At 32.0% G+C, this 72,089-nt stretch overlaps 4 protein-coding genes and 1 pseudogene across 4 annotated transcripts in view; all 5 read left to right on the plus strand.

Annotated features, from left to right (window-relative positions):
* Window positions 1–54, plus strand: part of LOC141547146 (olfactory receptor 10AG1-like) — a 957-nt gene extending 903 nt beyond the window's left edge. The window contains exon 1 of the mRNA XM_074275552.1: window positions 1–54. This exon is cut by the window's left edge and continues 903 nt beyond it. Coding sequence (XP_074131653.1) covers window positions 1–54 — 54 coding nt within the window.
* A 12,258-nt stretch (window positions 55–12,312) lies between these two features.
* LOC141547063 (olfactory receptor 10AG1-like) lies at window positions 12,313–13,232 on the plus strand (annotated as a pseudogene).
* Window positions 13,233–23,010: 9,778 nt separating this feature from the next.
* LOC141546934 (olfactory receptor 10AG1-like) lies at window positions 23,011–23,934 on the plus strand. Its single transcript, XM_074275128.1, has one exon. The coding sequence runs from the start codon at window positions 23,011–23,013 to the stop codon at window positions 23,932–23,934; it is 924 nt and encodes a 307-aa protein (XP_074131229.1).
* Window positions 23,935–38,949: 15,015 nt separating this feature from the next.
* On the plus strand, window positions 38,950–39,873 carry LOC141546947 (olfactory receptor 10AG1-like). The gene has a single exon (XM_074275145.1). The coding sequence runs from the start codon at window positions 38,950–38,952 to the stop codon at window positions 39,871–39,873; it is 924 nt and encodes a 307-aa protein (XP_074131246.1).
* A 16,664-nt stretch (window positions 39,874–56,537) lies between these two features.
* LOC141547143 (olfactory receptor 5J3-like) lies at window positions 56,538–57,476 on the plus strand. The gene has a single exon (XM_074275545.1). The coding sequence runs from the start codon at window positions 56,538–56,540 to the stop codon at window positions 57,474–57,476; it is 939 nt and encodes a 312-aa protein (XP_074131646.1).
* Window positions 57,477–72,089: the final 14,613 nt, after the last annotated feature.

Genomic DNA, 72,089 nt, shown 5'->3' on the forward strand with positions numbered 1-72,089 from the left:
AGCCTCAGAAATAAGGATGTCATTGTTGCTCTGAAAAAAATGCTTCCTAAATGAATCAGGTGACAGAGTCATGAATAAAATATATCAACTTTGTATTTTATTTTCTTCCACAGTTCATGCAAAAATACATATCTATTTATTTTTACATTTCAATGAATATGTACATAAATTAGAGACAATCAAAACACTGTATTTGAAAATACAGAAAATGTTAGTCTAAATTTTCTACTATTTTGTTAGATTATGAAAGGACTTAACAAATTGTTATGACTTAAATGGTTTCAAATATCAGCAGATAACTTGAGTGCAATCACTTTTGCAATCTTTTCTAGTATTGTCCTAATATCATGTGAACTTATACCTTTTTAAAGGAAAAAGGAGAGAGAAAGAGAGAGGGATATATATATATATATATATATATATATATATAGAGAGAGAGAGAGAGAGAGAGAGAGAGAGAGAGAGAGAGAGAGAGAGAGAGAGAGAGAGGAGGGGGGGGGGGGAGGGAGGGAGGGAGGGAGGGAGAGAGGGGGAGGGAGGGAGAGAAGGGGAGAGAGAGAGAGAGAGAGAGAGAGAGAGAGAGAGAGAGAGAGAGAGAGAGAGAGAGAGAGAGAGAGAGAGAGAGAGAGAGAGAGAGAGAGAGAGAGAGAGAGAGAGAGAGAGAGAGAGAGAGAGAGGAGAGAGACAGAGACAGAGACAGAGACAGAGACAGAGACAGAGACAGAGAGACAGAGAGAGAGGAGACAGAGAGACAGAGAGACAGACAGAGAGAGACAGAGAGACAGAGAAGGACAGAGAGAGGAGATTGTAATTTTCATGAATTTGAAGGTCTTTCATATGAGTAAGAGAGGGTAATAGAATCAAAACAAATCCACCTATAAGCTTCTCTCCCTCATTTGAAAGACTTTCAAATTCAGAGAAATTATGCTCATTCATGCTTTAGTTCTCTATTTTAACCAACCCCAGCTTCTAAAATCTCTCCAAATTCTGTAACAAATTTTATGCAATTAATTTTTTTCAATAGCCTCTTGCCACAATATTTCCCTATTAACATTGTATTTGCAAAAAAAATAATAAAATTAGTAAGATATTTTTCTCATTTTATTTAACTAACCTATTTAATTACATATTGATAAGATCACCAAGATGGTACTTTTTTTAATCAAAGCACGAGAAATGTTTACCTAACATTTTGTTAATGGCTCAAATTCCTAGTTTGGATATCTTCTATTTTTTATTTTATTTTGGCTCTACTGATTTCATTCATTACTTTTTAGAATTGAATTTAATATCATCTAATTTTGAATCAGAAGGGAAGGTGATCTGACTTCTCCAGCATGTGAATTCCTCTTTCTAGCTTTTTGTCAATAAAGGATGTAATCAGAATAAATACAATTTGTGCTTTCATTTCTGCCCCAGAAGGTTGTTTCAGATTAAAGAGAAGATAGTAGTATAAGTTCATTTCATTTATAATTCATATCTATCTATCATCTGTCTGCCTATCTCCAAATATATGTTTGCATGAGTATGTGTTGAGAAATAGAGAAAAATATAAATTTGCTATAGTAAAATAAGGAATCTGGAAGATTTTTGAAATTTTATGACCTATCATTCTTATGTCAGAAAGATACATGGAGATGAGATTATTTTATGTTTTTATATTATATATTTATATTAAAATATGCAACATATATAACAATAATATTAAATCTAATTATATATGTAAAATTGTATGACTACAATTCACTCATATTTACACATCCCATCTGTATATGTATGTATATAGAACAGACATGTTTATCTGACAAATATACATGGAGAGTATAGAGGCAGCCACGGTGGTCCAGTGGACAGAGAACCAAGCCTGGGATCAGAAAATTCATCTTTTGTAGTTCAAATCCAGCCTCAGACACTTACTAACTCTGTGACTCTAAGTATATTTTTTACTCAATTTGTTCAATTTCTTTATAATGAGAACTAGGAAAAGAATATCAAGCACTTCAGTGTCTTTACCAAGACAATTCAAGGTAGCGGAGAATTAGTCTGAACTCAACAGAATAAATATATCATACTTTGAATATATATATTTTATGTGTGTATATATGTATATGTATATGCATATACATAAATCTATATGAAAATAGTTTCTCTAAAATATTTAGCCATATGCATATGTATATATATATAAATTTACATATGTGTTTATGTTTATATAATACATAATACATGTATAGATATACCTATATATAGTATACATATACATGCATTCAGATAGGTCGGTTGGTAGGTAGATGGTAGATACTATTGTTCCATTATTCAAATGTTATTGACTCTGTAAACCCATGGATTTGTCCATGAGGATTTCTTGGCAAATATACTAGACTGATTTAATATTTCTTTCTCCTGTATGTCCCCATTTTATATATTTGGACCTAAGTCAAATAATGTTTATGTGATTTGCCCAAGAAAATAGAATTAGTAAGTGTCTGAGGTCAAATATGAATTCAGATCTTCCATTTCTGGACTTGGCACACAATTCACTGTACCACATAGCTGACAAAACCAGGTATATGCAGGGCACAGGTGTATATATTCACACATGCAATTATGTGAATAATCATGTGTGTCAACATAAATGCATATTATAGATGCATATATGCTGTATGTATATTTACATTGATATTTATTTTTATCCATGAATAAATATAAATTATATACATTGTGCATATATTCATATATACAGTATATACCATGTATTACCTATATAGTATATTAAATATATACTGCATTTTATATACTATTTAACTTATAATGTGAGAATATAAATATGGAAATGCATTTAAAGATATATATGTGTGTGTGTGTGTGTGTGTGTGTGTGTGTGTGTGTGTGTGTGTGTGGATATATACATATATATATGTGTGTGTGAATATATACATATATATATGTACATATACAAATAAACTATATGTAACACTATACACAGTACATCTATATCTGGATGGATAAACATACACACACATATATATGTACTTAATATAATAATACACTTAATCCTGTGTACCTCAGTTTTCTCTTCTGTAAAATGGGTTGGAGAAGGAAATGGCAAAGCAATCCAGAATCTCTGCCAAGAAAACCCCAAACAGGATCATAAAGAGTTGCAGATAACTAAAATGAATGACTGACAAAAGAGTAGTTAAGCCTTGTTTTCATGAGCATCTAGGTTGAAATATTATATCTGACTATCACAATATATGTGAAAAGTGGCATGTTTATTAATACATATTCTTATATATAAAGTGAAGACATTTTATATTACTTAGAATATAACTGCTCATGTGAAAATATCCTTAAATAAAGTTATATCATTGTTTTATAAATCTAAAAAAATTATGAAAATATTAGCTGCTACTCACATTTGTTCTGAACTCATAGATATGAACTATACTTTCTTTTTTCCTCTTCTTCAATAATCATAAAAGCTCCACCCCCTAAGCAATTTTGCTTAGGTAGCAGAGTTTGAGTAATTGGCAGTTTTGTGAATGACTATGATTGTAGGTGATGGACTTTTTCCTATGTTTGATCTCCCTATAGTGACTATCAAGGAGTATTGGCACATTGTTAGCTTTTGAAATACATTATTAAATATAAGCAAATATCACCTAAAACATGCCCTGCATCTGCTAATTGACTTATTACCTAAAAAGATTAGTTTATTAGAACCTTTTAACCATAATTTCCTTTTGAAAATGGTACTTTTGTTTTGATATATTCATTAACTGCTCCTATAGTAGAAGTATACAGAAAAATGTCATCTGTATCCAGAAAAAGATCTAAGGAGATGGAATATAAATCAACACATACTATATTCACTGCTTTTTTTCTTTTTTTTTTTTTTTTTAGACTCTCCCATTGTTTTTCCTTTTGCTCCGATTTTTAATCTCCCAACATGTCCATAAAGCAATATACATTAAAAATAAATAAACATAGTATAATAAAAAGGATATAGTTACAAAGCAGAAGCAATAGAAATTTTAAAAGTCAGATAAGAAATTAAAATCAGAAATTAGTGTTAAAGTGTCTGGAATTCATTGTGTATACTCAATCACCCAAAGTACATGAAAAAAAAAAAAAAAAAAAAAGGAAATGAAAGAAGAATTTGCAGTTCTAAAGAAAGGAGCCAAATTGGAAATCTCAATATATCAAACACTTGATGAAACAACTCCAATACTCCAAAATCTCTTGATCTAAGGAAACAGAATTAATAAAATGTTATCTGTGTATTAATAAACTATAGAATCAGAATGAATAAGACAAAGATATGTATATAATGGTAATTGGAGGGAAAAAAAAAAAACTTGAATTACTTGCCAATGGAATATAATATAGATGAAATGGAAAGAAAGAGAAAAACTGATACATTCAAAAGAATTCTGATACTGGAAGAGAGATCTACTATATTAATACTAAAGAATTTCAATTATCCAGATATTTGCATATATTTTCCTCCTGCTTCTCCTCCTCCTTCTTCTTTCTCTGTCTTTGTCTCTCTCTCTCTCTCTCTCTCTCTCTCTCTCTCTCTCTCTCTCTCTCTCTCTCTCTCTCTCTCTCTGTCTCTCTGTCTCTTTTGTGTGTGTGTATGTGTGTGTATCTATTTCTCTGTATTTAACACCCTGTCTTTGATCTTTGTCTCTCTCAGATGGTCTCTACCTATTTGTCTATTCTGATATATCTGTATTTGTTTTTGTGTGCATCTATGTTTTCTCAACCTCTGTTTTTTTCTGCCTTTCCTTTTCCCTTTTCCTATAGAGACTGAAAATCTCAAAAGATAATTAAGTAAAATATGATACAACCAAAGCTTAAAAGAATGTTGGAAATTGATCTCAGGCCCAAAAACAAGTACAGAAGAGCTTAAAATATCCTAAATGTAAAAGAAAATAGAGTACAATTTGGAAAATAAATCGATGTAAGAGAATTATGAAAAAATGTCAGTGATGAAGGAGGCACACACACACACACACACACACACACACACACACACACACACACACACACAAAACCCAATGGGATTTCCTTTTCACATTTTTTTCCCAGAAAAATTTGAAAATACTGACATGAAGAGATGAAAAGTGAAGTGAGCAGAATGAAAATTTCATAACATACATTTATTGAAATACTGTATTTAGATCAAGCATGAATGTTTTAGGTATTCTGAGCAAAACATTGATTTAATATGATTCTAAAGGACTAAAAATGAAAAATGTTATTCATATAAGAAAAAGCCTTAAAGGAGTATGAATATAGATCACAGCATACTTTTTTCTTTATTATTATTATTATTATTATTATTATTATTATTACTTGCTAAAGCAGTTGAGGTTAACTGACTTGCCTAGGGTCACACACCTAGGAAGTATTAAATATCTGAGGTCATATTTGAACTCAGGTCCTCCTGATTTCAGGGCTGGTGCTCTAACCACTATGCAACCAAGTGACCCTTTTCCTTTACTTTTCTATTTTTTTTTTTTTATTTCAGCACATGACTAACAAGGAAATGTTTTCCATGACTACCCAAGGATAATATATGTCAGAATGCTTATCTTCTCAATTATGGTATAGGAGAGAGAGGAAATTTAGAATTCAGAGTTTGAAATGTCCTCTTAAATGTAATGTGGTAATAAATAATTAAAATGAGGGAAAACATCTGCATATACATATATAATTACAATGTTGTTGAGTTGCATATGTCTCTTGCTGATTCTATAGGGATTTATTGGCAAAGAAACTGGAGTGGTTTGCCATTTCCTTTTTCGACTCATTTTATCAATAAGGAAGTAGAGGCAAATAGGCTAAAAATCATCCAGAATCAATCATCTGGCGTCTGAGACCGCCTATGAACTTTGATATTTTTGATTGACAGTTTATAGTCTATTTATTGTGCCACCTACCTGCACACCTACAAAGTAGGTAGCTTGTACAAGCATTGTGCAATATTGTTCCAAATCAAATTCATTACCTATGTAAGAGGTCTTGTATATTATACATTGCAGATATTAAGAGGTTTTATATATATATATATATATATATATATATATATATATATATATATATATATATATATATATACATACATACATACATACACACACACACACACACACACACACACATATGAGAATTCAGCCTCAGAAGAGATGAAAAATCCAAACAGAAGTAACAAGGTCCAAGAGACCTTAGCCTATACAGCTGGTCAGATTACAAAGCTTAAAGAATTCAATGACAAGGCAAATAGCAAAGTCAGAAGATTTTAGGACATGTGCTAGGTCTAGTGAGAAGACCTGGAGACCCTCTATCTTGATTAGTAGTAATGTCTTACCTATTCAATTACTGTAGTCTCAACCTCTATTCCTAGGGGAACATTATGTACATTTGTTTAGACCTCCTCCATTGAAGCAAATTGGGAAACAAAGAAAAGAAACAACTTATGAAAGTCATCCAGGAAAGATTGATAGTGGAGCTAAGACTCAACTATATATTTTCTCTGATGAAGTACGATGCATTTTTTTTCTACCTTTTTTATTTTTTAGTTTTTTGGTCAAATTCTTATCTCATTGAGTCATTCACTTCCATTTGTTCAATTCTAATTTTCAGCATATCATTTCCTTTAGTTAGTTTTTTGTTATCTCCTTTTTCATTTCAGCAATTTAACTTTTAAATGAATTGTTTTGCTCCTTGTTTTATTTTTTCATTTCACCAATTCTATTTTTAAGTTTGTTTTGTCATTTTCTATTTCACTAAGTATGTTTTTCAAAGCAATAGTTGATCTTTCCATATCATAAAATCCATTTTTAAAGGAGTGATTTTTTTCAGACAACTTTTGTGTTTCCTTTTCCAAACTTCTTAATTCTTTTTCCCATTTTTACTCTCTTTTTAAAGATTTTTAAAAGTTCTTCCAATACAGTCTTTTGAAGGTCTAAAAACTCATATATTCCTTTGAGGTTTCAGCTGGAGATGAGCTTCATGTTAATATTTCCTTGTTTCCATAACAGTTATCAGCTATCAATGGTCAGAGTTTTTTTGTTTTGTTTGTTTGTTTGTTTAGTTTTATTTTTTTGCTCATTTTTAAAGGTTGAGGTGTGCTTTTAAAATAAAGGAGAAAATTGTTCTAGCTTGCTCCATAGAAAACAATGCCTTCACAGTGCCCTGGGGACAGTACTGTTAACTGCGTTCTTATGCTGGGCATGTGTGACCAGGCCCCGTTTTTCCTTGGTTGTTCAAGGGCTCATTGTTTGCCTTCTGAAGTTGTATTGGAGGTCACACAACTAGTCTACTGATACACTAGCTTCTGAACCAGAATAGAATAGTCAGTGCAACTTTGACTAAGAGATTCCTTAGGTTTTCCACACAAGTGGAGGCCTCTTCATCCTGGTCTTCCCTGTGCTGCCTCACTGACTGCCCAATTGAGGAAAACCTTTCCTGTAATTCTTCTAAAATATCTTCTGCTAGAAATTTATTATACTCCATATATTTCTGGGTTATGTCACTCCAAAACCTATTTGGTATCAATTCTGAGGAAAGCCAGACATAGCTGAGACAAAGACATGTCTACTCTCTGCCCTGTTGGCTCTGCCCCCAAACCCATATCTACTGATTCCTAACCTTGTGGTCTTTGCACTTCCTTCTACTCTACTCAGTAGGAATGCAATAGAATACCTTCCCATGATCTGGAATAACTATGCCAAATGTTTCATTAAGCTGTGAGATGCTACAGAATAGATAGCTGATTCATAATATTAAGAGCTACATTTTTCTAAATATTTCCTTTGAAAAATTGAATTGAATAAGTAATTAAATCTTTAAATTATGATAGTGAATGGTTAAAAAAAATCCTTACTACTTGATAATTGCTTTTCTCCATATCACGCTGTGGAATAAGGAATGGAAAATAACATTGCTTTCATTATACAGATGAGGAAGTTCAAAGATGGAGAAAAATGTATCCTTACAAAAAAGAAATAGGTATCATTGTATCTAAAGCATCAATATAATCCCTTGACTCAAAACTCAGGATTTGTTCCCTTATAAAGTCCTGACTCATTAAAAGTGATTTGATGTTTGGACTTTGAGCCAGAAGACCTCTTTTCTCATTAAAAGAAAAAAGTAAAGAAAAGAAAATGGCCTGGGAGAGGAGCTATCCCCAGAGAGCTGAAAAGGACAAGAATCATTTAATCATTTCTATTAAAGAAAAGTGCTCAGTGATTTCATCCAAAATTTATGTTTGCAAAGAATCTTGGTCTAGTTTACAGAATTTGTTGGTGGATTTGGTATATTTTAATATTTAAGGGAGAAGAATCCTAGGCTCATAAAATGGGCATTGAATTGGTAGGCATGAAAACCTCAAGTTCAAATCTTCTCTTTGGCACTTGACAACTGTGTAATTTTGAGCAAGGTCATTCATACTGAATTTCAGTTTCTTCATTTTCCTCATCTGTAAAATCAGGATACCTGTGGTACCTTTATTATACTTCTGGTACATTAATGTTCACAAAGTTTTTAAAGCATTAAAGTAGCTTATGGATATACTTTGTTATGTACCTGTATTGTTTTCCTTATCATTTTTGAAAAAGCAAGGAGTTGAATAATATTTCATCCTATCTAAGAAAGATAAGTTTGAGCCCTTTGTCTGTCTTATCTTTAGTTTCTTTGAACTGAAGAGAATTATGATCTATCTCACCTTTCTGAGAATTTTAAATTTTATGAAACTAATGAGCAACAGAGATTGAAGAAACAGATTAACCAGGAAATGAAAGATTCTGTTTACAGAATATACCCTGGATGTGTGTGTGTGGGGGGGTGATATAAACTACAACAATAATCACTTAATTAGAAAGAAATTTATCTTATTTATATGGATTCATTTTTCTTTTTTTAAAAAAAAATATTTACTTAATCTACTTAATTTTTCTTAAAAAAAAAGAAAATTGTTAAGCAAAAGCAAGCATCAGGGCAAACAAACATAATAACTAACTAATGAAGCATTCTGTACTTTGAACTTGCTTCAACACACTTTTGTCAGAAAAGGAAAAGCAGGCTTTGTCTCAATTCTGGGGGACCAAAGTTTTCAATATACTTAATCTGAGCCCAGTGTCTGTTACTTCCCCCCAAATCCCATTACAATATGGTAGAACTAGTGGATATTCCAGTCTTTGTTTTCACTTTCTTTGCTGTTCTCTCTTCATCAAAAAAGTCTTTCCAAAGCTTTTGCATTCATCATACTTTGATTTTCTTACAAGAAAATATTTAGCCAAAATCCTGAACCAAAAATATTTTACTTATTCCCTGAAACTTTTTCATTTCCTTTCAGTGTTTTATATTTTTTCCAGCTATTGTCAATATGAATAATTTTGGAATATATGAAAACTTTTTCCCCTCCTTTAACTGTTCTCCTCTCAATATATCCCATAGTAATTAGATCAATGAGGCAAAGTGTATAAAAAGTTTAGTGGAAGGGAGCAGCTAGGTGGCACAGTAGATAGAGCACCAGCCTTGAATTCAGGAGGACCCGAGTTCAAATCTGGTCTCTAACACTTAACACTTCCTAGTTGTTTGACTCTGAGCAAGTCACTTATCCCCAACCTCAAAAAACAAAAAAACAAAAAAGTTTAGTGGTTAGCTTCCATAATTTAAAATTGTTTTCTATAATCTTAGATTATTAAGTGTTTCATTAAGAAAATTTTATTGTATTTGTTATCTTAATGAATCACTATAATTAAGTATATTAAAACTTTTTCAACCTTGACAATTTATAAATATTAGGGAAATGTGAAATATTACTCATCTTTGTTTATAATAATACTAGTGATTTCTTTTGATGATTACTGATAATGTATAATTTTACTTTTGCTATTATTTACATTAAGTATCAGAGGATATATATGTGTACAGTTATATATATATTAGACATTCAATTTGGCCATCCATATATAAACACACTTCATATCTGTGTATAAAGTACATGTTTTTACTAAATAGCTGTTCAATTTAAAAATGCAGTACTAAATTTCTTTTTGTAACTAAAATATAAAATTAAGATTATTCATTCTGTGTTTTATCATTTTCAATACCATCATTTATAAAGGCAGAGTAAACATGGCAGGGATAGGAATGATAATTTAGGATCAAGAGAATCTAAATTTACAACCTGTTCAAATTCTTACCAAGTATGTGAATGTTGGCAAGTTGGTCAATCTCTTTGATTCTTATATAAAATAAGCATAAGTTCATTATATTATTTAATATCACTTAGATTTTACCATTCACTTAAAATATGCTTTTATATTTAAAATGGTGAAGTCTTCATAGCAAGTCAACTTCTCACAACACAAAACTTTATATTTCAATGAGCTAAGAGCTCATTGGTACAGGTATAGAAAATAAGATGATATGCACAAATGCGGGAATAATTGGTATATTTTGTGGTCTAGTCAAACAGATCTAAATGTGAAAAATACCTCACAAATCAACTGTCACATTACAAATGAGGAAAATGATGTGTACAAATGATAATTACTTTATAATTTCAACATAATAATAAGATTGATGTTCACAATTAAATCTATTTTCTGAATCTATAGCCTATATTTCTTCTGTTGTAACATGTTTCCACATTGAACAATCCAAGTTACCTAGATAGATATTAGATTCAGGAGCTTTTGCTTACCTTTTCAATCAACTATGTCAGTTCTCTTGGCACATATTTTTTATAAAAGACTCTAGAATTCTTCGAATAGTATCTTATTACTATAACCTCTTAAATGGAAAGCTTATGCATGGGATATATTTTAATTCATGATCATGTTTAAACATGAAACATTATATTTTTCCAACTTCTCTATGTTATTTTTCCAGGAACAAGATTTCAGGTGGGTGTTGCAGTAGAAATGAGCTGAACAAAACTGCATTATTATGCATTTAATATGTATGGGAATGCCTGCCATCTAGGGGAGGGGATGAAGGGAAGGAGGGGAAGGAGGGGAAAAATTCGGAAAAGAAGAAGTATAAGGGATAATGTAAAAACTTACCTATTCATATGTACTGTCAAAAATGTTATAATTATAAAATTAATAAAAAAAGAAAGAAAATCTGAAAAAAAAAGTGTGAAAGGAAAATAGAGATTGGCAAATTAAAAAATACTAAAATGGACTAACTACTTGTCACTATTGAATAAATCTCTAAATCTTGAATTTTAAGAATTAGTTAATTGGAGAGATATTTAAGTTATACATATTGCTGAGATTATATGATAGAGAGAATTTATTCCACTTAAATTTTATTCAGCACTTACTATATAGAGAATACAGTTCAAGAGAGAAAGAAGATTATAAGAAATCACTTTTGTACTTCAGATGCTTAGAACACAGTTGGAAGTACAAAACGTACATGTAGATAAGAACACATAGGTTAAGCAGAGGTCATTTGTTAATTGATCAATAACTGGCATAGATCGTATAATATGGTCATTTAAGAATAGGGAATTCAAAAAATTCAAGAAAAGCTTAAATAAAAGCTGATAATAGAGAAAAATATCTGAAGAGAAGATTAGAGGAAATAGCCTGGATAGGATGTTAGCTGAAAAATTTGGGGAAAGCTTTCCAATGAGGAAAATACTATGAGTAAAGGTAGGCAAACTGGAAGATTCAAAGCAATAGAGAAGTAATTGTTGGATGCTTTTTTTGTTTGTTTGCTTTATTTGTTTTGTTTTGTTTTTTTACTATCCTATATCTGAAACAAAGGTTAAAATTCCTGTTGCAAGGGAATTGTCATTTTATAAAAAACAGAAATCAAAGATATGGTGTTAAATGTTTTTATTCTTGATATTAAGATTAAGTATGGTTTTATAGTTTTATCAGATATCTTCATCTTACTGCATATTTGAATTAAAATCTCTAAGAAAAACTAGTCATTGCATTGATTAGGGTTCTTAGTAGATAAGGAGCATTTTGTAATCACTAAGTAATTTTGACTTTTGTCCCCAAAATTTAAAAAAATTTTAATGTTACATACATATATATACATATATATATATATATATATATATATATATATATATATATATATATATATATATATATATAAGATATTTATCTTATGTTAAAGGTCATTAAAACTTATGTTAACCATGTTAATATGTTAAATATGGGAGGACTATTTCTCGTCATGAGATCAAACCACTTCTTCTTTGTTGAACATATACAAATAAAGTGATTGGTTGGTTCTGAATTCATTTTTTTTTTTCTATAGGCAGAAGACCCAATGGCAAAGGACAACCTCACAGTTGTGGAGGAATTCATTCTCCTGGGATTTTCTGATCTTCCCAACCTCCAAGGGTTTCTCTTTGGCATTTTTTCTGTCATCTACCTATGCATATTGATAGGAAATGGCCTCCTCATTGTCATAACCAAGATTGATCCAAGTCTCCAAACACCAATGTATTTTTTCTTGGGGAACTTTTCCTTCTTGGAAATCTGTTACACATCAGTCACTATACCCAGAATGCTGGTAGATCTTTGGACTCAAAAGAATATTATTTCTTTCCTACACTGTGCTGTACAAACCTGTTTCCTCTATATTCTGGGAGTGGCAGAGTGCTTGCTCTTGGCAGTGATGGCATATGATCGTTATGTAGCCATCTGTAAGCCTCTCTACTATCCTCTCATCATGAACCGTAGGGTATGTATCCAACTTGTTGTGATGTCCTGGATTATTGCAGTTCCACTGCTGATAGAGGAGACATACCTGATTTTCTCTCTCAATTTTTGTGGACCTAAAACAATCATGTTTTCTGTGAGGCTCCACCATTAGTGGAGTTGGCCTGTGGGGACACATATAAGACAGAGATCTCTGTTCAAGTTGTTGCATTGCTGTTTGTCATAACTCCCTTTCTGTTGATACTCACATCCTATGTCAAAATAATAATTACTATCCTGAGATTGCCTTCTACCTCAGGAAGAGCCAAGGCCTTTTCCACTTGCTCATCACACCTTATGATTGTGTGTTTATTTTATGGTTCTGGTAGCATTGTATATTTGAGACCAAAATCTCATCACTCTACAGGATCAGTCAAAGTGCTTGCTCTTTTCTATACCACTGTGACCCCAGTATTCAACCCCTTGATATATAGCCTCAGAAATAAGGATGTCATTGCTGCTTTGAGAAAACTGTTTCCTAAGTGAATCAGATCTTAGACTCATTAGAAAAATATATGAACTTTCTTTTAAATTCTATTTCTCAGTCTCTACAAAACACATATCTGCTTGTTTTTACATTTCAGTGAAATGAAAAGACCTTTCTCACATGAAAGACCTTCAAATTCATGGAAATTATGACCATTCATCCTTTTGTTCTTCTCTATTTTAACTACCATAAAGTTCTGAAATATCTTACTCTGAATTCTAAGGCCAATTAAAGTTAAAGATTTCAATAGTCTCTTGCTATAACATTTCCCTCTTAACATTGAATTTGCAGAAAACAAAATTAGTAAGATGTTTCTCTAACTCTTTTAATTTAACTAACCTATCTAATCACATATTTAATAAATTCACTAATATTGCACATTTTTAAAAAAATAAAAGTACAAGAATTGTACCGCTAACATTTTGTTAGTGGTTCATATACTTGTCTGGATATCTCTTCTAGTTTTCTTTTTTTGGATCTGTTGATTTTATTCATTATTTTTTAGACCATTGAATATCCTCTCATTTTGAATAAGAAGGTGAAGTGATCTAACTCTTCAAGCATATGAATTCCTCTTTCTAGGTTTGTGTGAATGAAGGATGTAATCAGAATAAATTCAATTTCTGCTCTCATTTCTTCCCCAGAAGGTTGCTTCAGATTAAAGGGAAGATAGTAGTATAAGTCCATTTTATATATATAATTCCTATCTATCTATCTATCTATCTATCTATCTACCTATCTATCTATCTACTTATCTATCTGCAAGCATATGCATATGTATGGAGGAAAAGAGAAATATATGAATTTGCTACACAAAAATAAGGAACCAGGAAGATTTTCAAAATTTTTTATCCCATTACCCTAATGTCAAGGGGACATATTGACAGTGAGATAATGGTGTTTTTTAGAGAAAATCCATGCATAATATAGTAATAATGTGAGACCTCATTGTAGCTGTATATGTAAATGTATATAATTCATGTATATGTACATACATATCCAGATATATAAGTTATGTATATAACACAAACATGTATACCTTCCCTATAAACATGTCGAGGTAGGAATAGCCACTGTAGTCTAGGGGATAAGGAGTCAGGCCTGGGATCAGAGTTCAGATTCTACCACAGCCACTTAATATTTCTGTGATCCTCAGCAAATCATTTAACTCAATCTGCTCAGTTTACTCATCTATAATGACATATAAAGAAGGAAATAACAAGCATCCAAATATATTTACCAGGAAAGCTCAGATGGGGTTGTGTTTAGATTGAACTAAACTGAATAAATTTGATTTGAACTCAGGTCCTTGTGACTTCAGGCTCATGCTCTATCCACTGCAACACCTATCTTCCCTGGAGAATTATTATTAAATGAAAAGTTATGTTATGACATTACTTTATAAATCTTTAAAAATACTATGAAAATATTGGCTGCTCTGAACTCATAGATATGAACTATACTTCATTTTTTCTCTTCCTCAATTAATAATTTCATTTACCTCCATCTTATATGTAATATTTATGCTTAGGCAATTTATTCATTTTCTTAATTCTTCTGTTCAAATCATTGATTTGAATGACAAAAAAGTATCTGAAATTCATGGCAAATAAGAAGTTGATCAGAGGCTTTCACAAATCTTGGAAAGTTGGAAAGATAATATTTCTTCTGTTCTTTAATGACTAAAAATTAGAATTATCAGGCCACTATATCAATCTACTACGTCAGAGTATCAGTTCTAATTACAAATCAACCAATATACAGTAAACACATACAAATGTACTCATAAGCACACACACAAGCATTTGTGTATATAAAATATGTACTTGCAAAGGTCATATTGGGTTTATTAAAAACAAATGTGCTTAGTTAAGTTTTCTAATAAAAATATTAAAAGATGCCTGAATGTTTCAAAATACTTTTGCCTATTCTTGGCTGCAGAAACATATTTCAAAAAGCAGGAAGAAACTTGATGATTTATTAGAGCTGAAAGACCCATATATATTATATTTCAAATTACAAAAAGGACTTGTCTTATTCTAGTAAGTAATCAAAAATTATTTCTGAAAGATCTTTGAGGCATTCGAAATACCGTAATTCATCAGAAAATGTTTTGAAAGTAGAAATGTGTAGAGGGTCAGTATTAAATAAGTCTATGTACAGGAAGAGTCCATTCCAGGTATTACTTGACACTTGCTCTCTGTAAAAGTATGCAGTTCAAACATTGGGTCAGGGATATATAAAATAAAATCAGCTTGTTCATCATGTTTCATAAAACAATAATATTCCATCACCTTCATGGAACACAATTTATTCAGCCATTCCCCAATTGATGGGCATCTACTCATTTTCCAATTATTTGTTACTATAAAAAAAGCTGCTACAAACATTTTTTAGACATGGGAGTCCTATTCCCTCCTTTATGATTTTCTTAAGCTATAGACCCAGTATTGGTACTGTTGGGTCAAAGGTCATGTACAGGTTGACAGCCTTTTGGAAGTAGTTCCAGATTGCTTTCCAATATTTTTGGATCATTTCACACTACCACCAGTGTCCCAGTTTTTCCTTATTCCCATCAACATTTATCTTTATCTTTTCCTGTCATCTTGGCCAATCTGAGAGGTTTGAAGTAAAACCTCAGAGTTGTTTTAGTGGACATTTCTCAATCAACAGTGATGTATAGCATTTTTCATATGTCTGTAGATGGCTTTAATTTTGTCATCTAAAAATTGTTCATAGTCTTTGACAATTTATGAAGTGGGGAATGACATGCAGGCTTGTAAATTTGATAAATTCTTTATGTATTTTAGAAATGAGACCTTTATTAGAAACTGTATTCCCCCCCAGCTTTGTACTTCCCATTTAATCTTGTTTCTCTTGGTTTTCTTTGTGTAAAATCTTTTTAATTTAATGTTGTCAAAACTGTTCACTTTGTTTTTCATAATGTTCCCTCATACTTTTTGTGTGGAAGCTTGCAGTATTTTTTCCTAGAAATTGTAGTTTTGGAGTTTTGTAACAATGTTCCTTAGGATTTTCCTTGTGGGATCTCTTTCTGAAGGTGATCAATGAATATCTTCAATGATTATTTCTCTGTTTCTAGGGCATCAGTGTAGTTTTCCTTGATGGTGTCTTCAAGAATGCTAGCCCAGTCTCTTTTTGCTCATTGTTTTCAGATAGAGTAACAATTTTTAAATTGTCTCTTCTGAATCAGTTTTCCAGGTCAGCTGTTTTTCTAATGTGGTTTTCACATTTTCTTATTTTTTTCATTAATTTTAGTTTGATTATTCTTCATATCTTATAGAGTCTTAGCTTCCATTTGTCCTGTTCTAGTTTTTAATATGTGCTTTTCCTCAGTTTGTACCTCTTTATCCATTTTGTTAATTCTACTTCTGAATATTGTTTTTTTCATTTTTTTTTTTGCATTTGGCCAATTGTATTTTTTTATGAATTGTCTTCCTTTTCTAATGTATTGACTCTCTCTGGCATATTTCTCTTTTTTTTTTTCTCACTTTTTCTTCTATATCTCTTATTTGCCTTTTAAAGTTTTTTATGAGCTCTTTTCTAAGAAGCTACTTTGGACTTAAGACTAATTTGCATCACTCTTGGAGATTTCCTCTTTGAATATTTTGTCCTCCTCTAAGTCAGTGTTTTGATCTCCTCTGTCACCATAGTAGCTTTCTATAGCCATTGTTTTTTTTTGTTTGTTTGTTTGTTTTTGTTTTTGTTTTTGTTTTTGTTTTTGTTTTTGTTTTTGTTTTTTGGATCATTTTCTTTTGGTATTTCTTCTTTATTACTTTTATAGTTAAGCTTTGCACCTGGGATAAAGGGAGCACATTTCCAAGCTTCCTGAGCAGCTCTGAGCCTTGGCTTTGAGGATGGAAGACAATTTTATTTTCATGTGATAGCTTTACCTGTTTTGTTTTGTTTTGTTTTGTTTTGTTTTGTTTTTCAGGAAAGAGCTTGGTTTCCCAGAATTTGCATTTTGAGCTGGGAGTGGAAGCTGCTTCCCTAAAATGCTCCTCTTCTGAGCCAGAACCAAAAGTCTCAGTCACTGATCTGATGTGATTAAGATCAGCTTTCTCAGAATCAATCTGAGCTCAGCTGAATACCCTCTTAACCTCAGGGAAACTGATTTTTCTTGAAGTTTTTCCGATCTATTTTGAACTGGAAAGTGGTTTCCTTCTATCAGATTCTATTCAGAGGCTTGATTTTATGTATTTTTTTCAAGAGAAATTGAGAGAGCTCAAGAAACTTTCTGTTTTTACTCTGGTAAATTGCCTCTACCTCTGGAAGTAATCCATATATAGCATCTTTAGCTGTCTCTTTTTCCCTTAGTTTCTAAGACACCATGGAAAATAATGACAAAGCAGAAGCAATAGTAATTAAACAAATCAGATTTTATTTCATAAGGAATTAAAATCAGGAATAGACCAGTGTTAAAGTGCATGAAATTAATTGTCTATACTCAACCATCCAAAGGAAAAAAAAAAAAAAAACAGGAAAAGAATTTTAAGTTCTAAGGTGAAGAGCAAAATTGGGAATCCCAATATCTCAGTCATTTGATGAAATGACCTCAATAATTAAACATAGCTTTATGAAAATAAATGTAAGCCTTAAACAATTAAATAAACAAAATTGATAAAAGGTTATGTATATAATAGTAAACTTTTTTTAAAAAAGCAAATTTAGAAAAGGGTAAACATGACAGGATATATTCATAATGGTAAATTGGCAAAACAAATACTTGAATTAGTTGTCAATGGAATACAATATAGATAACCTGGACAGAAAGAGGAAAGACTGATATATTTAGAGAGTTTGGATCCAAGTAGAGAGCCATCATATATTAGTGTTAAAGAATTTCAATTTCCCATTTGCATATGTTAACATTCTCTCCCACTTCTCTCTCTCCTTCCTTCCCTATCCCTTTCTCTCTTCATCTCCCTCTTCCTTTCCCTATCTTTTCCTCCTTTCCTCCCTTCCTCTCCTTTTCTCTTCTTCCTTTCTTCTTCCATCCCTCTCTCCCTCCTATCTCTCTCTGTCTTTCTGTCTCTCTCTTTGTATTTCTATGTATTTTCTGTATAATTCTCCATATCTTTGTCTTCATCTCTTTCCTTTTCCTTGTTCTTATTCTATTTGTCCCCCTTGTGTTTGTCTCTTCCTGTTTATTTGTTTTTTGTGCATTTTTTTTTGCTCTTTGTTTTTGCCTATCCTTTTACCTATTCCTACACTGACAGGAAAGATAAAAATATTATAAAGTCAAATGTAGTACAACCAAAACTTCAAAGAATGCTGGAAATTGATTTTAGATCCAAAAACAATTCATAGAAGAGCTCAGAATATTTTAAAAATAAAATAAGAGAAGTAGACTAAAATTGGGAAATAAATTAAAGTGATTGAAGAGAATCAAGAAAAAATTCCATGATAAAGGAGTCACAAAAACTTCAAGGAGATTTTCTTTTCACAAATTATTCTCAGAAAAAAAACTCTGAAAAAACTTGCATAAACAAATGCAAAGTGAATTGAACAGAATAAGGATTTTATCATATACATATACAGAAATACTATATGTCAATCAAATATTAATGACTTAGGTATTCTCTGCAAAACAATGATTTAATATTATCTGAAGGACTTATGACAAAAAGTGCTATTCATATCCCCCAAACCCACAAAAAATCCTGAAAGAGTCAGAATGTAGATAAAAACATACTTTTATCTTTGTTTTTCACTTTTTTACCAGTTTTTTTTTCTATCAGCACAAGACCAATGAATAAATGTTTTCCTTGAGTACACAAGAATCTACGTCAGAATACTTCTCTTTAATCAAACCATTCTCCAATTGATAAATGGTCAAAGGATATGAACAGACAATTCTCATATGATGAAATTGAAATTATATCCATTCATATGAAAGAGTGTTCCAAATCACTACTGATCAGAGAAATGCAAATTAAGACAACTCCGAGATACCAGTAGACACCTGTCAGATTGGCTAAGATGACAGGAACAAATAATGATGAATGTTGGAGGGGATGTGGGAAAACTGGAACACTAATACATTGTTGGTGGAGTTGTGAAAGAATCCAACCATTCTGGAGAGCAATTTGGAACTATGACCAAAAAGTTATCAAACTGTGCATACCCTTTGATCCAGCATTGCTGTTATTGGGCATTATATCCCAAAGAAATACTGAGGAGGGGAAAGGGACCTGTATGTGCCAAAATGTTTGTGGCAGCTCTTTTCGTAGTGGCTAGAAACTGGAAGATGAATGGATGTCCATCACTTGGAGAATGGTTGGGCAAATTATGGTATATGAAGGTTATGGAATATTATTGCTCTGTAAGAAATGACCAGCAGGAGAAATACAGAGAGGCTTGGAGAGACTTACATCAACTGATGCTGAGTGAAATGAATATAACCAGAAGATTGCTGTACACTTCAATGTTGTATGAAGATGTATTCTGATGGAAGTGGATAACTTCAACATAGAGAAGATCCAACTCACTTCCAGTTGATCAATGATGGACACAAACAACTGTACCCAGAGAAAGAACACTGGGAAGTGAATGTAAATTGTTAGCACTACTGTCTATCTACCCAGGTTACTTACACCTTCAAAATCTAATACTTAATGTGCAACAAAAAATTAGATTTATACACATATATTGTATCTAGGTTATACTGTAACACATGTAAAATGTATGGGATTGCCTGCCATCTAGGGGAGGGAATAGAGGGAGGGAGGGGATAATTTGGAAAAAAATGAATACAAGGAATAATGTTATATAAAAAAAAAAAAAACAGAACAGAACATTAAGCCACTTGTGTGTGTTTCTGAGAAAGAAGTTATGTTGTTGGACCTTTAATTATTGGATGATGACTAATAAAGAAGCTATTAATAACAGAAAAAAACAAAGTTAATCAGAAAAAAAATGCTTCTCTTCTCGATTGTGCAGAAGAGGGAAGGAATTTGGAATTAGGAATTTGAAAAAAAATAATGTCATGTAATGTGATAATAAATATTAAAAATGAAAGAAAAATATGCACATACATGTACTATTACACAGTGTTGTTGTTGATTTGTATACCCTATTTCTTGTCAAAGAGACTAGAGTGGTTTGCCATTTACTTATCCAGCTTATCTTATAAATAAGGAAGTGGAGGCAAATAGGCTAAAAAGACTTGCACAGAATCTTCCATCTAAGCTCTGAGACCACCTATGAACTCAAATATTCCTGACTGGCCATCATCCTCTACCTTCTTGGTGGAAGATTTTGAATATTTACTCTGACCTTCTCTTATGAAGCAAATTAGGGACCAAAGAAGAGAAATAACTGACATTCAAACCCATATCTTCTCATGCAAAATCATGTGGTCCTAGCACTTCTCTTATGCTGCTATCCATTATGAGTTCTTTAGTGTATCTTCCCAAGATTTAGAATAACTATGTCAAATGTTTCATTAAGCAGTGGAATGCTACAGAAGAGACAAATTGGTCCATGATATTAAGGGCTTCATTTTTCTAAATATTTGCTTTGAAAAATTGAAGAGAATGAATGATTAATTCTTTCAATTATTATAGTGAATGGTTACAAAACAGGCTACTACTTAATAATTGCTTTTCTCCCCATAATACTGTAGAGCATAAATGGAAAATATCATTGCTTTCATTTTACAAATGAACAGTAAGGTAAACTGTAATGTGTCCTTGCAATAAAGAGATAGGTCTCATTTTATCTAAAGCCTCAATATAATCCCTTGACTCAAAACTCAGGATTGTTTTCCCTTATAAAATCCTGCCTCATTAAAAGATGACTTGATGATTGGACTTTGAGCCAGAAGATATCTTCTCTCATTAAAAAGAAAGAATAAAAAAAGAAAATGACCTGGGAGAAGTGTTATCCCCAGAGAGATAAAAAGGGCAAGAATCATTTCTACTAAAGAAGAGCTCAATGATTTCATCCAAAATTTATATTTACAATGAATCTTGGTCTATTTTACAGAATTTGTTGGTGGATATGGTATGTTGTAATATTTAAGGGAGAAGAATCATAGGCTCATAAAAAAGGGCATTGAACTTGTAGGCACAAAAACCTCAGGTTGAAATCTCCTCTTTGGCACTTGACAACTGTATAATTTTGAGCAAGGTCATTCATATTGAATTTCAGTTTCTTCAGTTTCTTCATCTGTAAAATCAGAATGACTGTGGTACCTATACTGTACTACTGGTAAATTAATGTTCACAAAGTTTTGAAAGTATTAAAGTAGTTCATGGATGTACTTTATTATGTACCTGTATTATTGTCCTTATTATTACTGAAAAAGCAAGGAGTTGAATAATATTTAATTCTATCTGAGAAAGGTAAGTTTGAACTCTTTTGCTGTCTTACTTTCAGTTTCTTTGATCTGAAAAGGATTATTATTTTTGATCTTTGTGATAATTTTGAATTTTATGAACATAATAAGCAATAGAGATTGAGCAAACAGATTATCCAAGGAACAAAGATTCAATTTATAGAATATACCCTGAGCTTTATGTCTGACAATATATATGTGGGAGATTATTCATTCTGCACCAGTAATCACTAAAGAAATTTATCTAGCTAAATTTACAATGTATATTTCTTTTATTGTAACATGTTTCCACAATGAACAATCCAAGGTAGCTAGAGAAGAAGTATATTGGTTACAAGTGCCAATCTTCTTGGCACCTATCATTCTAAGAGAACCTAGAACCCTCCATATACTATTTCATTACTACCATCCCCTATGTGTAATGCTTATGAATAGGGTAAATCTTAATTAATGGTCATTTTTGAACATATAAAATATTATATTTTTCCAACTTATCTGTCTTATTTTTCTAGCAAAAAGATGTCAGGTGAATGTTGCAATGGAAATGAGCTGATCAATATTACATTATTAAGTATGAAAGAAGAATAGAATCCAACAAATTAAAAGATACTAAAATAGACTAAAATCTGGTCATTATTTAATAAATCTCTAAATCTCAAATTTTAGGCATCAGTTAACTGGCGAGGTATTTTAGCTAAAACCTACAGTTGAAGTTATGTGATAGAGGAAATTAATTCTACCTAACAAATTTTATTGAGCAGTTACTATGTGGAAGACACAGTTCAAGAGATACAGAAGGGTATAAGACATGACTTTTGCACTTTAGATGCTTAGAACACAGTAGGAGACACAAAATATACATGTGGATAGGAACACTGCAGTTAAGCAGAGGCGATTTGCTAATTGATTAGTGTTTGGCTTAGATCCTGTAATATGGCCATTCAAAAAGCAAATTATTATAAAAGCTAATGATGGAGGGAAGACAGAAGAGCACAGGAAATACCCTGGCCTTTAAGAGTAAATGGATGTTATAGGATGAAGAGATTGGGGAAAGCTTTGTAATGGGAAAATAATTCTATGAGTAAAGGTAGGCAGACTGATATGCTCAGCACAAGAAGGAATTCATTGTTGGGATAAGTTATGGCTTTTAAAAAAATATTTTATATCTAATACAAAAACTAAAGTCCTCCTATTAGAAGATTGTCATTTTCTAAAAACAAAAAAAAATATTATTACGATGTTTGAAAAACATGATATATAAAATATGTCATATAAAATATACTAAAACTTAATATGTTGAATATGAGAGGAATATTTGTAGTCATAAGACCAAACCTTTTCTTCTCTGTTAAAAAGCATAAAAGTAAAGTGATTTGCTGGTTCTCAATTCATTTTTTTTTCTTTAGGCAGCAGACCCAATGGCAAAGGAAAATTTCACAGTTGTGGAAGAATTCATTCTCCTGGGATTTTCTGATCTTCCCAACCTCCAAGGGTTTCTCTTTGGTATTTTCTCTGTCATCTACCTAAGTATATTGATAGGAAATGGCCTCCTCATTGTCATAACCAAGATTGACCCAAATCTCCAAACACCAATGTATTTTTTCCTGGGGAACTTTTCCTTCTTGGAAATCTGTTACACATCAGTCACTCTGCCCAGAATGCTAGCAGATCTCTGGACCCAGAAGAGAACTATTTCATTTCTACAATGTGCTGTACAAACTTGTTTCCTTTATATTCTGGGAGCAGCGGAGTGTTTGCTCCTGGCAGTGATGGCATATGATCGTTATGTGGCCATCTGTAAGCCTCTCTACTATTCTCTCATCATGAATCACCGACTATGTATCCAAATGGTTGTGGTGTCCTGGGTTATTGGAGTCCCAATACTGGTAGAGGAGACCTATCTGATTTTCTGTCTGAATTTTTGTGGCCCTAACAAACTTAATCATATATTCTGTGAAGCTCCACCATTATTAGAGTTGGCCTGTGGAGACACATATAAGATTGTAGTCTCTGTCCAAGTTATTGCATTGCTATTTGTCATAACTCCCTTTCTGTTGATACTCACATCCTATGTCAAAATCATAACTACTATTATGAGATTGCCCTCAACCTCAGGGAGATCCAAAGCCTTTTCAACATGTTCCTCACATCTCATCGTGGTAGGCTTATTCTATGGGTCTGGAAGTATTGTGTATTTGCAGCCAAAATCTAGGCAATCAGCAGAATCAGGTAAAGTTCTTGCTCTTTTCTACACTACTGTGACCCCACTATTCAATCCTTTGATATATAGTCTGAGAAATAAGGATGTCATTGCTGCACTGAGAAAACTACTTCCTAAATGAATCAGGTCATGGGACCTTCAGTAAAATATATAAACTTTGGTTTTGTTTTATTCTATTTCGCAGTTCTTATGAAATATCACATTTGCTTGTTTTTACATTTCAGTGAAGTGGTACATAAATAGAAGCAGTCAAGAAATTCTATTTAAAAATACAGAAAAGATCTGCCTGAAGTTTCTACTTCCATTTTTTAGATTGTGAAAGAGCTGAACCAGAAAATTGTTATGGCTTAAATAGTTTCAAATATTAACAAACACTTTGAATACAATCATACCATGGTTTCTATCCATATCCTAATACTATGTGAACTCACCTCTTTTTTTAAATGTCAATTTAAATATGATTGAGAAGAGGGAGAGTGAGGAAAATGGAAAGAGAGAGAGAGAGAGATAGACAAAGAGAGAGAGAAACAAAAAGACAAAGAAACAGTGATTCAAATAGATATGTAGAGAGAAAGAATGGCAAGTAAATAAACAAAATTCAAAAAAACCTACACAGAAAATTGGATATAGAGAAAAAAAGTATACAATTAATTTGCTTTCAAGGGTAAATTAAAGTGTCTTTTAAAATTTCATTCTCCTTCATGTTAGCAAAATAACATTTTGATTATTAGATGAATTTTGCATTTTAGAAAAATGTACTGTGTATGTTTTTAAAAATTCTGAAATAATAGATTTTTCTACCTCCAAGTGCATTTAGGATATCTTGGCAGTCTATCACATAGAGAAGACATAAAGTTAATGAAGTAACTTCTTTTTTATATAAATATCAAGAAATATGTTTGGGACACTGGTTGTGCTCAATAGTATAGCTAGGTCTTTATTTTTATGATTCAAATTAATGGAATATTAAATGCATAATATAGTTTGGACTACAATTTTACTGAAAAATAAATTTTCCACAAGAATCGAGGGCAAGATTTTTTACAAAACATTTTAAAAACATGTCCCCTTTGCCATTACGGTAGAGTTAGCTGTTCATTCCATTCCAAAGCAGTTGATTCCTCTTTTGGATATTCAATTTATTATGAAACATTTTCTTTACATCAATATTAAAATTGTCTCTTTGTGGCTCTAAACTTTTTCTTATGCATCGTTCCCCCATGTGTCAAGTAGAAAGTGTAATACTATTCCCTCATATCAAGACTTTCAATTCACTTTTCCTTTTAGTCTTCTCTACATTAACCACTTAAGTTTAATAATCAAAACTGATGTAGTTTCTTGAAATTCTGAATTATCCTTTACACCTTCTTTTGGATGCTTATTAGATAATTAAATATTTTTTTCTCAAAAGTGAAATGCAGAATACATCAGCTTCCAGCAATGGTCTCACAGAGTATACTGAAAAATGAGTTGTCTAATTTTGGATTTTCTGACACATTTCATGCAGTCAAAAATTTAGTAGTTTTTATTGCTATTATATTTCTTTACTGATACTGATTTTGCATATAACAATCCACTCAGTTGTGTTTATCTCTATTTCTTAAAGTAAGTTGATATCTAGTCAAAGCTAGAAAAATCTTATCAATATTGTACTTAAAAGAGATACTTGAATGAAAGTACAAGATTTAAATATAGTCCTAAATTGCTTTTATCATTGGCCTAAGTTCTAGTTTGAATGTTGTTTTTTTTTTCTTTTTCAATCTGCTGATATAATCTTCTAAATTTTAGCCTTTTGATTATTCACTCATTTTGAACTAGAAGGTGATATGATTGGTATCCTTCAACATGTGAGATATTCTGTATAGTTTTGTTTTATTTAGGAATGTAATCAAAATAAAAAAAAAACATCTGTGCTTTTCATTTTGTCCTTAAATGTGTAAGATATTTTAGGAAAGATAAAATATCATTTCATAAATTCATTTTGGTACAATATTCTCCCTTTCAATGTCTCTCTGTCTCTAACTCTCTGCCCCTCTATCCCTTTCTATCTCTCTTTTTCTCTGGACAGTATGAAAATATTTTTGAAAATTCTTTAACAAAATTTTGTATTACATTTTGAATGGTGGAGGAAATTCACATGTTTAACAACAATGTATTTTCTCCATTGTCTTCTCATGGAGACTGCCACATTATTGTAATTTTGAAATTTACATTTTTGTAAGCTTTTTGTATATGAATTGAAATCTAAGTGCTTTTTCCCCCTTATTTCTGAGGGTTTTTTCCCCATCTATTGGTTGTTGAGTACGTGAATTTTATTTTGAGAATGACTTATAAGAATATTCATGCTTTTATTTCCCTAATCTAGGGCAGGAGATAATATCTAGTTTAATAATGCTTTTAAATATGTCATTTTGACTTTCATACAGTGTGTTCTTTTTGTACCAAGACTGGGGATATTTAATAGAATAATATAGTAACTCAGAAATTTCATTCTGGCATATAAATATTAAGAGAGATATGTTTTCAAAAATATCAAATATATATCCTAGGATCTGATATAGTTAATTTCAATCAAAACATAACCAACTCAATTTCTATCAAAGACAAGCAATTATGCATATAGTATCTTTGCATCCCAACTCTATTCCCACAGTCACTGCTCCAAGTCTATCTCCCCCAAATGTTGTCATTTATTGCTATCTACTGTACCTCATTGCATCTTCTTCAAATGTTTTCTCTATTGGCTTTATTCATTTCCACTGACCCTCCATAGAATTTTTTTTTCCTAAATGCTTTTTGTCAAGTTACTATCAGCATTTTATAATTTTAAGACTACTTATTCATTTAAAAAACATAAATTATGTACTACATTTTTCCTATAATCACTAATCCATTATTCTGCATTATGGAATATTATTATTCTTTAAGAAATGATGAGCAGTCAGGTTGAAAAAAACTTGTAAAGACATATCCACTGTTGTTGAGTGAAATGAGCAAAACCAAGAGCACATTGTATGGAATAACAGTGATATTATACGAACAATTTTAATTGACTGGTTATTCTGAACAAAAGGGTGATCCAAGACAATTCCAAAAGACTTGTTGTGAAAAATGCCATCCATATTCACAGAGAGAAATATGGAGTCTCAATGTAAATCCAAGCACACTATTTTCACATTTTAAAATTTGCTTTTTATCATTTTTTTCTTTCTCAGAACATTGCTTCAGAACGTTATAATTTGGAAATATATTTAATATGATGATTATATATGTATAGCTTATATTGGATGACTTTTTATCTTTCTAAAGGGCTTAGTGAGGGAAAAATTTGGAAATCAAAATCTTACAAAAATCACTGTTGAATATGATTAGATAAGGCTCTTTTCAACACTGAAGTGATTCAGGCCAATTCCAATAAACTTGTGATGGAGAGAACCATCTGCATCCAGAGAGAGGACTGGAGACTGAGTGTGGATCACAACATAGTATTTTCATCTTTTTAGTTGTATTTTTTTTCCTTTTTGAACTGGTTTCTCTTGTGCAGTATGATAAATGTTGAAATATGTATAGAAGAATTGAATGTGTTAAACATATATTGGATTACTTGCTGTCTAAAGGAGGTGGTGGGGGAAAGGGAGGGGGAAAATTTTGAACACAAGGTTTTGAAAGGGTGAATATTGAAAATTATCTTTGTATATATTTTTATTGTAGTAAATTCTTTACAAGAATTTTGAAAATAAAAAACTATTACTAAAAAATAAAACAAATTCACAACCTGTGCATTAAACAAATCAATGTTGAAAATTGTCTTTTAATGTAAGTGGGGAAAATACTATTAAATGTAAAAAAAAATCTTGAGATCTTGGCTAGACTCTGTCAATCATTTATCCTTTTACAACAGAAATAGTCCCAGTGTAAGATCAGAATAGTTATATTCTGAGTCACTATACAGATTAAAATAAACTGTACATGGAATCAAAAGGTTTAGACCTGAGAGGAAATGGAGAAATGAACAAATGAATGAAGAAATGAAGGGAAAAGCATATATTTAGTGCTTAGTATTTGGTAATTACTGTGATATGTATTGGGCATATAAATTAAAAAAAAAAAAAAAGAGGAGAGAGTCCTTACTCTCTTACAGCTCACAATATAATTGGAGAGAGAAACACACACACACACAGAGGCAAAAAGACAGATCTAGAGATAAAGAGACAGAGAGAGACAAAGACAGAAAGAAAGAGATAGAGACAGACACAGAGACAGAGACTGAGGCAGTGAAACAGAGAGTGACTAGCAAAAGTTTATTAATAAAATGTAATTCCCTTTCTTTTGTTTATTTTCATTGAATAAACTCCCTCTATGAACATCAGAAAGGTTTGTCCTGCTAATATATAATATTGGGCAAAACTTTTGAACTCATAGAATGTCCATGAGGCAGAGTCCAATTTCTGTGGATTAAAGGAGGCCAGATTGATAAAAAGATATTAATCAGCATGCTAAGGAATCTGTTCTTATTAATTACAAATTCAGGTGCCTAGGAAAGAAATTCCAATATTTATAACTTTTCAGGAGCATTTAGAGCATATAGCCCATCAAAAAATTTTTTTTGTGATAAATAGAATAGATCAAAACAATATGAGTTAATAGAAGAAAGGATAGAGAATAGGAAGAATAGTCAAATAAGGAAAGTGTGAGTATCTGGATGCAAATGATAGAGCTTATGAGACTAAAATATTTAAAAGTTATTATATTTGTAAGAGTAATCTTTATAATGCAACTGCAGAGATTCTTCTATGAGTGTAAGAAATTACAATAATAGATGAGACTATCTGCTTTAAGAGAAGACAGCTAGAAGGCTCAGTGGATAGAGCATTCTTTTTCGATTTAGGAAAATTTATTTTCATGAGTTGAAATTAATAACTGGACACTTACTAGCTGTGTGATTCAAAAGTCACTTAACCTGTTGATTAAGTTTCTCATCTATGAAATTAATTGGAAAAGGAAATGACAAACTATTCCACAATCTCTGCCCAGAAAAAACAAACAAACAGACAAACAAACTAAATGGGGTCATGAAAAATAGATATGATTGAAAAGAACTAACGAGAACACCATCTGCTTTAATACTTCCTTGCAAAGGGGTTGGAAACTTGATTGGGTGAGTGAGAGGTTCCTATATTATTAGTCCATCAAAAATTAGTGAAATTATTTTGATCTTATTTTTCTTTCAGTAGTTTCTGATATTCTACTTACTATAAATTTATTTCTGACAACTAATTTTCTTTCAACGACCATTTAGCATTTATTATTTTAAAATATATAATTTTAATTTTAGTCCCCCGAGTTGCTCTTATCCTTGGATCATGTCATCTCAATGAGTGTGCTCTCTTTGTCACATCCAGATTCTCTCAATCCAGTATTTTGATAGAACTGAGTTTTATTTAATATTAGAACAAATTTTGTTTGTTTTTCTATCATTGTTTATGAATTGATTTTAGGTGTACAGACAGGAATGCTATCTTGTTGAAAAACTGTGTCTAATTCTTAGAAAATATGTGAATCTGTATATATCAATTAACTTCTTTGCTTCTTCTATAAAATTATGATTTATATTAATAATTATTATATATACTATTATTTTATTATAATTAATGACTATGCACCAGTAATTTATTAATAATTAATTTATATTTATATTTATTCTATAACATATTTTATATCACATGTTTATATCACAATTATTATCTGTATTATATTACATTACTTAGAATATGTATTATATTACTACATTCCATAATTTATTAACATAAGAATATTTTTGGGAATAAAAACCTACGATATGTCATTATTTTACAGATCTTAAGGAATTTTGAAAATGTTGACTATTACCAATCTTCTATGCCAATAAATACAAACTCCTCTTTTTTTCCTCCTCCTTTAGTCGTCTCAATCCCTCAACTTCCCAAAACTGACCTCTTAACTTTTACTAGCTTGTTGATTTGTTCAATGTTTCTATATGAACAAAAAGTTTCAATTATGAGTTATCTGAAGTTCCTGGAAAATAAGGAATTGACCAAAAAATGATAGAGCTTTAAGTGTTGCTCCAATTCTTTTGGAGACACTGAATTAAAATTTTCAGGTGACAGAAGAATGGGAGAAAATCATGGGCCAAAAAGGGTAGTCTGAAAAGTATAAAGCAATAAAGTTGGAACAATGTATAGTGTATATATACATATGTGTGTGTATGTGTGTGTGTGTGTATATCATAAGGTTATAGTTGCCATTGTCAGAAATTACCATCTTACAAAACAGAATTAGTGTAATGTTAAATGGTGTTCCTTTCACCATTGATGTGAATGAAAATGGTTTTCATAATTTTTACTAGATGATATTATCCAGTTCCATGTTTTCGTGTAAATCCTGAAGAAAAAATAGTTATAGCATTTTAGCATCATTCTTGGCATATTGGAAACACTACATATTTGCTACTTGATTGATTCTATTCTTTTCCAAAAATACAGAATGTCTTCATATAGCACAGAATGTTGTGGGGAGAGAATATAGCATAATATATTAAACAGAGGAGGAATTAATCTTATCTTCCTTCTTTGCTGAGGGGGAGAAAAGAGGACCCAAGAAGGAAAAGAGTTATCTCACTTTGGAGTGATTATTATTAGCAGCAAAATAAAGAAGTAATGACAGGGTGTAGTGTCAGTTCTGGTAGAATTCATTCTACTGGGATTTTCCATTTGGTTTTAAGATTTTCTTAGTCAAGTACCAAAGTATACTAATAAAAAATGTCTTTTCATTTTCATAATTAAGACTGACCCACATCTCCAAACTAATATGTAATTTTCCTTCAGACTTTTCCTTCTTGAAAATTTATCTATCACTCTCCCCAGAATACTGACAGATTATTGGTCCCAGAAGAGAACTATTTCATTTTTTGACTGTTCTGTGTAAACTAGATTTCCTCATATTTTCAGTAGTGCAGCATACTTGCCCTTGGCTGTGATAGATTATGACCATTATGTTATGATCCCTAAACTTCTGATCATGAATCACAAGATATGTATAAACTAGTTGTGGCTTATTGGGTAATTGGAATCCTAGTACTTACAAAAGAGACACACCAGATTTTCTGTCTGAATAGCACAAGTCCCATTTTATAATAGCAAAATTCAGGTTCAGAGATGAATAGATATTTTACAATATTTAAGCATGTAAGAAGTTCAGAATGGAAGATGAAATATGGTCTCATGGCTCAAAATCCCATATTTTTGTCTTACGTAACACTTTCTCATTAAGATGTGTCCAAGTTATTGGACTTTGAGCTAGAATATCTTCCTTCTCATTAAAATGTGATAAGTAGCATGGGAGGGGTGATGTCCCAATAGTGCTAAGAGAGGTAGGAACTATTTCTACTTATATAAAGTGACTTTGATGAAAAGATCATTTTGAGTAGAGAAGTTGATCATTTTTCCAGGCTATGACTTCAATTTGTCAAGCAAAGCATAGTAATAATGATAAGAATGAATTTAAATCCTTACCCTGAAAAAAAATACAGAACTTTGAACAAATCATTCAAATTGTTTGAATTTCAGTCTCTTACTCTACACAATGGAAACACCAGTAGTACTTCCATTGAATGTGGATGTGAGGTTTAGATAAAATAATTCATGTTAACATCTTTGCAATCGTTAAAAAACTCAAGATTGCCACTTATATAATTACATTATTTTAACATATTCATCAGGGAAATAAGTATGATCCAAGAGTTCTCTTATAGTTCTGATTTTTATGACCCCACTAAAAGATAAAGACAAAGAAAAGGGAATGTCCAAGGTGTGGAAAGTTGTTTATTTATTTTATTTTATTTTTTTATATAGAATATCATGTTCCATCTTCCTATCCAATAAATAGGAAGGGATTCTTTACTACAAGACACAAAAGTAGCCAAATAAATAAATCTCTGGTTCTTATTTATAAATACTTTTATATTTCCAGGGGGGTATACATTAAAAAAAATCACAGTAATTTCCATAATATTTTTAAAATTAAAAAAAAAAAACAAGTGTTGGATCAACCATACATGATCACATATCCAGTATTCCGGAACTCTATTCCTTCCAGATTCCATTGCTAAAAGCAGAAAAGCAGGCTTTGCAATCTGTTCTCCAAGAAAAATATTTTTTTTCTAATAATTAGTCTTAGCCGAGCTTCCTCTTGTGGAGTCCATTTAAACTATTTGAGCATGATTTAACTTTATTTTTTTTCTTTACAATTCATAAAAAAAAAAAAAAAAAAAAAAAAAAAAAAACTTCCAAATATCATTTTTTTTCTGAAATTATTTTTAACCACAACCACTAAAATCCAATATCAATATGTGTCCAATAATTCATTGACGAATACCCATTTTTGTTCCAGGTTGTGAATATGTTTTGTGCTTCCAAAAACAGTGCTGTGAATATTTTGGTATTTATGGGATCTTTCTTTCTCATTGATTTCCTTCCAGTATATGTTACAGTAATCAGACTGCTGATCCAAAGGGAATAAATCGGTTAGTGATTTTTCTTGTAAAATGCCAAATGAATTTTCTAAAATGTTGGATCAATTAATACCTTCATTCCAAGGATAACACAATTCTTATTTCTTAATGAAACCCCAAACATGACTATAACTGTTTTATTTTTGTTTAATTTTCTTTTTTTTTTCTTTTCTTCCTTTTTTTTTTTAATTAACCAATTGACTGGATATAGTGTCAAAATGCATGTTGATTTTCATTTTGTGGCATAAAATAATTCAAGAAAAATTTAAATGAAAACTGCATTGATATGTTCATCTATTAACTATATGGGATTTAAATATAATACCTAAAGACAGTTAGGAAGCATAATGGATAAAACATTGTGCCTGCCGTCAGGAAAACCGATTTCTAATTTGACTTCAGAAATCATTATCAAATAAAAAAGAAAGAAAAAGAAACTATTATCTATGTGACTCTAAGTTGATCAAAGAATTTCTGTTTGCTTACGTTCCTTCGGCTAGAAAAATGGACAAAGTAATAGTACCTACATTTCAGGCTTCTTGTGAGTTACAAGTGAGATAAAATGTTTTAAAGCCCATAACATAGTGGCTGGCAAATAATATATGCTATAAAATGCAATAAACTTTTTAATTATTACCATTAAAATTAATAATATTATATTTCTAAATCTAGTTTATGTATATGCATATGCATACAAGCATAAATACAGATATGTGTATGTGTTCATATATGTATATATTCAAAATAGAACTTTTATCAGAAACTTTTTTAGACCTTTTCCCCAAATGGACATTTTTCTCATTGCATTAAAATTACTTATTCCCTAACTACATAAAATGAAATTGTTTAATGTTTATGATCAGGTCTACTTCTTACTTGAGTAGATATCTTAGATGTTGGCAAGAATACTAATCTTAAAATTACTTTGAACCTGTGTTCAAAGACTGCTTCTAACATTTATTAACTATGTGAACCTTGCTAAATCACTTAACTTTTGATTACCTCAGTTTTCTAATTAGTGTGAAATCATGTTCAACTCAGCAATAGTTTATATAAGCTTTTCCAGTTCTTTCTGAAATCATCCTGCTGATATTTTTTTTACAGAAGAATAATATTCCATTACATTCATATACCATAACTTATTCAGCTAATAGGCATTCACTCTGTTTTCAGTTCCTTGCCACTACAAAAGGGCTACTACAAACATTTTTGCGCTCATGGGTTCTTTTCCCTTTTTTTATAATCTCTTTGGAATATGAACCCAGTGGAGACACTGCTGGATCAAAGGATACATACAGCTTGATAACCTTTTGATCATCTATTATAAAATACTGAACAATACTTTTGATTTGATAGTGTTCCCTTGAGGGAAAGGCCAGTGATTTCAGATCAAAGGTAGAAGTCCAGTTTGAAAAGAAATACTTTAATTGGCATATTCAAAAACCTGTTCTTATTAATATCAAATTCAGATGTTTTGGTTACTGATTTCATGTGTGGTATAACTTTACAGGACCCTTTAGAGTGCACAGCTGAAAAACACATTTTTTGTGCCAAATTAGGATAAATAAAGAAACAATTTCTCAGAAGATGGAGGAGTAGAGAAAAGGAAAATCAACCTTTTGAAGACAAGTAACTTTACTTATGAAATTAGGAAAACATACTGTTAATACATACACCAAACTGTTATGTTAATCTATTTAATACTGGTCCTAGTTTCTGATTTGATCTTATAGTGGGATGATGTCATGTTGATGAGTGTGCTTCAAGGATCACTAGGCCAACAAAAAGTCAAAAGGAGGCATTTTTCTGTCCTAATCCTACTTAAGAGGTCCAAAGGAGAAGTCTATAACACTTGGATTAACACAAACCTGGAGCATCAATAGTGGGCCTTGGAATGAAGCACTCAACAGCAATGGCAGCAGAAGCAGTAACAACACCTTCAGGAGTTTTCAGCCTAGAGATGGTAAGTAGACCAAATATATGGATAGAATGAAATCATGGGGTATTTTTGTTGTTGTTGTTGTTGGTACTGGGTGCAAATGGTGTTGTTATGCAAATTTATTGTCCATTAAAAGTAGGGAAGAGAGGAGTGCTACTGTCTTTCACAAAGGACCAGGTTATCTGATAGTACTTTCAATCTAAGAGGAACATTTAGGCCTTATCACAGAGATCCCTTTATAAATGAAAATCAAAGCACATAAAAGGAAAATAAAGACAAAGGCTCCTTTAGAATTATATTACCTTGGAAACAAGTTTTTTTGATTTGAATAACTCTAGTATTATCTCTGAAAACAGTTGCACAAAAGACCCTGAAACATGGAACAATGTCTTGTCAAACCCCAGAAGAGAAAAAAAACAAAACAAAACAAAACAAAAAAAAAAAAACTTTAACATAAAGAGCAAAGTACAAAAATAATTTAGAAAAAATGAGGAAACAACAAAATAATAACTGAATATAAAACGTCTTCCCTCCTTGAAAGTAGGAAAAAACAAAATGTAAAGTCAGAAGTCAGTAATATGAAAACAGCTACAAGCAAAGTTGAAAAGAAAATTTTGAAACTATGACCAGAAAATAATCTCAGAAACAAAGAAAGAGTTAGAGTATAAAGAAAACATTCAAAATTGATTCAAGAAAATTTTATAAAAGACCATTACTAGCTTGGAAAGGAGGTACAAAAAAGCCTGAAAAAAATATGCATTATAAAAAAGCAGAATTGATCAAATGGGGAAAAAAATGGAAACTTTCATGAAGAAAAAAATTATAATTGGGAATATGGAAGGCGATAACTCTATGAGTCTTTAAGTACTAATAAATCTAAAGAAAGAAAAGAAAATATGAAATATCTCCTTGCAAAAAATCTTGGAAAATATTTTCATGGTATATAATTTAAGAATTATTGGGCTACCTGAAAGCCATAATAAAAAAAAAATGAGAGCCTACATTTCATCCAATAATAAAGTGTAACTGATATCTTAGATTCAAAAGGTATAACAGAAATTGAAAGAATCCTCCAGGCACCTCCTGAAAGTTATCACACAATTAAAATTCTCAAGAATAGTATAGCCAAATTTCAGAGTCCCAAGATCAAGGAGAAAATAATACAAGTTGATATAAAGACACAACATAAATATTGTGGAGTAATAGGATCACACAAGACTTAGAAGCTCCCAATATAAATGAGTGGACGGTTTGGAATATGATACTCCTGAAAAGAAAGAAGCTTAAACTACAAGCAAACATAAAGTACTAGGCAAAACTTAATATTTTAAGGGTAAATTGGAATTTAGCAAAATAATAGACGTCTGAGCATTCCTGATTTTAAAAAGTATAGAAAGAGATGCAAAATTTGATATTCAAACAGAAGATTCAAGGAAATATAAAGCTGTGCATATGAAAGTTGTCATATAGGACTCACTGGAGTTCAACTCTTGACATTTCTTTATAACTTTATAACTGTAACTCAAAAAAGCTTCATCATTCTTGGCATTTAGAAGGTATCTACATAGGCAGAAGACACTAGTGCGAATCTGTAATGGTGGTTTCTCTCCAAGAAGAGAATGTGGGAATGAGAAAGGGGGATGCAATTAAAGAATGGGCTAGAGAGAAAAAAGAAAGATTTTTTTTCATAAAGACATATGCAAGGAAGAGTTATTAGAATAAATGAGGAAATCAGGACAAATAAGGCAATGTTTGAACCTCACTCTCATATTTGGGATAAAAATAAACCTAAAGAGTTGAAATGAAAGGCTGGAGAAGTGTCTAAGGTACTTCAGCTGAAGTAAAGAGGCCAGGGAGACAGTCATGATGTCAAACAAAGAAAAAGAAGCAATAGAACTAATTAAAAGAGATAATCAAGTAAATTACATTTCATTAAAAGGCAATAAAGACAATAGAATAATATCAAAAACTGCCTGGCATGCTTTTCTGTTAAGTGTATAATTTCTCAAATATTATCAAATTGAGATAAATGTGTAAAAATAAGAGCCATTCTATAACTGATATATGGTATAGTTAGATAGGTAGACAGATACATTACATATAGATAGATAGATAGATAGATAGATAGATAGATAGATAGATAGATAGATAGATATAGATGTCTATATCTATCTATCTATCTATATATATATGTATGTATAGTTTTCAGAGGAAATTAAATATGTCTATAGTCATTGAAAAATTCAATAAAACCTTGTTGATTAGAGAAAGACAATTCAAAACAACTCTGAGGTACCTCCCCATACCTTTCAGAAATGATGAATGCCAGGGGAGATGAAGGAAAATATTAATAAAATATTAATAAATTAGTAAAATTAATAAACTAATAAAACATTGGTAAAAACTAATTAATAGAATAGTGACATTGTCCACACATTCTGTATAACAATCTGAAACTATAGGTTAATTATAACTAAACTATAGCTTGATGGGCTAAAAGAATAGGAATATCCTTCAATCTAGCAATATATATCACAGTAATCAAAGGAAAAGGAAAAATACCTATATGGACAAAAATATTTATAACAGCTTTTTTTCTGGTGACAAAGCATTAAAATATATTTCATCAGTTGTGAAATGGCAGAATAAGTTGTATCATATGACTGAGATAGAATAATATTGTTCTAAAAGAAATATGAGAAAGAGACAGAGACAGAGGCAGAGATAGAGATAGAAAGGAGATAAGGAAGGGACTGGCAAATTTGTGCTCTAGGATCAGTTCTGTTTATGAAAAGAAACTTTAGTCTTTCCCTTAATATTATAAATGAGGAAAATAAGGCACAGAGATGGTAACTGACTTTCAAATGCAAACATACATATTTAGGTTCAGTGATGAAATTTGAACTTATCTTCTGCATACAGAACTACTATTTTTTCCATTGCACCAAGCTAACACATTGAACAATCCAAAATGGCTACAAGGACAATGTGTTGGATTTGAGACCATTCTTTAAAAAAGATAAGGAAAAAAATGCTTTGGTTCACTTTGCTGCTCTCAATACTCCATCAGCAATATCAATTCTCCTGGCAACTACAATCTTTATCCATACAAAAACAAACAAACCAACAAGTCAATGAACAAAAACATTCTCCTACTTCCTGATTTCTCCTACCTCTCAGGTACAACAGGTCAAGTAATGTTCTATTCCAGTTCATGCTCAAGTTTAACTCTTTGATTGATTATAACTTACCTATATGTTTGTCTCATTCTTCTAGTGAATGATTCTCAAATATCCTGCTTTCAGAATGATCAACTCTAAAGTGTGAAAAGGAGAAAATGGCTTGATGAATGAAAAGGAATTAAAGGTGAGATAATTTGCTACTACCACTTGCTGATTTTCTAAATTTGAAATTTTTGCTTCAGTTAGCAGAAATATTTTTGGTGTTATACTTATTTCTAAATTAATATCATTAGAGCTATCTGCTATACTTAAACATTTAAATACTTTCATCCTGTTTTCAGTTAAAATAGATAAAATTACAAAATGCATATTTATTAACATTAAGATGTTAGGAATCTAATACCAAGTTATTAATAAGCAGTATCTTGTGAAGATTCAGTTTTCCTAAATGCCATATTTTAAAAACTCAGTTTTTCTTAAGATTACGGATTACTGATATTTAAATTACATAGACTCTCCTACACTTGGGTCAGAACTCACCCAATCATGAAATTAATTTTTATAAGGTAAAGAATCCCATAGTATCTGAGTCAAGCTTGGTTGGAGACAGCTCATTTGTTTAGACAACCCAAGACAGGGAGTGGTCTTATATGGAGATATTTTCTATATCCAGAGATAAGATAGCATGAGGATGGTGTGACTTCAACCATTTTTGGAAGGATATGTCAACTATGGGTCTGTCATCAAGATTGCCTTTGATTTAAGAGAGATTGTCAAATGATCATATTTTATTAATAAGCTGTTGACATAATTAAAATGATTAAATTAACTAGAAACCATGTCTCTCCAACATATTTCAATGTCTTACAAGCATAGCATCATATGGAAAAGATAATAAAGGTTAAATAATAGGTGTTTGCTACCTGACAACTATCTCGTATAAATCTTGTGATGTAGTAATTAAAGGAGAAATTAATTATTGCCTAAAGATTATAAAACAAAACTACATAGTGGAATGAAGACAAATAACATTGACCTTGAAAAATGGCAGAATTATAATAATTTTATTTTCTATGCAATATCTTATATGAGGACTAAGACTGCTGTTGTTAGGCAAACAACATGAAATAAAACAGAAAATTTAAGTGTGTTGCAAAATTTTATTCCTATTGAAACAGGATTTTGAGGAAAATTTTGCATAAGAATGATGGTTATAGAACTTTCTAAGTGCTTGACATAGATTAAAGAGCAAAATCACCAATTATATATGTTGGAATTCAAACAGGAATTGAAAAAATGTAATACTGAAGGTTGGAGTTGATGATAGAAACATGAAATTACCTCTAGGAGAAATATAACAAATCTTCAAATTCAACTTTTGCTATTGGAAGAGTGAAACTGAGGACCAGAAAACAAGAGTGAGCTTTATTCTGAATTCATCATTTTGACAGGCAGAAGAAAGACCTAATGGTAAGAAAAAATTTCACAAATGTGATGGAATTTATTCTCCTGGGATTTTCTGACCTTCCCAATCTACAAGGATTTCTCTTTGGGATATTCTCTGTCATCTACCTAAGTATACTGGTAGGAAATGGCCTCCTCATTGTTATAACCAAGATTGATTCAACTCTTCAAACTCCTATGTATTTTTTCTTGGGGCAATTTTCTTTCTTGGAAATCTGTTACACATCTGTCACTCTCCCCAGAATGCTGGTAGATCTCTACTCCCAGAAAAGAACCATTTCATTACTAGCTTGTGCTGTACAAACTTGTTTCCTTTATATTCTGGGAGGGGCAGAATGCTTGCTCCTGACTGTGATGGCTTATGACCGTTATGTGGCTATTTGTAAGCCTCTCTACTATCCTGTCATCATGAATCACAAAGTATGTGTTCAACTGGTTATGGTTTCCTGGATGACGGGGGTTCCATTTTTGATAGAGGAGACATACCAAATTTTCTCTCTAAACTTTTGTGGTCCCAACAAAATCAATCACATTTTCTGTGATGCCCCACCTTTATTCCAATTGGCCTGTGGGGAAACATATAAGATAGAGGTTTCTGTCCATGTTATTGCTCTATTATTTGGCATAATTCCTTTTCTATTGATACTTACTTCTTATGTCAAAATCATAACCACTATCTTGAAACTGCCTTCAACCTCAGGAAGATCAAAAGCCTTTTCCACTTGTTCATCTCACCTTATAGTTGTTGTCTTATTTTATGGGTCTGCATGCATTGTGTATTTGCAGCCAAAATCCACACAATCAGCAGGATCAGGAAAATTCCTTGCTCTTTTCTATACTATTATAACACCAATGTTTAATCCCTTTATATACAGTCTGAGAAATAAGGATGTGATTGCTGCACTGAGAAAACTACTTCCTAAATAAATTAAATTGTGGAGCAATTAGCCAAATTTATAAGCTTTACTTTTCTTTTCTTCCACATTTCCTGATATATATGGCAGACAAAGACAGAGACAGACAGAGGCAGAGACAGAGATATACACGCACAGATGTAAATTTAATACATTTGATGAAACTAAAGATTCACCTAGCTTTACACTTTTTCATGGAATTTGCAGTCAACTAAACAATTCAGTTTTTCTCCCTCCTTTTCTCTTTCCCTTTCTTATCTATATATGTGTATAAATACACCCATACATGTAAACATACACTTCTATACAATGTATATGTATATTTGAGTAAATATGTATATATGCATACATTCATATATACATATATATCATACAATCACAACATAAATTATGTATGCAGATAACATTAATATGTTTTATAGTATATATATACCAAATATATAAATATGTTTACAAATACATACATGTATAGATACACATATGTGACCTACAGCATATCTATCCACATTTAGATGGGCATATCTATTATGTATAAACACACATACTTAAACTGACTATATAGATCCATACATGCACACATTTTATAGAAATATATAGATATAAATAGCATGCAGTATGCAGAATATACTATAAAAGTAAAAAAAAAATACACCTAATAATTTTTGTGTGAGTAACTATGGGATATAGTAAATAGAACACTGGGCCTGAAGTTAGGAAAATCGGAATTCATACCCAGCCTCAGACACTAGCTATCTGATCCTGGACAAGTCAATTAGCCTCTATTTATCTAATTTCCTCATCTGTAAAATGGGGCCAAATGGAGAAGGAAATAACAAATCACCCTGGTATCTTTGCCAAGAAAACCCCAGAGGAAAAAAATCTATGGGATCAATTCAGTTAGAGTCAAACACAAGACTGAAAACAATATCACAGCACCACATTATACCTAGCTGTGTATATAAAAATTATATTCCATGTACCTTATACCAATAATAGGGTAATATCAATCTATCTATCAAGCTATCATAATATAAAGTATAGTTTATATGCATATATAAATATTAATATTAATATATACATATGTAGCAAAATTTAAATATGTAAAGACATGCATATATCCATGCTTGTTTATTTGTACTACACATATAGCACATTCCACAATACAAACAATGTGCTAAATGTAGTTAATATATATGCTACATATTGTAGAGTATAAGTTGAGTTATACATATACATATATTGTATGCATAAAGGAGGGAGAAACCAGCTCCAGGTCTCCCTGCCATACAAGCACTTCCCTTCCTTTCTCTCTCCTTACCCCTCCCTTACTCTTTTTCTCCTGACAAAAAAATCATGAAGTTTCTGCTTTTAAAAATGAGCACAACTTATTGATTTATTTGGGGGAAAGCATGCAATGTATAAAATCTGTTGATGTCAACTCTTAGGGCAAAGAGAGATTGTCCCAAACTTCCTCCACAGCTTTATGTTATCCTAGAGCTAGTGCTCTTAACTTCCTTCCTGTGCAGGATGTTGTGGCCAAGTCCCAAGTTATTATGTGGGTTCAGGGATTCATTATTTGCCTTTTGTAATTGTGTTAGATGTCTCACAGCTAATTTGCTGATGCTGTCTGATTAACCAGGACAGAGTAGCCAATTCACCTGTTAAATGGGATAGTATTTAAATCTTCCTTGCATCTATTTCCTGATGTCATCTTTAAGAATGAAGGGCAAGGGGATTGGCCAAGATGGTTGAGAGTAGACAGGCCTTTATCTAAGTTCTTCCTGGTGTCCCTCATATTAAGCCTCTGAACTGGTTTTGAAGTGACAGAATATAAGAATATTTGGAGTGCAACACATTTCCAGCAAAAGATATTTGAAAAGAACTTCAGAAAAGGTCTATTTCAATCAAGCACAGGAAGAGTTGGCCAAGCACAGGTGCTTGTGTAGAATTGGCCTAAACTTGAAGCATTGCCAATAAGATCAGGAGTTTAAAAAGGTTGCCAATTATCACAATTACTATTCAATATTGTACTACAAATGTTATCTTTAGTAATAAGAGAGGGAAAAGAAATTAAGCAAATTTGAGTAGATAATGACAAAACCAAATCATCACTCCTTGTAGATAACATGATGGTATACTTAGAAAACCCTAGAGAATTAACTAAAAAAAAATATTAGAAACAATTCACAATGTTAGCAAAGTGAAGAATGCATAATAATTCTACATAAATCATCACCATTTTTATATGCTATCAACAAAGTCCAGCAGCAAGATATATGAAGAGAAAATCCATTCAAAATAAGTGTAGATAATATAAAGTATTTGGGAATCTACCTGCCAAGCAATTGTCAGTAATTATATGAACACAATTACAAGCACTTTCCATACAAATAAAGTCTGATCTAATCAATTGGAAAAATAGCAAATGCTAATGGGGTAGCCAAGCTAATATAACAAAAATGACAATACTCCCCAAATTTATCTACATAATCACTGCCATATCAATCAAACTCCCAAGGAATTATTTTACAGAGCTAAGAAAAAAATTAACAAAGTTTATCTGCTAGAACAAAAGATCAAGCATTTCAAGGGAATTAATGAAAAAAGAAATGAAAATGAAGGTAGCCTAGCTGTATCAGACCTAAAACTATATTATAAAGCAGCATTTGATAATGGCGAAGAAGTAGAGTTATTAGAGTAGATCAGTGGAATAGGTTAGATTCACAAAACACAGTAGTCAGTGTGATAATACTAATCTAGTATTTGATAAACCCAAAGATCCTAGCTTCTGGGATAAGAATTCCATATTTGATGGAAATTGTTGGGAAAATTGGAAATTGGTACAGCAAATTGACCTATACTTAACACTGTATAGCATATACACACATATATATATATAAGGGCTTCCAATAAAGGATTAATTTCTAAAATGTATAAAGAATTGACTTAAATTTATAGAAATTCAATCATTCTCCAGTTGATAAATGATCGAAGGCTATGAAATGACAATTTTCAGATGAAGAAATTAAAACAATTTCTAGTCATATGAAAAGGTGTTCTAAATCATTATTTATCCAAAGATGTAAATTAAGACAATTATGAGGTACCACTACACACTTCTCAGATTGGGTAAGATGACAGGAAAAGATATTGATGAATATTGGAGGAGATATGGGGAAAGTAGGCCACTAATATATTGTTGGTGAAATTGTGAACTAATTTGACATTTTGGAAAGCAATTTGAAAATATGACGAATGGTGTATCAAACAGTGTATACTCTTTCATTCAACAATGTTCCTACTGGGCCAGTATCCCAAAGAGATCATGGAAAAGGGTAAATGACCTATGTGTACAAGGATGTGTTAGTAGCTCTTTTTGTAGTCACAAGAAACTGGAAGTTGAGTGGATGCTCATTAGTTGGAGAATGGCTGAATAAGTTATGGTAGATTAATGTTATGCAATATTATTGTTTTACAAAAATCAATCAGTAGCTTGATTTCAAAGAGACCCAGAGAGACATATATGAACTGATGTAAGTAACTGAGTAGAGCAGAACATTGTACACAGCAACAAGAAGATTGTATGATGACCATTTCTAATGGATGTGGCTCTTTTCAAGAGAGAGATTAATTAGGCCAGTTCTAATGGTCTTTTGATGAAGAGATCCATCTGCATCCAGAGAGAGGAACTCTGTGGTATCTGAATATGGATCACAATGTGATATTTTCACTTTTTGTTGTTGTCTGCTTGCATTTTGTGTGCTTTCTTATTTTTTTTCCTTTTTTGATCTGATTTTTCTTATGCAACATGATAATTGTGAAAGTATGTGTAAAAAAATTGTACTTATTTAACACAAATTTGATTGCTTGCCATCTGAGTGAGAGGGCATGGAGAAAAGAAGGGAAAATTTGGAGCATGGGATTTTACAGGAATGTATGTTGAACATTGTGGGGGGGGGGGGTGGAGCCAAGATGGTGGAGAAGGCTTATGAGATTTTCTAAGCTCCTCTCACGACCCTCAGGGCCAATTATTAAATTCAACCTCAAAAATAGCATCTGATTGGTAAAATTCACAAAAATTAGAAGTACAATAATGTACCAGCCAAAGATAATCTAGAAGATCACAAGAAAAGGTTTGTTCTGAGTGGCAGGAACAGACCAGCAAAATAGGGATAGAACTAAAGGCTAGATAATATTGACCAGACCAGGCAGGGATGGCCTCTGTGGTTATAAAATTTACAGAGACAACTCTGGCACAGGCTGATTGCTCTGCCTTGGTTGCAAAGCAGTAGACCAGCAGAGAAATTAAAGCCAAAGGTAGAGGGTACTCTAAAAAATGCCAGAACCTAACAAGATCTGGCTATACCCACCCAAAATCAGTAATGACTCAGCACAGACCACAGCACAGCTGTGAAGCTACATTCCACAGCACGGGCTAGGGCAGTCACAAATCTTCATGGCAGGGTGGCGCATTCTGAGGCAGCCTCTAATCTGCATAGTGGGGGAATTGGCCTGGGGCAATAGAAATTACACAGCACAACTGTGCTTCCAGTCTGTGTTGGGCTATTTTCTGGTCAGCTGCTAATAACCACAGCCCCACAAAGGGCTTTGGCTTGGGGTAGCAACACTTTCACTGCTCAGTCTTTAGACCCAGGGCAGTCACTGATCTGCACATCAGAGTTCTTCACTGGGCACTTCCTCAGCTCAGCCCTGTATTATCCAGGCCGGAATTACTTCTGGTAGGGAATGTTTTCCCAGAGTACTCCAGTACCTTGCCACTCTTTGTAGCCCATTTGCAGGACAGGTATTGTCCATATATCTATCCCTGCTCTGCAGAGGAAGCTGGTAACCTCCTTGCCCTGAAAGCAGACACTATAGGCTTTTAAAAAAATAAGTAGAAATATAAAAAAGATGATCAATAGCTTCTATACAGAAAGAAAACAGGTTTTCAATCACAAGGAGACTAATAGCAAACAGTCTCAGGCAATACCCCAAAGGGGGGTATAACTTTGCCCCCATCACACAAATCTCTCTAGAAGAGACTATTAAGTATGAGCAAAAAGCCAAAAAAAAAAAAAAAAAAAATATATATATATATATATATATATATATATATATATATATATATATATATATATATATATATATATATATATATATATATATATAGATTCCTTCTACACAGAGAAAGAGCGGGTATCCAACCCCGAGGAAGTTAAAAACAGAGAGTAAGCAGATAACAACCTAAAGGGGAATGATTCCTGCCCCCATCACATAACTCTCTCCTTGAAGAGACTATTAAAAAGCTAAGAGACTTTGAAGAAAAATGGGGAAAGGAAAGGGAAGCTATGATAGAGAATAACAACATCCTGAAATTAGAATTGGAAAAAATAAAGAATTCACAGGAGATGCAGGGAAACAAAATTTGTGAATTAGAAAAGGTTAAAAAATCACAGGAAAGTAGGATTTCTGAATTGGAAAAGATAAAAAAGTCTCAAGAAAACAGAATTTGTGAATTGGAAAAAGAAAATAATTCTCAAAAAAAATTAGGTAAATGGAAAAAAAATCAATAGAGCAAAATAATTCATTTAAAAACGAAATTGGGCATTTACAAAAAGAACTAAAAACTGTGAAAGAAGAAAATAAGTCCTTAAAAGTCAGGATGGAACAAATAGAAATGAATGATTCACAGAGAACCCAAGAATCAGTCAAACAAAAAAAAAAAAAAAAAAAAAATGAGAAGCTGGAGAACAATGTCAAATACTTACTGGGAAAATCTATAGACCTGGAAAACAGATCTAGGAGAGATAATCTGCGGATCATTGGACTTCCAGAAAACCATGACCAAAAAAAGAGCCTAGATTCTATTTTACAGGAAATTATCAAAGAGAACTGTCCAGAGATAATAGAAACAGAAGGGAAAGTAGATGTGGAAAGAATCCATCAAACTCCTTCTGAAATAGACCCTAAAAAAAGAACACCATGGAATATTGTGGCTAAGCTGCAGAATTACCACACAAAGGAGAAAATCTTGCAAGCAGCTAGAAAAAAACAATTTAAATACCAAGGTGCCACAATAAGGGTCACTCAAGATCTGGCTGCCTCCACATTAAAAGATAGAAGGGCCTGGAACCTGATATTCCGAAAGACAAAAGATCAAGGACTGCAACCAAGAATGAACTACCCAGCTAAGTTTAGCATCTTTTTCCATGGAAGAAGATGGTCATTCAATGAAATAGAGGAATTCTATATGTTTCTAAGAAAAAAAAAACAGACAAACAAAAAATTTTATCTATATCCACAAGACTGAAGAGAAACAGAAAAAGGTACACAGAACCCTTGAGAACTGTAACTCTGTTGTGAGTATATAAAAAGTACTCATGGATAATTCGATTTTACTGATATAAAAGAAAAAAGGGGGGTGTAGTAAAGGGAAGGAAGTCGTTTCAGAAAAAGGGGAAGGAATGATAAAAAGAGAGAAACTACATCCCATGAAGAGGCATAGAAAATACATCATATCTGAGGGAATTTAGTGAGGGGGAGAATCATTGTGTGAATCTTACTCTCATCAGAAGTGGCTCAAAGAGTAAATAATTGACATATTTGTTTTTCAGAGAATTTTCTCTCAACTCATTAAAAGGGGGAGAGGAAAAAGGAAAAGGAAAAGAAGAATAAGTGAAGGGACTTGGAGGGAGGGGGGAGGGATACTAAAAAAAGGGAGGTCTGCGCATCACAAGGGGGGTCTGTAAATTAAATATCGGGAAAGGGGATCAGGGGGGTCAAGGGAAAAAGCATAATCTGGGGATAATATGATGGCAGGAAATACAGAATTAGTAATTTTAACTGTAAATGTAAATGGGATGAACGATCCCATCAAACGGAGATGGATAGCAGATTGGATCAAAAATCATAACCCTACAATATGTTGTCTGCAGGAAACACACTTAAAGCAGGGAGATACATACAGAGTAAAGGTAAAAGGTTGGAACAGAGCCTATTATGCTTCAGGTAAAGCCAAAAAAAGCAGGGGTAGCTATCCTTATCTCAGATCAAGCAAAAGCAGAAATTGATCTAGTTAAAAAAGATAAGGAAGGAAACAATATCCTGCTGAAAGGTATCATGAATAATGAAGCCATATCAATACTAAACATATATGCACCAAGTGGTATAGCATCTAACTTTCTAAGGGAAAAGTTAAGAGAATTGCAAGAAGAAATAGACAGTAAAACTATAATAGTGGGAGATCTCAACCTTGCACTCTCAGATTTAGACAAATCAAACCACGAAACAAATAAGAAAGAAATTTAAAAAGTAAATAGAACATTAGAAAAACTAGGTATGATAGACCTTTGGAGAAAACTGAATGGCAATAGAAAGGAATATACTTTCTTCTCAGCAGTTCATGGATCCTATACAAAAATAGACCATATATTAAGACATAAAGATTGCAAAATTAAATGTAGGAAGGCAGAAATAATAAATTTCTCAGATCACAATGCAATAAAAGCTACATTCAGTAAAAAGTTAGGGGTAAATAGACCAAAAAGTAATTGGAAAATGAACAATCTCATCTTAAAGAATGACTGGGTGAAAGATCAGGAGTGAAACAAGGTTGCCCACTATCACCATTACTATTCAATATAGTACTAGAAACGCTATCCTCGGCAATAAGAGCTGAGAAAGAGATTCAAGGAATTAGAGTAGGAAATGAGGAAATCAAACTATCACTCTTTGCAGATGACATGATGGTATACTTAGAGAACCCCAAAGACTCTGCTAAAAAGCTATTAGAAATAATTCAGAATTTTAGCAAAGTGGCAAGATACAAAATAAATCCACATAAATCCTCAGCATTCTTATATATCACCAACAAAATGCAACAGCAAGAGATATAAAGAGAAATGCCATTCCAAACAAATGTTGAGAGTATAAAGTATTTGGGAATCCATCTACCAAAGAAAAGTCAGGAACTATATGAGAAAAATTACAAAACACTTGCTACAAAAATAAAGTCAGATTTAAATAATTGGAAAGACATTCAGTGCTCTTGTATTGGCCGAGCGAATATAATAAAGATGACAATACTCCCCAAACTAATCTACTTATTTAGTGCTATACCAATCAGACTCCCAAGAAACTATTTTAATGACCTAGAAAAAATAACAACAAAATTCATATGGAAGAATAAAAGGTCGAGAATTGCAAGGGAACTAATGAAAAAAAAGTCAGAGGAAGGTGGTCTAAGTGTACCTGATCTAAAGCTATATTATATAGCAGCAGTCACCAAAACCATTTGGTACTGGCTAAGAAATAGAATGGTAGATCAGTGGAACAGATTAGATACAAAGGACAAAAAAGGGTACATCTATAGCAATCTAATCATTGACAAACCCAAAGATACCAACATGAGGAACAAAAATTCATTATTCGGAAGAAACTGTTGGGAAAACTGGAAATTAGTATGGCAGAAATTAGATATGGATCCACACTTAACACCATATACCAAGATAAGATCAAAATGAGTCCATGATTTAGGCATAAAGAATGAGATCATAAATAGATTAGAGGAATAGAGGATAGTCTACATATCAGACCTGTGGATCAGGAAGGAATTTATGACCAGAGGAGAACTAGAGATCATTATTGATCACAAAATAGAAGATTTTGATTACATCAAACTGAAAAGTTTCTGTACAAACAATACTAATGCAAACAAGATTAGAAGGGAAGTAACAAATTGGGAAAATATTTTTAAAAGTAAAGGTTCTGACAAAGGTCTCATTTACAAAATATATAGAGAAGTGACCCTGATTTATAGGAAACCAAACCATTCTCCAATTGATAAATGGTCAAGGGATATGAACAGACAATTCTCAGATGATGAAATTGAAACTATTTCCACTCATATGAAAAAGTGTTCCAAATCACTACTCATCAGAGAAATGCAAATTAAGACAACGCTGAGATACCACTACACACCTGTCAGATTGGCTAAGATGACAGGAACAAATAATGATGAATGTTGGCGGGGAAGTGGGAAAACTGGGACACTGATACATTGTTGGTGGAGTTGTGAAAGAATCCAGCCATTCTGGAGAGAAATCTGGAACTATGTCCAAAAAGTTGTCAAACTGTGCATACCCTTTGACCCAGCATTGCTGTTATTGGGATTATATCCCAAAGAAATACTAAAGAGTGGAAAGGGACCTGTATGTGCCAAAATGTTTGTGGCAGCTCTTTTTGTTGTAGCTAGAATCTGGAAGTTGAATGGATGTCCATCAATTGGAGAATGGTTGGGTAAATTGTGGTATATGAAGGTTATGGAATATTATTGCTCTGTAAGAAATGACCAGCAGGAGGAATACAGAGAAGCTTGGAGAGACTTAAATCAACTGTTGCTGAGTGAAATGAGCAGAACCAGAAGATCACTATACACTTCAACAACAATACTGTATGAGGATGTATTCTGATGGAAGTGGAAATCTTCAACATAAAGAAGATCCAACTCACTTCCAGTTGATCAATGATGGACAGAAATAACTATACCCAGAGAAGGAACACTGTGAAGCGAATGTAAATTGTTAGCACTACTGTCTATCTACCCAGGTTACTTATACCTTCGGAAGCTAATAATTAATGTAACAAGAAAATGGTATTTACACACATATATTGTATCTAGGTTATATTGTAACTCATGTAAAATGTATGGGATTGCCTGTCATCGGGGGAAGGGAATGGAGGGAGGGAGGGGATAATTTGGAAAAATGAATTAAAAAAAAATGACAATAGGGGCAGCTAGGTGGCAGGGTGGAGAGAGCACCAGCCCTGAGGTCAGGAGGACCTGAGTTCAGGTTTGGACTCAGACACCTAACACTTCCTAGCTGTGTGACCCTGGGCAAGTCACTTAACCCCAATTGTCTAAGGGGAAAAATTATAATATAAGAAAATATAGAAACAAACAATATCATGTATTTGAATCTTGAAATAATTGAGGGTCACAGACAGTGGGGAAACTCTGGGTGAGGTATAAGACCCTTCAGCCCAGAGGGAACCTGCTAACAATGTCTGGAGCTTCCCATCTCCCTTAAGGGCTCTCACGCTTCTGAGAAGTCAAGGGATGGTGACAACCTGTGTTGTGATTAAAGCAGAGTGATACCAAATGGTAACGAGTCAACTACACACAATAGCAAATTGTTTATATGGTCCCGCATGCAGTGTGCTATAGTTATGTAAGGGTATTAAGGTGTATTAGGCTGAGAGAATTTGGAATAAATGGAATTCATGTTTGACCATCAAAAAAAAAAAAAGAAAGAAAATTATTTAAATATTATCTCATTTGCTCTCCCTAAAATATTGGAATGTGAATGCTATTAACAAACCAATTTTACAGAAGAAATGGAGTAGACAGAGTTTAAATGACTTGCACACAGTTATACAGCTAGTAGGTGATCTAAGCTAATATTAAACATAGGTATTATTTATTTTAATCCAGGTATTCTATTCACACTTCCATGAAATTGCCAGTTATTCTCGTTTCTAAGTCTTCTCATCTTGTCTGAACATTGTGCCTCTGTTTCACTCTCATACCTTAATCTAAAATTGTTGCTTTTACCAATCCCACCCACACACATTTTTTCACTAATAAAGTGTTCTGAATATCAACACTTCAATTGAAGAAGCAGAGAACTTAATTAAGAGATTCAATTAATTAATTTCTCTGCTTCTTGAATTGAAATACTGATATTCAGAATACTTGATTAAGGAAAAAGTTAATTTTCCCCTACTTGTCAACTGTGAGATCTTTATTCATTTAATCCATTTCTGGATATGTAAGATGAGTTTGAAATATCTTAATGCTAAAGCTTAGTTTCATCATCCCTCACTTCTAAATCATAAGTTTCTACCCCATATGTGGGAACAAAAAGACAAGTTATCTTTATTTACATTGTGGAATAAAAGAAATAAAAACACCTAAAATATTTCCATTGATTATCCATGAAGAAGAATTCTTGACATACATACATTACATACAAACACACATATGCATGTATATTAGAAAAATATACATATACATGCATATAGATGTTGAAATATATGCTTTAGACCAGGGGTTCTCAAACTATGGCCCGTGGGCCATATATGGAACTCTGGGTTATGGCAAATGGGCTGAGGGGTGGAGACAGAGTGTGAGTTTTTGTTTTTACTATAGTCAGGTCCTTCAACAGTCTGAGGGACAGTGAACTGGCCCCCCATTTAAAAAGTTTGAGGACCACTGCTTTAGACAAAAGATTAACATTCTTTCAAAGACTTTTAAACTTCTATGCTTCAACTATGTGTCTCTCTCACACAAAATGTTTTGCATCTCTTCAAGAAGATAAAAATCCTGAAAATGACCCCTCACCTTCTAGACTTGCAGCAAAGCTAATTTTATAATGAGACATTGATCTCCTAATAATGGCTCCTTATCCATTGCAATTCTAGAATTTAGAAACCAATTAAATGAAGACATTTTATTTTTATTCAAGCCAAGATCAGTACAGGTCTCCATGCCTGTTATTTACCCTCTTCCCTTTTCCATATATCCTCTCCCATAAACTTAGAACTGTTTCGGCCTATGATATTGCCTCAATGATAGAGATGTGTTACCTATGATTTTTTTGTTACCCAAAGTCCCCAAAAGAGATTTTTAATGATATATTTTTGTTGTTTATTTCAGCCTTGACTGAACTCCAGGGAATCTGTCCCCTAGTACCTGAACAATATAAACAGGTCTCTTGTGTAACAAATCATAGAGGTAAAAATTGTTTTCTACCTCTGTTTCTAACAGTTTGTCAAGGCTGTTTTGTGAGTTTTTATGACTATAAGAAACCAAGTTGAATCTTTAGATTCAACTACCTAGAGTTCGCTTCAGTTTAATGTATGTCTAAAATACACAATGATGGAACCATTTAAGTATATTCTTTTTGATATATGTGTGTGTATTTGTGTGTACAGGAGCATGAAATTATAAAAGTTAACAGGGCAGTTTGAATAAGCTGAAATTGCAAACAATGTGTTTGGTAAGTGAAACGTATTTCATGAAATACATTTCTTTTATTTCTTGAAAATTTTATGAATTTCTTCATATTTTAAATGTAATAAAAGGCTATAACAGTAGAAAGGGAGGGTGTATATAGATGTTCATCTCTTATGATCTATTTTGGATGTCTGGCTTTGGAATTTAAATGTTTCACTTGTAGTAAATTAAAAATTACCTGTGTGGGCCTCAATTTCCTTACCAGCAATATAGAATTATTAATGGTTCTAATAATTAACTCCTAGAGTTTCTATGTTGATCACATATGATACTGTGTGCAGTGTTCTTTAAGAGGCTATATAAAAGCTGTTGATTTTGCCGAGGATCATGATGGATGATGATGATGATGATGATGATGATGATGATAAGGGTAAACAACTTCAATTGTTGATCTATACCTTGGAGGACAGATGGGAGTTTAAGTGGTGATAAGACTTATAACATTGAGAAAAGTATAAAAGATGACTCAGATGTTTAAAACAAGTTTTGTTTTAAAAAATGGTCAAGATATCCCTTTGACTTCATCACAAAAGTCCACAAAAGTTCATATATTGTGTCTCATATATCTAAGCAATCATACTGAGATAGATAGTGAAATATCAGTTGGCAAACCAGGACCAAATTAAAACTTGACTTTCAATAGACTCATTTATAAAATTAAAGTAATTGCCTGATTAACTAGTCTTGTCTTGATATGGGGAGTAGCATGGGAAGATGAGTTCAACTCCAAGTCTTTATTAGTTTTGTCTTTAACATTGCCTTAGATCATTTCTCTTCATTGACAGAGAGACACTTTTTGTGAAATATTTAAATTGAAAGATATAGTTAACTAAATATTTAGAGGAAATTGCACAACAACAGAAAATGTGAAAAAAGTAGAATGCTCCATCTATTCCTTCTTATGTTTGACAATATGATTTTGGTTATTCTTGTGAAGAATATGAGAGATATAAACTTGAAAAATACTTTTGAGAAAACAGAATTGCTTAACTGGTCAATTCCTGAAAAATAATCATGAATCTTTCCATGTAAATATCAAAGGGATTTTATAATGGACTACTCCAGAGATATGTTCATGGCCATATGCTTGATATTGTTAACGACATGTTTTTCAACAAATAAAAAGCCTATTTATCACATTTTCAGATAACAGAAACCTGTATTGAACAGAGAATTCACTGATAAAATTAGGATTCAGTCAGCATCAGAAAAATGCTTGATAAGCTAATATATTAAATTGATTCTAAATTAAATAAACTCAGTAGTAGCAAACATAAAATATTTTGGATCAATATATAAATTTCAAAAGGAAAAGATAGAGTGAATACAGCCAGAGATAAGATTCTTTGGATAAAGATTAAATCAGAAGAGTGACAAAATTGATATGTCAAAGTCAATAAGCTAGAACACAATAAATAAAAGATGTTTCCAAATCTTATTTAATGCAGTGATTGAATGAATATTTATCTTATCTGATAAAAAGCTGATACAACTTTATAAGGATGCTGGAACTTGCTGATGCAATCTTTGCACCATATTTTAGAAACGGCTCTAATAAAGCTTGAGTTTATTCTGAGAAACTTGTCTAAAGGGATCAAGGGACTATGGCTTATTTCTTCTAAAATATAGATGAAAAAACAAGCTAGGTATCTAGATTTTTTTTAAATGATATTTATATAGCAGCTCTTTTAAGCATTTAAAAATTGTCCTATTTAAAAATATCAGGCATCTTCTACTTCAATTTCAATGTTGTGACTAAAATAAAATTGGTAGGAATAAGAGAGAAAGAGAGAGAGAGAGAGAGAGAGAGAGAGAGAGAGAGAGAGAGAGAGAGAGAGAGAGAGAGAGAGAGAGAGAGAGAGAGAGAGAGAGTTAAGAGGGAAATGCAGAAGATATTCCTAACAAGTAGAGTTATTCAGTCTTGGAATGAATTGCTTGAGGACATAATACATATGCTCTTACTTGTGTTTTACCAAGTTTATGTGTGTATACCTCTGCTTATCACCTATGTTGTAGAAATTATCAGAGAAATCTGATATGTTAAATAATTTCTGTTTTAAATATCTTGAACTCTTGTTAATTGTGATTCTTCAATTATTTCTTTTCCTGTGGATTCAAAGGATAAATACCCCCCAACATTAAGAGAACCTATAAAATAATTTCTTTAGACTAAAAATGTGCCTATTTGCAAGAGGCTCATAAATTTCAATCGATAATAGCCATTAGCATTCAAATGGAGCTTGGAAGTAATATAGGAAAACCACCTCATTGTGCAGGTGAGAAATTTGTTTCTCAGAGTAATTAGGTCCTCAGGGGAAAAATGAGACTAGAACTCAAGCTCTATTATCGTACCTTCAATTTATTTCCTTAGAATAGTAATGCTTCCTTAGGTTTCATTTCAAACCAAATTAAATAATAATATTGAAAATAACATAAATTTTAAATAAATAAGTAAATACTAGACTGATAAAAACATTATCTATTTATATATCTATCTATACAAATATATAGATATATCTATATATATAGATATCTCTCTCTCTCTCTCTCTCTCTCTATATATATATATATATATATATATATATATATATATATATGTATATATATATATATATATATACATGCTTTTTTCACTCCTCATTCTCAAACCACCTATATCCATTATTTTTCCTACCTAAATGATATAGAGTAAAAATCACAGGAGAGGGTATTAAAGGTACTGGAATTAGCTTCAGTTTTTCACTATGTTTTTTTAGCAAGTAATTTCCTCTCTGGACTTCACTTTATTCACCTTTAAAATGAGTAGACCTAACTATATGACATCTAAAGTCTTTGTCAACTTGGACTTTCTATGGTATAACTCCTAATACCTATAGTCTTTTTTCCCCTTAGCTCTTATATTCAATGTGCTAAGCATTTCCCAGCTGCAATGTCTTATTTTCAAATCAATTTGCATGATGAGGATCCTTCCAGTTCTGATGTTCTAATGTGCTGACAGGTGAGAACTTAATCTTTCCTAAAAGAATGTAACAAACAGACGAAAGTTCAATAGACATTCCCCTTACAGAACCACAGATATGTTAATCAACAGGTAGAGTAATGATGAGAGACTTAGAAGCATTTAAAGCTTTTCTATAAAAGTAAATTGAAAAATTAGGTCCTTAATGGAATTGAAAATTCAAACAATAAGGTGCATGTAGAATATCTGATCAGAAAATACACAACAAAAAACACTGACAGTGATCTCCCCATTAGGAAGATCAGCATTTACACCTGCTTTCAGACAGGACCTTTAGCTTGTTATTTAACCTCTTTCTGGCTTAGCTTTTTCTATAATAAAATGTGGGTCAAGATTAAATCTTTCTCCTAAGGTTTTTGTGAGGGGAAATATTAGAATGATATCCATAAAGTACTTTGCAAACCATAGACATGTATATAGCTAGATAGATATAGATATAGATAAATAAAAATAGATACACACATGCATATGTGTGTGAATGGATGGGATATGTGTAATATACATTTTACATGTAATTTAAAAATTAGTATAAGCACCACAGAAACACAAATAAACACAAAATAAAATAGTATATAATATGTCACATACCACTTTATTTTATTTTATTTTTATCATACAATTTTGGATTTTAAATTCACCTTAGAAATTAATTTAAACTATCCCTGAGCCGGAATCACCTCTAAAACATACTTGGAAATGGTCATCTAATTTTTTCTGGAGGGAAAAAAAACTGAAGTAGAGCCCACTACTTTAAAAAATATCCTTTTTAAAAGTGTAACCAATTACACTTTTATATCACTCTGTTAAGAAATTTTACTTTGAATGAAAATTAATTGACCTTTTTAGAATCTCTGGAATCATATTTCTGCATTGCTACTTATAGTTTGTGTAACTGAACAAATTGGCTCTATTTTACAAAATGGCGGCATTTGACAAAGCGTATTTGCAGCTTTAAGATTTTATACTTATATGACAAGATCTAATGTAATGGAATATTCCCATTATCCATATAATTTTCTCTTCTCAGAGGCAATATCAAAAGATCTAGCAGAAGGACAAAGATGAATTTCAGATTTCTCATTTATACCACATTTCCTTTCAGCAAGTCAAAGAATCACAGGATATAAACCTAGATGATATCATAGAGATTGTCTAGTCCAATAACCTCAATATACTTCAGTATCTCCTACTTGGTGTAAATTTTGACATCTATAATGTGATTAGTCTGTACTAGAAGGAATCTGTTCTAGAAGAGGTCAGGGAAATAAAGAGAGCAGAAAGATAATTTTCTCTAAAATGAGAGGACATGGGTTCAAAAATATCTTGGGTTCTTTCCCCCTAAATTACTCTACTTCCCTGGACATCACTTTCTTTGGTGACAAAATGAAGGCTGACTGACTTCTAAAATTACTTCCACATTCATGATATTAAGATCTAAGATACTCTCCTGGTCTAAAGTCTATGCAATTTTTCAGTGAAAAAAACATTTTATCTTGTACTCTTCACTGACATTTTTTTCTAATTAATTCTATTTATTTTTGTTTTTCCTTCCCCACAGTCATTGCCATGACAAATCAAGTGGATGGCCAAGGGAAATTTCACAGTGGTCACAGAGTTCCTCCTTTTAGGACTGACAGATCATGCAGAATTGAAAGTGTTTCTCTTTATTCTTTTCTTGGTTATATATGTGATTTCATTGATTGGGAATCTTGGAATGATTGTATTAATTCAGATCACTCCCAAGCTTCACACTCCTATGTACTTTTTCCTCAGTTGCCTGTCCTTTGTTGATGCTTGCTATTGTTCTGTCTTTGGACCAAAAATGCTTGTCAATTTCTTTGAGGAGAAGGCAACCATATCATTCACTGCTTGTATTGTGCAATATTTTCTATTTGTGGTTCTTCTTACCACTGAAGGATTTTTCCTAGCAGTGATGGCATATGACCGATATGTGGCAATTGCTAATCCATTGCTTTACATGGTGGTTATGACTAGGAGAGTGTGTGCCATCCTGGTCATTGGGTCATGTATAGGAGGAATGATTAATTCGCTGACACACACAATTGGTTTAGTCAGATTATCCTTCTGTGGGCCAAATATCATTAGCCATTTTTTCTGTGATTTGCCCCCACTGCTGAAGCTCTCCTGCTCTGATACTTCCAGAAATGAATTGCTGCTCCTGATATTCTCAGGAGTCATTGCCATAATCACTTTCTTGACTGTAATCATCTCTTATATATTTATTGTTATTGCCATTCTCAGGATCCGCTCAGCAGCTGGGAGATACAAAGCCTTTTCCACCTGTGCTTCCCACCTGACAGCTGTGACATTGTTCTATGGCTCCATAAGCTTTAGCTACATTCAACCTAGCTCCCAATATTCACTTGAACAAGAAAAAGTAGTTTCTGTGTTTTATACAATGGTAATTCCAATGCTTAATCCATTGATTTATAGCTTAAGAAATAAGGAGGTTAAGGATGCGATGAAAAGGGCAGTAGAATTGAAACCATCTTTCTGTTGATGTTATTCCAGAGGTCCTTTTTTGCCCCCAAATGGCATAACATCCATTAGAGTTCTACAAGACAAAGATTTAGAAGCAATGACATTTTTAGAGCTGGTAGATACATTATAAAAATGGAATCTAGAATACAAGACCTAGTACTTTGTCAAAACTCAACAAGTAGAAATCACTGTATTTTTTTTTTAATTTTCAAAACAGAAAAGGGAAATATAGAAGAAAAAGTGATACATCTATGATCACATAGCCAGTTGTGGAGTAAAAATTAGAACAATCTAATCCCTAGTGGCTAATACAGTATCTTTTCCCTTAAAATGGAATTCTAGGCACTTGCAGCTCTAATATTTTATAATTTGTTCTTCATTTTATCCCAATATCTATGTGAAGTAATAAAATGTGGGGTTAGGAACATCCATATAGGACAATATATTTTTCTTTAGAAATATAATAAAGTGTCTGACTTTGAAGGGATCTTTGAATACAGAAAACAGAATTTTTGGAACTTCGGTATATCACAGAGGTTATCAACTGCAATCCTTTCTTTTTGTTAATGAGTTAAATGACTTTTCCAAGTTGGCATGGTCAAAATAATTGTGAAAGACCAAGATAGTCTTAAATTTTGACCAATAATTGTTATATTATATTTCATATTGACCACTGATTTATATATTAACTTTTAAAATTGAAACTGTATGTAAGAACTTTGACTCTGAAGTGACCTGTCTAATCTAAATGCTTACACCAATTTACAAAAAATAAAATAAAATAAAAGGTTTTATAGAGATTAAATGGAGAAAGAATGTTTTATTTAATAGTGGAATTTCCCAATTATATTAACATAGTTATTTTCACATTAGAAAAATATTTATAAAAGAATATAGAGACCCCAGTCTAAATAGGATTTCAGAGTAAGGTTTAAAAGAATAAGAAGGATAACAGACATTAGAATAATCAATATAGCCTTTTTGCAAAAGAGGAAACAGAAGCTGAGAAAAGGAAAACTACTTAACCAAAATCATAGTTACTATAAAAGCTACTAATTAATTTTCCAGATAATCTAATCTAATTCCAGTATTCTATTCAGTATGCTAAAGTTTTATATCTTGGAGTCCTTTGACAATTTGGTAAAATCTATGAATTACTTATCAGAAAAAAAAACTGTTTTTAAATAATTGAAGGAAATGCTAAATTTAAGTTAAAATTTAGTAAAAGCAAAGATTTATTTTTTTTCTTCCCCAATCAAATCTGCAGACACCATTGATGCTTTCCCTTTAGTATGCTGAATATTTTTATTGTTTTTAATAATCAATTAATAACCCAAGCAAGTAGATTATGAGGTTCTTATAATACATATAATATCAGGAGTCTATAGTTCATTCAGTTCCTTCCTGTTCTTTCCCCCATACCATTCATCCTCTCTCTTCTGCTTATTCAAATGGTACATAATCAGTGATATGCTATAACTAATATAAATATAAAATTAATACAAACTACAAAACAGAAATGTCCTTTTGTTATCATGTATATTTGTTTTAACCTGTTCTTTAATTCCCTAACCTATTCAAATCTCCTAAATGGAGCTTGTCATGACAATTAAGGCTGTCACTTCTATTACACTCCACAAAGTGTCTTTGACTCTTTATACATGACACCATTCATTTATAATATAATCAATATTGCCTTACATAGCTAGCTATTTGTTATAATTATAAGACATCCTTCTTATATACATTACAAGCTTCTTTTAAAAAGGGACTATCCCTTGTATTTGCTATTTTTTCCTGTAATATTTCTTTCCCAATCAAATTTTTCAAGATCCAAAAAAAGTGTTTGTTCAATACCTGTTAGCAAATTTTAGGATCATACAATTAAAATTGCTGGAAAGACTAAAGATGATTTGATACAGTGCTCTAATTTTATACAATAAAGAACCCAAGGAACAAAACAATCAAGTGACTCACAAAGTGAAATAGAAAATAACTCTATAAAGTCAGGTTCTGCGACAGCAATTCCAATTTTCTTTTCGACATGTTAATAATTTCCTTGCATTTGGATATATGTGGATAGATATTGGATGTATAGATGGATATATGGAATACTGAATATATAAAAGAGAATGAATGAGTTGAGGGAGTGATTATAGTATGATGTAGTAGAAAACAAACCAGATTTTCAATCTTATGTAACACATAAGAGTACTGGCTTGTTCTTAAACTGGTGAAGTGATTATAATTGTGACATGTAAATATGCTTATAGTCCAATACAATCAAATAAACATTTCTTAATCAAATACTATGTGCAAGATACTATGCTAAACTCTATGAATATAATTAATAAAAATAAATATAATCTTCCTTCAAGAAATTACATTGACATTCTCTTGCCCTCAAGGCATTTATAGTCTAAAGGCAACACTATGCTGTTCAGAAAAGGAAATAAGCAATACATAGTCCCAAACTGATTTTTCATATTTTGTATTCTACTTAACATCAGAGTGTACAGGAATTCTATTGTCAGGCTCTTAATAACTCTCAGCTGAATCTTCTATTCCCCAGTTTTGCTTCTGTTACTTACAATAAGTCATATTGTTATGCCATTTGTGATCTCTATTTGATCTGCCAACCATTGAAAAGTACTTTCTATGATACAGATTATAAACTATAATCTATTTAATTTAGTAGAAGAGATACACACAAAAAGTATTTCATAATAAAATACAGAAGTATAGTCATTCAGAATTACAATAGCATAGAGTCTTGAGAAAACATCATTGGAGTCTTATTTTCCAAATCAAGAAATTCAAGAAATTCAATTTGGTATCTCAAGAGTTCCTTCTAGAGATAAACTATGTGATTTCTTCAATTCTTCTGTTATATTGGGTATTTATTTATTAGAAAGAATTGTTCAATTCAATAAATAACTATCAAATATGTGTCAAATACAAAATAAAGTTAAGCAGGATTAAATAATACACAGGCACTACATTCACAAATCTTATGGACAATAGACATCAATAAATATATTTAATTTTTTGTAGTACACATAAAATGAATAAAAGAGTTTCAAAAGTAGAAAAGGTAAGAACTGTGAAGGTGAAAAACTGAAAAACTGAAAAGTTAAGAAAGTGTGAAGAGAAACCAGAGACAAGTAACATAATGGAATGGAAATACTGATGAATCAAGGGAGAAACCCAAAATAAGCAAAATTACTAAACAGATAAACTAAGAGACTGGTTTAGACATATTAATTGAAAAAATAAAAGAATTGTTTCCCACATAAAAAAAAACTATGAAAAATATACCAGGAAAAAAATTATTTTGTTTAAAATAACACTTTAAAAATTGATAATTTTAAAAATGAATATTAAGGATTAAATCAGTTCAGAAAGCAAAGAATTTAAAAATGAAATAATGAAAACAATGAAAGATTTTAGAATATAACAGATGAAATAGAAATTCTCTTCAAAGAAATAAAAGTCTTTTAAGTGCAATAAAAACAATTTAGTACTTAAAAAAAGAGTTCAATTTATGGCATAGGTTAAGGACACAAAACACAGAAAGAAAATAAAGTAGCTTAGTGGTGAATTATAATATTCTTCTCTAAAGTATGTTGTCTGAGAGCAGGTTTCTTGTAGGGCTTCTGGAGGCAGCCTTAGTTTTAGTTCAGTTCAATAATCTCCTCAAATTCAGCCAGGAGTTAAAGTCCAGATCCTTTATTGTCTCCTTCAAAATAGCCTGGCTAGCTTTCTTAGAGGCCTATCTCTCTCGTTAGTTCAGAGAGCTCTTGTCACTAGTCCTTTTTCTCTTCCAGCTTCAGCCTCTTGTCCTCCCAATGTCTCCAGCCAGTACAAAGGTGGAAATTGAAATTAATCTGACTCCACTTCCAAGAAAGTGGACTTGTGGGCTTCTGACTTGTGAATCTCCCAAAGTCCATCTTAGTTGAGGCTCCTAGCTTATATAAAGGTGTGAACTCTAATGTGTGAACTTTAATGTGTGTACTCTCTTAAAGGTGTGAACTCTGAAGATGTGAACTAAATACATAAGCAATGTCTCAAATTCCAGTGACTTAGCATCTTGTTTCAATTTCTGGCCCATAACAGTGAATAAATTCAAAGAGGTCAAATATGCATTTGTATATACACATATATAATTTGTGCATGTGTATATATACATATATATATACACACATACACATAGATATGTAAACATATACATGTATTTGTAAACAAGTCTATGTTTCTTTACATCAGGTCAGCCATGTATAAATACACACACACACACATATATATATACACACAAGTGTACAAGTGCATGCTTGTATACTTATATGCATATATCCTTTGTTAATGGCCAATATTGGGGATTTTATTTCTTGAATATTTGTATTTGTTAAAATAGCTTGGTTTGGATTTTCAAAGAGGGACTATGAGTGTGAGGGAGCATTTTTGTTAATTAAAAACATCAAAAAATTATAATTAAATTTAAATCAAAGAAATAGAGACTCTGAAAGAGAAAATGATAGATTTAGAAGTCAAAAACTCAATGGATCCCAAAAAATGCAGATATAAATTTGGAAGAGAGAAAAAAGTTTTAAAAACTACATTAAAAGAACATCATTCATTCTACAACAATCTAAAATTTGATCTTGTTGATTTAATTCATAGAAGCATAAAACTTAATGGTTTTGACATAAGAACAATGGCATGTGTATTAAACCTCAGACATTTAATGGTTTGGACACAGTGAGGACATAGGGAGGACACAAAAATCTCTGAACCTCAATTTTTTAATCTGGGATATTATAATGATTCTTATACAACAGACTTCATAGGTTCATAGTAGGGAAAGAGCTTTGCAGATAAAAAAAAAAACTTTCAATATATTATATCTTTTTGTGGGAGTAAACAGTAGAGCAGTGGTCCTCAAACTTTTTAAATAGGGGGCCAGTTCACTGTCTCCTGTCCCTCAGACTGTTGGAGGGCCAGACTATAGTAAAAAAAAAAAAAAAAACACCCTCACACTCTGTCTCTGCCCTCACCCATTTGCCATAACCCAGTGGGCCACATAAACTTCCTCAGTGGGCCACATATGGACTGTGGGCTGTAGTTTGAGAACCCCTGAGCTAGAGAAATGTATTGAACAATCATTTCAATCATGTCTGATTCTAGTGGTACAGTAATATTAGAATTGCATAAGAAAAGATTACTACAAATAATATAGAGAAAGAAGAATATATTTATATTACCAAAAGCTAAATTAATATATATATATATATATATATATATATATATATATATATATATATATATATATATATATATACATTATGACTACAGCAATGTAAATAGAAAAAAAAAATAACCTCCACGTCCAACTTGAATATTATGAAATTTAATGACCCAGGTTTTTGGTTTGGCTTTGAATGGAAAAAAAAAGGGGGGGGCGGGAATTTATTTCCGTCTACTTTTTGCAGAAGTGGAAGACTATAGGAATGAAACACTGAATAATGTCAAACTTCACTGATATGATTAGTTGGCAGATTCTTTCAACTTTTATTTACTAGTTCATTTAACTATAAATTTTATTTATTGTTATAAGTGATGTCTCACTAGGTGACTATTGGAAGTTACCTTGATTCAGCTACCCATTGCCCCAAATCCTGCATATCAACCAGTATTGAATAATCCTCTGGTGAAGGAGACACTAAGTTTTCAAATTTCGGTTATCACTGGCTGTATATCATTTTCTTGTGCCAACAAATCGTTACATTCTTTCGACCTTTGGTAGGAATTGAGATTCAAGGTTCAAGATGAATCTATGTAGATTGCCTTAAAGTTACCTATAAAAGCTGTACCTACTTTGAAGACATTGCTGATCTTTAAGGAACAGATGGTCAATGTTATTGATATCTTGACATGCTTATAATAAATTTCTTTGAATTCTTTTTGTAATTAACTCTGTCTCATTAATCAGGGTGGAAGCCCAAATTTCTGATTTTCTTTTCAACATAACCAAGTGAAAAAAATTACTAGAGAGGAATGATGAAGAATTAATAGTAAAAAATGATAAAAAGAATATTTGATTCACAAAACACTCAAATTAATAGAGTCAAATAAATAAATGTAATCACTAAAATAAAAGCTAAACCATAATTTAATCTCACATCTGTGTTCTTTTTATATTTAAAATTTAAAATAATGAGAGAAGAAAGTGATCAAATTCTTCTTTTATCCATCCATCTTTATTATTCACCTGTTACCCAATGCTTTCTTACTTGTGGCTCCAAGCAGGCATAGTATGTTCAGGAGACACAACCTCCTAAAATCATCTAGGTAATTGGGTATGTTTAGAGTAATCAATGGGCCTCAAATCTATTTGTGAGTTAGGTGAGTTGGTGAGTCTACCCCAAGCATATGATGACTTCTCAAATTGTGGTGGAAAGGGTGATGAGAATAATTTCCTAATGGTCACAAAGGCATCTAAAGCAGGCATTGTGGATTGCTTAGAGTTTGGTCAGAATCAAAGATACCAAGGCCGTCCACTGTATTCCAATCCATTACCATTATTTTTGACTTTTGACTTTTGTGTTGCCATAGGACTTCAGTGACTTTGGAAGACAGATTAAGATTGATAACTTTATGAACTCTGCCTCACATTCAATTTGCACAGAAATCAAGACATCCCCTGGCAATGATATTAATCCAGACAGAAGAATAAACAACAATTATCTTGATCTACTTATGAAAAATTAATATTTTCAATTGCCTAGATCTGACTTTTTGTGCAAAAAATATTTTGTAAAATTGTAAATTGTATTGTAAAATTGTAAAAAGTATTTCACATATTTCCTGGGTTTGTCTTAACAGAAAAATATCTATTATGCCCCTCTAGAGCTTACTTTCATGATCTGTAAAATAGAAATAATTTTATTTGCACTTCCTGCCTTGCAGAATTGTTATGAGAAAAGGGTTTCACAAAAGGAAATTCCACATATAAGTATGAGCTACTCAATATAACATAAGGGAAGTCCTTTATGTTACCAATGAGGAAATTAAAATTTACAGAATTGAAGTGATTAGAGAATATATTCCCTTATTCCTCCCACAACCAGCTCCATAGGGCCCATCCACTGTTCTTGTTGAGCTATTACAAATTATGGATCACCTAATGATGTCTAGGAGTCCTTAATGGCTGGATCAATTTCACATACTAACAACAAACTATGCAGATGGGTGATTTTTTGGATAGAATGCTTTATCTGGAATCAGGAAATTATTGTTCATGACATGATCAATTTTTTGTGACCCTATTTGAGGTTTTCTTGAAAAAGCTATTGTGATGGTTTGCTATTTACTTTTCTAGCTCATTTTACAGATGAGAGGACTGAGGCAAGCAGAGTTAAATAACTTCTCAAGGATCACAAAGCTAGTACCTAAGGTTATATTGGAACCTTGGTGTTCCTAACTCCAGATTTAGGGAATGATTCAAGGAGAGGTATAGTGGCTACTCTTCTGGCCTATGCTTTGATCTATGAGTGAGCACAAGCAATCTTCCCTTTACTGGAACTGTGAAGATGATGATGATGGTGATGATAATGATGATGATGATGATGACGACAACGATATTGATGAAGATAGTTATGATGATGATGCAAACATCTCACTTAATTTTAAATGTTTATTTTTCTCTGATATTGAATTAAGATTTTTTTTGAAAAATATAATTCCATTAAGCCCAAAAAGTTATCAAAATGTGCATAACCTTTGACCCAACAGTGCTACTACTGGGCTTATATCCCAAGGAAATACTAAAAAAGAGAAAGGGACCTGTATGTGCCAAAATGTTTATGGCAGCCCTTTTCATAGTGGCTAGAAATTGGAAAATGAATGGATGTCCATCAATTGGAGAATGGTTGGGTAAATTGTGGTATATGAATGTTATGGAATATTATTGTTCTGTAAGAAATGACCAACAGGAGGAATACAGAGAGGCTTGGAGAGACTTACATCAACTGATGCTGAGTGAAATGAGCAGAACCAGAAGATCATTATACACTTCAACAATGATACTGTATGAGGATATATTCTGATGGAAGTGGATATCTTCAACATAGAGAAGAACTAATCCAATTCCAATTGATCAATGATGGACAGAATCATCTACATCCAGAAAAGGAACACTGGGAAATGAGTGTAAACTGTGAGCATTTTTTTTGTTGTTGTTGTTGTTGTTGTTGTTGTTGTTGTTGTTGTTGTTGTTGTTTTGTTTTATTTTTCTTCCCGGATTATTTTTACCTTCCGAATACAATCCTTCCTTTGCAACAACAACAACAACAAAATTCGGTTCTGCACATATATATATATATATATATATATATATATATATATATATATATATATATTGTACCAAGCATATACTATAAGATATTTAATATGTATGGGAATGCCTGACATCTAGGCAGGTGGGTGGAGGAAAGGAGGGGAAAAATTTGGAACAGAAGGGAGTACAAGAGATAATGTTGTAAAAAAAAATTACCTATGCATATGTACTGTCAAAGAAAATGTTATAATTATAAAAAATATAAAAAAGAAAAAAAAAGAAAGAAAAATATGATTCCAAAAATAATTTTTAATCATCACTAATACACCTGGAAATGGTGATTGCATTTTCCTCATACACTTTTGGAGTACAGTTGGTATTCTATCCTTTTTAGTAACAAGGATCTTTCCCCCTAGAATTCTCAGATTTCTGAGATGAGCAAATATGGAACAATTTTCTATGAAACTGACAAAAGGTCAAAAGACAGAATTACCATAATTTCAATAAGAGTATTGTTAAAGGTTTATTCCCAGATCCAGCTCTGGCTCTCTTAAAGGACAATTTAATTATCTGACATATGCTTAAACTAAAACTCTATACTTAAGAGGGTCACTGGGGATTTCATCCCTGAACAGTTCTATTCCAAATATAAAACAAAGACATCACCCAAACATAAGGATACCAAGAAGGCAGGTTAAGTCTCACCAACAGGTAGGTGTTCTATGTCCCAAGTTTTATTAATATTTGTATAAATAATTCTATTGGATTTAATGTAAGTTATTTGAGTTTAGTTACAGTCTAATAAGAAATATTTCAAGCACAAATTAAGTCAATTAAAGAAGAGTTCTGACAAGCATTAATACATTCTTTTAAGTTAAAAGCTGCAATAAGACTTTTGAAACACTTTGTCTTTGCCTTGATAGAAATTTGGAGTGGATAGGATTTTTTCCCATATTATAATGTATAAACATTTTTAATCTTACATTACTGGAGATTGTGTTGATTATTATTTGGATAAAATTTAAATAGTATGTAAATGATAACATTTTATACTATGATTACTAATGTAATTATTATTATTATTTCATTAAGGTATTTTATCATGATTTCCACAGTAACAGTTTTGAAATATAATGAACTCCACATTGTTACTGTTATTTTATATGATCTTAAATATCAGCCTTATGACCTTGGGAAAAAGGGGAAATATTAACATTAAATATTATAGCAATAAATATTTAATTAAAATATTATCATGATAGAGGTTGATAGGTTTATCTTTCAAAGTGTTTGGAATGTATTGATGGCTATTATTTGGATACAATCAAAAGTTGTATTTTTCTTCAAACTCACCAGGGACAAATCCTTTAGTAATTAATAATAAAGTAAGTTATTACCCAACAAACATAAGCATCTAAACTTAATTTCTTATTTAATAATTCTATAAATATATCATATCAATGAATGTATGCCTGCTCCATAATGCAAGAAATAAAGAAAAGAGAGAGAGGCAGACAGAGAGAAACAGAGAGAGAGAGAGAGAGAGAGAGAGAGAGAGAGAGAGAGAGAGAGAGAGAGAGAGAGAGAGAGAGAGATAGTAAAAAGGACGAAAGGAAGGAAGGAAGGAAGAAAAAACAAGAAAGAAATAATTTCACCCCTTCCACATATGATAAAATACCCATAAATTCTCTTACATCCATCATCTATTACCATGGTTATAATAACTCCTTGACAAAGACGATTGATGGAGAACTGACTAAACCTGACCAGTTTTGGGTTCAAAAGTCAATGAATTGCTTGGGGCAGAGAAGACATTGTCCATCCCCACTTCCAATTATTTTTTGAATATCACAAACTATCTCCTCTCCAGAATCCCAAGCTTTTTGTGAACAATATTTATTGTGATACAAAAACAAATTATTTGGTGACCAACCCCAAATCTGGCCATTCCCCCTGCTTAATGTCTTTCACTTGACTCATTCTCTCTGCCTAACTTCTCTTACCTGCACTTCTACCAATCTCTGTGCCTTAGGACTTTATGAAAACCTTGTTCCCAGCCCCCCTTCTTGGATACCCCAACACTTATTATGTGGCATCCCAAGCTGCATCTTGCTTGCCTCAATTAAAGATCTTAATTTTGTTGTATTGTCCATTTTCATTAAAATTAAGATTGACAAATTAACTCAATTCATCCTCACCTTTCATCTAAACAGTTAACAGCCCTCAGAAGTCCCAGTGCCACCAGGTTCCCTCCTTGCAGCTCATAATCTATTGTACATTTAACCCATAAAGTAATCATCTTAAGAAACAGGGCTGAGAGACCCACTCCCTCAACATAGGTATTTGTCAGTCAGGTTTCCCCTCTTCAAATAAGAAAAATCCTCTGTCATTCAAGTACTTCACATAATGAATCATTTTAGAGTTGAGCTAAGATGCCTTCTTCTCTGTGAATCTCTCTCCAAACTCTTCTTGCTAAAGCAAAAATTCTCAAATTTTCTTATTTTTAAAATCTCTTTAAAGACGATTTTAAAATCAAATCTTCTAGTTGACTAATCTAAATAATTGTTACTTAAGGAATAGCACCATACCATGAAAGTAATGTGAAACTGGCAATATATTACCTTAGATTACCCCTGGCTAGAGATCATTTGGTCAATGGTGAATGGGCCCTAATCATCAATGAAATAAAGATTTGCAACATACAGTCTCTGAATTCCTTTACAACTTTATCGTGGATGATTCTGTATAATCTTCTCTCCCTTAAGATGAATGTCAATTCCTGGATATCAGGAGCTGTAAATTTTGTCACTTTTAATATCTGCATTCTCTGTGCTAAGTGGGGATTTACCATATACTAGGAATGAAATAAGGTACAGATAATGATCAATTTACAATTAATTTAATTGATTCCAATTAAACAATTACTTTTGTTAGTCATCCCAGAAGACCTCTTGTTTCAACCCAGAATTAGAAATCATTGGACACATAAAGCAATCTATTATAATTATGTTGAAGATTTATTCAATTAACATACAAACATACAATTAACATACAGCCTGTGGGCTGTTTTCCCTTTGTCTTTGCATCTCAAGCACATGGCTCTAATTAGTTAAAGTTGCAAAAATCCTATGGCCTCTCAGGACATGTTTGTACCATTAAAAATTGATTCTTTTACATATAGTATTTTATCTTTGCATTTCATTGACTTAATTAAATCTGACTGATAGAATGGAATGATAGCTGGCCAGGGATTCAAGACTTTCAGGATTTGTTCCAGTTCTGTTAGAAAGTTTTATTTTCTGAATTTGAAACAATTCTCTCTGGTATTCGGTTTATTCTTCCAAGACAAAGATCTCAGTTCTATCAATTTGTCATGTAGCTAAATTTGACTCTATAGTTCATATAATAAAAGTAGCAAAAACGAATGTCTATGTTTGCCTGCAGATTATTCGGCAATCTTGTGGTGGGATATAGAGGGATAAAGTAGGATGAAAGAAAGAAGAGATATATTGGGGACATTCAGTGAGAATACCTATATAAGGTCTCTCTGAAGATCATACCTTGTTTTTTATTACTAAATCTTTGTACAGGATGAGAAGATCCCCTTTGACATCAAAGAAGAAAGAACTGAACCAAAGATTGTGAGAAGTAGTAGAAAACCCAGAGATTATCTATATGATAGACAACTGGAGGACAAAATGAAAGGAATGAAACAGTCATTGTGACTCAATTGAGTTTACATGTAATTGAAAACATAACAAAATGGAAAGAATACTGAATTAGTTGCCAAAAACCTTAAATTTAAAATTTTCTATCAAAAATCATTTATTAAGGTTCTACCATGTAATTAACACCAAGTCATGACTTTTAATTATCTGTTAAACTTGGTGTAAGACACATCTCTTAGCAATAGTTCACCTTAAGTGGTTTGGAATAAATTATCTTCAAAATTACTTCCAGCCAGAAGTAAAATGCTCATAAAATAAAGGAAGGCATCTGTGTACCCATAATGCAATTATATTTTATTATATTTTTGAAGTTTCTCTGCAACACATGGGACTTGCCTAAAATTAAATTTCTACAAGGTTATCAGTTTACCAGGAAGGTAAGTAATAGGTTTGCAGTATACTCAATATTTATCATTGTTAGTAGCTACAGTAGTTGTAACATTCATTTTCCACAGTGAATGAGTTGTATACCTAGATATTTTCTTCCATTTTCCCTACTCCCCCTTCATTGGCCAGGATCTGCCAGATAGGTTTTTTGAGAGGGTTGATCTTAACTTGCCAGGGATATACATGAAATGTACCAACAAATAGATCAAATCAATTCTTTGAAAGAGGCAAGCAGATGTTACCACAATCTCTGCAATAAATGTAAAATATCATGAGAGATAAGTGAAGTATTTAAATTTCCAAGACTAGAGTCTTTGGTACCTTCCTTTGACTTTACAGAATGCACTCTCTTTCTAGAGTCTGACAAGTTGTAGTTCAGCATAGTTATGGTGAAACTAGTTGTCAGAACTTAGAGAGAAGGTAAAGAGAAGAGAGATAGCAAGAAACAGAGACAGAGACAGACACATACACACACACATAGAGAAACAGGGATATTTTAGATAATTGTATCTAGCACTTGAGTAACATGAGTTGTATTTTATGTAATATAAACTCTTCCATAAATAAAATTTTGAGACATTAAGAAATTTGAGAGTCATAAACCCGCATGTTGCTTTTCATATCAGAAGCTAAGCTCTAAGATCCAGAAGCTGAAGAACATATTTGCTAGCATTTAAAAGACATGTTTATTGGACAAGCATTAATTAAAACAGCTGTGTATAAAAAATTATTTTGAGGGGGTAGGGGGCCAGAGAAAAACAATGAAATCCTCTGCTTGTAAATAGCTATATTATATGGGGATAAGAGAAAAACATGTATAAAGTTAATATAAATACAGACACAAACAAATACAAACACATATGTGTGCATATGTGTATGTATGAACATGGGTGCATATATGCATTTGTATATGTCTATCTGTACAGACATCATTCAATGAGTGCATGAGTGCCAGTAACACTGATCAAAGCCACTACAGAAGTTGTTTGGTCGATAAATTTGGTTTTTAGTCATGGCAAGTCTCTCTACGTTTTCTATGGTGACTCTTTAGCAACAGATACACAGTCACTGAAGTCATTCTGAAACCCTCTAGTATGATGGGACCTACCTTAATCATACTGAATTTTATTATATCATAGAAAATCATATCATATTATATCATGCTTATTATAAAGATACATATTTCATTCAAAAAGTAAAAGGAATATCCTTGTCACATTGAAGCAACAGAAGAAAACTTTGATGAAGAAAACAGGTGATTAATATATGTCATTTAGATGATTTTTTTTTTTTTGCAATCAAAGAAAGATTGGGCTTTATGAAATCTTTCAGTAGATGAAATGAACCTGTAAAATGGCAAGATAGAAATCTTAATTTCCAGGATTGAGAAGTCACCAGTAGCAGTTTTAAAGAGAACTTTGGCAATTGGGAAATTGTAAATAATTGTTTCATTATTTGTTACAATAATTAATAGTTGTACTATTAACAGGAAGTTCATAAAAATGTATTGAAAGATATTGTGAAGGTCATTTAAAATCTAGTAGAATTGTAGAGGGCTGACACTGTGAAAAAGGTGTGCTTGAATCAGACAATCTAGCCTTAAGGCTAATTACCTATTTGATATGAGACAATGACTCTATTAGCATATGATTGAATAAATGGCTCTTGTCACAGTTTGGTGCTTACTAAATGTTTGGTATTAAGATAATCTCAGACAAGGATTTGTGGGCAGGATGAGACAAAGGCCAGAGAGTGACACTGTGGCAGGATGAGGAGGAGAGAAGTTGGAGATTTTGGACTGGAGAATCCGGCATACATCATTGGCTAGCCTTGTAGCAGTTTCCTCTGTCTCCTTCACTTCTCCCCCTAAAGACCAAAAACTTTAATTTATGCTGACTCTGGCTGACCCCGAGGCCCTCCAAGGAACTAGATTATACTTCACATAAAACAATGGAGTTGTCTTTCCCAAAAATAGTCTTAGAGTCATTTTACTCTATTAAATATTAAAAATGAACTAATTATTTGGGGACATGCATTGTGCTGATGTGTTCATGTGTGTGTGTATACATCTGAAAAAGAGAGACACAGAGAGGCAAACACAGAGACATAGACTTAAAGAGAGAGCAAAGGCTTATGAAAAAAAAAAGATTTCTCTAATTATTTAAACATCAGATAGCTAAGC

The sequence above is a fragment of the Sminthopsis crassicaudata genome, chromosome 6, assembly GCF_048593235.1.
Source record: "Sminthopsis crassicaudata isolate SCR6 chromosome 6, ASM4859323v1, whole genome shotgun sequence".
NCBI lineage: Eukaryota > Metazoa > Chordata > Mammalia > Dasyuromorphia > Dasyuridae > Sminthopsis > Sminthopsis crassicaudata.

What these genes read in the sequence shown, in the direction of transcription:
- LOC141546947 (XM_074275145.1), top strand. Translation starts at nt 38,950, where the DNA reads ATGGTAAGAAAAAATTTCACAAATGTGATGGAATTTATTCTCCTGGGA.
- LOC141546934 (XM_074275128.1), top strand. Translation starts at nt 23,011, where the DNA reads ATGGCAAAGGAAAATTTCACAGTTGTGGAAGAATTCATTCTCCTGGGA.
- LOC141547143 (XM_074275545.1), top strand. Translation starts at nt 56,538, where the DNA reads ATGGCCAAGGGAAATTTCACAGTGGTCACAGAGTTCCTCCTTTTAGGA.